The sequence below is a fragment of the Hyperoodon ampullatus genome, assembly GCF_949752795.1.
Source record: "Hyperoodon ampullatus genome assembly, chromosome: 2".
NCBI lineage: Eukaryota > Metazoa > Chordata > Mammalia > Artiodactyla > Ziphiidae > Hyperoodon > Hyperoodon ampullatus.
The window spans coordinates 26684736-26756824 of record NC_136915.1 but is presented as its reverse complement, the minus strand read 5'-3'; the positions used below and the strand labels follow the sequence as shown (position 1 = coordinate 26756824).

The 72089-nt window shown below is 42.7% G+C and overlaps 1 protein-coding gene across 1 annotated transcript; it reads right to left on the bottom strand.

Annotated features, from left to right (window-relative positions):
• Nucleotides 1–34384: 34384 nt before the first annotated feature.
• ZBTB8B (zinc finger and BTB domain containing 8B) lies at nt 34385–53546 on the bottom strand (the record flags this gene model as incomplete). The annotated part of the gene is made up of 4 exons (XM_079698455.1): nt 53485–53546; nt 47301–48318; nt 38218–38396; nt 34385–34702 (listed from the first exon to the last, which is right to left on the bottom strand). The coding sequence occupies exons 2-4, from the start codon at nt 48277–48279 to the stop codon at nt 34385–34387; spliced, it is 1476 nt and encodes a 491-aa protein (XP_079554581.1). The 5' UTR covers nt 48280–48318; nt 53485–53546.
• Between the last annotated feature and the right edge of the window lie 18543 nt (nt 53547–72089).

The window sequence follows — 72089 nt, the reverse complement described above, 5'->3', positions numbered from 1 at the left end:
AAAATCAGTTTGAATATAATTAATTAGAGTATAATGTTTATATATATATTTTTTGTTCCAGGTAAAATGTATATACAATGGGATGCACAAATCTTAAGGCTGCTTTTGCAGAGTTATAAAAAATTCATACACCTGTGTAATCAAAACCCATATAAATACATAGAACATTATCATCACCCCAGTAAATTCCCTTAGGTCAATTTCTGCCCGTAATCCCCCATTGTCAACAATTGTTTCAATTTTATTTCATCAAAGTTTAGTTTTACCTGTTCTAGAACTTCATATAAATGGAATTACAAAATACGTGCTCTTTTGTGTAAGAGTTATGTCACTCAGCATAATGTTTTTGAGATTCACTGTTGTTCATTACATATTTGAGTAGTACTCCACTGTATGAACTTATAAGTGTTTATGTATCTATTCCCCTACTTATGGACCCCAGTCTGTTTCCAGGTTTTTGGCCATTATGAATAGAGCTGCTATGCACATTCTTGTACAAGTCTTTTTATGCACAAAAGTTTTCATTTCTCTTGAGAAAAAACCGAGGAGTGGAATTGCTGATTTATAGGGTAGGTATTTGTTTAATTTTATAAAAAACTGCCATTTTTTTCCAAAGTGGCTATACCACTTTACACCTCCAAAAACAAAGTATGTGAGAACCAGTTACTGCACACCCATGCCAACATTTGGTGGTGTCAGTTTTATTCATGTTAGACATTCTGGTGGGTGTGTAGTGAAATAGCATTGTGGTGATATTCTCTTTAAGGGCTGCATAGTATTGCATGGTATATATATATCATAACTTTCTTGACTATTCCCTATCAATGGACATTAGAGTTATTTTCAACTTTTCCTATTACAGGCATACCTTGGAGATATTTTGGGTTAAGTTCTAGACCACCACAATAAAGCAAATATTGTGATAAAGTGAGTCACATGCATTTTTGGAGTTTCCCAGTGCTTATAAAATTTATATTTACGGGGCTTCCCTGGTGGCGCAGTGGTTGAGAGTCCGCCTGCCGATGCAGGGGACACGGGTTCGTGCCCCGGTCTGGGAAGATCCCACATGCCGTGGAGTAGCTGGGCCAGTGAGCCATGGCTGTTGAGCGTGCGCGTCCGGACCCTGTGCTCTGCAACGGGAGGAGCCACAACAGTGAGAGGTCTGTGTATAGCAAAAAAAAAAAAAAAAAAGTTATATTTACACTATACTATAGTTTACTAAGTGTGTGATAGCATTATGTCTAAAAAATGTACATACCTTAATTGAAATACTTTAATTTAAAAATACTTTATTGCTAAAAATTGCTAACCATCATCTGAGCCTTCAACAAGTCATAGTAGTAACATCGAAGATCACTGATCAAAGATCCCCCTAACAAATATAGTAATAATGAAAAGTTTGAAATATTGGGAGAATCGCCAAAATGTGACACAGAGACATGAAGTGAGCAAATGCTGTTAGAAAAATGATACCAATAGACTTGTTCGACGCAGGGTTGCCACGGACCTTCAATTTGTTAAAAAACTCAATATCTGTGAAGCACAATAAAGCCAAGTGCAATAAAATGAGATATGCCTTACAAACAATGATGCACAGACATGTATCCACTCATGTGTCTGATTTGTAATGTGTCAACTTGGTTGGGCTAAACTACATTTCCCAGAATTTCCTCTCTTGTATATTTCATTTAGTGTGGGCCACAAGGGAGATTTGGAAGACAGAAGGAAAGCAGCAGGCATTTTGTAGTTCATACACCTTGTTGGTGATCTGCTGACTAACCTCCCTAGAGGTAAAGCAACAGATGGACCTGCAACTTCTCTACCTTCCCCTGGATCCTCCTTCAGCTTCTCCAACTCCTGGGCCAGTTGCACATATTTTGCTCTGTGACAAAGGGCTCTGGCTTCTGCAGGATGCCCACATCAGCAAGAATGGAAGCAGTGAAAACCAACATGGGTTCCATTCCATCCCTGTGGTGTGCTAGCTCTTGCTTGTGGGTCCAGTCTGCTTCTGATCTCCCCACTTACCTCCATCTTCCCTTACACATTGCCTTCCTGAGTTTCTGCAAAAGAGTTTCCCTAGAATTAGAATCGCTAGGTCAAAGGGTATGCCTATTTAAAATTTTGACATACTGACAAATTACCCTTCAAAAGATGCTACCAATTTGCACTCTCACAAATGGTGTATCAGGGTGCTCATTCTCCTGCAACTTCATCAAACTGGATTATTATAAATCATTTTAATTGTTGACAATTTGATTGGTTAAAAATAATAACTATTGGAAATTCCCTAGTGGTCCAGTGGTTAGGACTACAGGTTTCACTGCCGAGGGCCCATGTTCAATCCCTGATTGGGGAACTAAGATCCCACAAGCTGCACAGTGCAGCCAATAAATAAATAAATAAATAAATAAATAAATTAAAGAATAACTACTGTTTTAATTTTCATCCCTGCTGATCAGTGAGACTGAACATCTTTTCATATGATATTGGGTATTATCTTTCTTCTTCTGTAAATTCCTGTCTTTTTTCCTATTGAGATATTTGGGCTTTTTCTTAAGGAGTTCTTTATGTATTATTGATATTAATCCTTTTTCTGTTACATGTTTGGCAAATATATGACTTCAATCTTTCTTATCTTTTAATCTTGCTTGTAGTATCTTTCACTCTACAAAATATTTTGATGTAGTAAAACCTGTTCATCCTTTTCTTTTTTTTTTTTCTTTTTTTGCGGTACACAGGCTTCTCACTGCTGTGGCCTCTCCCGTTGTGGAGCACAGGCTCCGGATGTGCAGGCTCAGCAGCCATGGCTCACGGGCCCAGCTGCTCCACGGCATGTGGGATCCTCCCAGACCGGGGCACAAACCCATGTCCCCTGCATCAACAGGTGGACTGTCAACCACTGTGCCACCAGGGAAGCCCCCATCCTTTTCTTTTATTGTTTTTTGGTTTTCTATTCTTACTTAGGAAAGATTTTCTCACATAAAGATTATAAAATATTATCCTTTACTTTCCTTAACTACTTTTATAACTTTGTCTTTTTATGTTTAGAACTCTGATCCATCTAAATTTTATTTTGATGTATAGGATCTAATTTTTTTCCCAGTATACCTCTTCAATTGTCGCAGTGGTATTTATATAATAAGTCATCCTTTCCTTATGGGTTTAAAAAGTCACTTTTATCAGATATTAAATTTACATATATTCAAGAGCCTTCTTCTGGATGTGTTATTCTGTTCCATTCATCTATTATCCATTGATGTACTAATACCATACTGGTTTGATTACTGTAGATTTGTATTATATTTTACAACACTAATTTTAAGTGGAATAACTTTTTTATTAAGGCTTAATAAAGTAAATTTCCTTTTCTGACCATTTCAGTATTCATTTTTACACTAAAAATAAAATTAACATCTACACACAACTATATATAATAGATAATCAATAAGGACCTACTGTATAGCACAGGGAACTCTACTCAGTACTCTGTAATAACCTACATGGGAAAAGAATCTGAAAAAGAATAGATATTTGTATATGTATAACTAAATCACTTTGCTGTACACCTAAAACTAATACATTGTAAATCAACTATACTCCAATATAAAATTAAAACATTTTTAAGTGTATAATTTCAGCAAGTAACCTTATTGTCATTACCTCCTATGCAGTCAATCAACTTTGGCTTATTGCCACAATTGTGTGGGCTTTTCATACTAGTCTAGAGTGAGTGGGTTTAAGACCAAAGTCCCTTGTCACAGGTTGGGTTTTCTGGGAAGTAAATGTTGAGTTAGAGTTGGGTGTATAAAAGGATTAATGGGGAGTAACACCTGTGAAGGAAAGGGAGCAGAAGCAGGATTGAGAAAAGACTTCAGTAGTGACAGTCTCTGCCAGCCCATTGGGAATCTCCAGAGCGAACTTTGCTGGATGGAAGACTCCCAAATTTTGGCTGGGCTTCTGGAAAGCTGAAACAGTCAAAGGCACTAACAGCTGGAGGGTTTCAGCAAGTTCTTTCATTAAGGGAGGTCTCAGAGGCACATCTCTCCAAGTCTGCCACATCACTCTTCTTAGCTCTGTGCTGGTGAGCACAGGGAGGTCTTTTAGTCATTCAACAAACATTTATTAAGCAGTTCTTATATATCAGTTATTGAGCTAGATACTAGTGCTATGAAGATGACTGGAATATTTTCAGCGAGCTCCTTTTCTCAAATAAGTCTCAGTCCCTGCAGAGGTAGGATAGGAACTCACCACCCAGGGGGAGAAAAGCCAGCACTATTTGGGGGGTATTTTTTAAATGCATGAACTTTTCCTTATCCATAATACAAGATGAAATATGCTAAATGCAAAAGATTCAAAAGCTCTAGAACCTAGCGCAGGATTTGGCAAATAGTAGGCATTGAATAAGCATTGTTGACCGAGAAGCTATGAGAATTGGAGGAGAGAAGAATTATTTTGTTCTGAGGAGAAGATTTGTTTGTCACCTACCAATCAGTCAACAGTAAAATTTTTTAAAAAATCAGTTACAATCTATTCAGCTGATACAGAATTCAAATAAAACTCACAAAGTAGACAAAGTTTGTCTTTATAGTTCTCCCATCCTCCTGCCTCCTTCGAGCCCTTCTCCCATCCATAATTTTCTTTTCTTCCTCCCAATCATAATTAAAACTTTCATCCCCTAACTCTGTTGTGTGTCAATTTGGTTATTTTACTATCATGCCTCACGACAATTTAAGAATGATGTTTAAATTTCACAAATATACTTGCATTTAGAAAGAGGACGTGTTTAAACACAATCATTCTGTGGCAGAGAAGTGGGATCAATACTCTTTCCAACCACCAGTGTTGTCACCAACACCACTTCCTCCCTTCTTTAGAACCATCCTTTCTTCCTTAGACGTTAGAAATAAAGTATGGGCAGTTAGCCTTGCAGCCTCACCTCTTTGCCCCTTCCCACTTTGAAAGCAAAATTCAGAAGATATTATAAGTGACAAATCTGGGACTCCCTGGGGTTTGTGACAGCTGACTTTGGTGTATGTCATTGTCGTTTGATGTCTCAGGCCTCAAGAGGAGGCTGTTCTCCCTTGGACCTGGCCCCAGGATTGCTACTGTGGGAGAATTGTTTCTTTAGATTGGTGCAGTCAGGGGTTTCCAGGGGAGGAGACTACTGGGGAGTTTTCCCTGCTGTGGAGGCACTCACATTATAATATTGGTATAGGGGAAAAGAGAGAAGGGTGTCTAACATCTGTGGTCACTCTCCCAGGGACCTCCACTTAAGTGTCCCCCCCAAATACAGCTCGGCCAATGGCTGGCTGAGGTTGAGTGGACACAGGGACTCCAGGCTTCCAATGCAGGGGATGGAGTTTCTGTCCCCAGTCAGGGAACTGAGATCCCACAAGCTGCGCAGTGCAGCCATAAAGAAAAAGTGCTTTTATTTTTTTCCTTGATGAGTTCTGGCTAAAGGTTTATCAATCTTGTTTATCTTCTCAAAGAACCAGCTTTTAGTTTTATTGATCTTTATTATTGTTCTCTTTGTTTCTATTTCATTTATTTCTGCTCTGATCTTTATGATTTCTTTCCTTCTACTAACTTTGGGTTTTGTTTGTTCTTCTTTCTCTAGTTCCTTTAGGTGTAAGGTTAGATTGTTTAAGACTTCTCTTGTTTCTTGAGGTAGGCTTATATTGCTATAAACTTCCCTCTTAGACCTGCTTCTGCTGCATCCCATAGGTTTTGGATCATTGTGTCTTCATTGTCATTTGTCTCTAGGTATTTTTTGATTTCCTCTTTGATTTCTTCAGTGATCTCTTGGTTATTTAGTAACATATTGTTAAGCCTTCATGTGTTTGTGTTTTTTATGTTTTTCTCCCTGTAATTTATTTCTGATTTCATAGCATTGTGGTTGGAAAAGATGCTTGATATGATTTCAGTTTTCTTAAATTTACTGAGGCTTGATTTGTGACCCAAGATGTGATCTATCCTGGAGAATGTTCTGTGTGCACTTGAGAAGAAAGTGTAATCTGCTGTTTTTGGATGGAATGTCCTATAAATGTCAATTAAATCTATCTGGTCTGTTGTGTCATTTAAAGCTTGTGTTTCCTTATTAATTTTCTGTTTGGATGACCTGTCCATTGGTGTAAGTGAGGTGTTAAAGTCCCCCACTATTATTGTGTTACTATTGATTTCCTCTTTTATAGCTGTTAGCAGTTGCCTTATGTTTTGAGGTGCTCCTGTGTTGGGTGCATATATATTTATAATTGTTATATCTTCTTCTTGGATTGATCCCTTGATCATTATGTAGTGTTCTTCTTTGTCTCTTGTAACATTCTTTCTTTCTTTATTTTATTATTATTGTTTTTTTTGCTGTACACGGGCCTCTCACTGCTGTGGCCTCTCCCGCTGCGGAGCACAGGCTCCGGACGTGCAGGCTCAGTGGCCATGGCCCACAGGCCCAGCCGCTCCACAGCATATGGGATCCTCCCGGACTGGGGCACAAACCCACATCCCCTGCATTGGCAGGCAGACCCTCAACCACTGCGCCACCAGGGAAGCCCACATTCTTTATTTTAAAGTCTATTTTATCTGATATGAGTATTGCTACTCCAGCTTTCTTTTGATTTCCATTTGCATGCAATTCTTTTTCCATCCCCGCACTTTCAGTCTGTATGTGTCCCTAGGTCTGAAATGGGTCTCTTGTAGACAGCATATATATGGGTCTTGTTTTTGTATCCATTCAGCAAGCCTGTGTCTTTTGGTTGGAGCATTTAATCCATTCACATTTAAGGTAATTTTTGACATGTATGTTCCTATTACCATTTTCTTAATTGTTATGGGTTTGTTTTTGTAGGTCCTTTTCTTCTCTTGTGTTTCCCACTTAGAGAAGTTCCTTTAGCATTTGTTGTAGAGCTGGTCTGGTGGTGCTGAATTCTCGTAGCTTTTGCTTGTCTGTAAAGCTTTTGATTTCTCCATCAAATCTGAATGAGATCCTTGCTGGGTAGAATAATCTTGGTTGTAGGTCCTTCCCTTTCATCACTTTAAATATATCATGCCACTCCCTTCTGGCTTGTAGAATTTCTGCTGAGAAATCAGCTGTTAACCTTATGGGAGTTCCCTTGTATGTCATTTGTCAATTTTCCCTTGCTGCTTTCAATAATTTTTCTTTGTCTTTAATCTTTGTCAATTTGATTACTATGTGTCTCGGCATGTTCCTCCTAGGGTTTATCCTGCCTGGGACTCTCTGTGCTTCCTGGACTTGGGTGGCTATTTCCTTTCCCATGTTAGGGAAGTTTTTGACTATAATCACTTCAAATATCTTCTTGGGTCCTTTCTCTCTCTCCTCCTTCTGGGGCGCCTATAATGTGAATGTTGCTGCATTTAATGTTGTCCCAGAGGTCTCTTAGGCTGTCTTCATTTCTTTTCATTCTTTTTTCTTTATTCTGTTCTGTGGCAGTGAATTCCACCATTCTGTCTTCCAGGTTGCTTATCCATTTCTCTGCCTCAGTTGTTCTGCTACTGATTCCTTCTAGTGCATTTTTCATTTCAGGTATTGTATTGTTCATCTCTGTTTATTTGTTCTTTAATTCTTCCAGGTGTTTCTTCTTTCTTTCTTCTAGGTCTTTCTTAAACATTTCTTGCATCTTCTCAGTCTTTGCCTCCATTCTTTTTCTGAGGTCCTGGTCCTGGATCATCTTCACTATCATTATTCTGAATTCTATTTCTGGAAGGTTGCTTATCTCCACTTCATTTAATTGTTTTTCTGGGGTTTTATCTTGTTCCTTCATCTGATACATAGTCCTCTGCCTTTTCATTTTGTCTGTCTTTCTGTGAATGTGGTTTTCGTTCCACAGGCTGCAGGATTACAGTTCTTCTTGCTTCTGCTGTCTGCCCTCTGGTGGATGAGGCTATCCAAAAGTGTTCCTTTAATTTGTTGGTCACCCCCACCAACCACAAGATATTTGGGGACAGGACTGTGTCTCATTCACCCAGGTATTGAAACCAAGCAGGACCCTGTGGGGCTCCAGGGCACAAAAGCCTTTTTGTGTCCCCTTCCCTGAGTTCCAAAGGGCAGATTACAACAGTTGCTAATTAGGGAAGGGAGGGGATGCAGAGACAAGGGAGGAGCAGTCAAGAAACAATAGTGCAGACTTGGGGGCAGGGTCTTGGTTCCCCCTCAAAGGATACACATAACAATATCTTTGAGCTCTTCTGCAGAACTAAAACCCCCACTAAATTGAAGATGTTAACTATTTGATGAAGCACTTTTCATTCCAGAGAAGGTCACAGTTCACCCATTATCACCTGCACCAGATGATCTCTGGATTGAAGGAATGTGGGCCCTGCACGCACCCTGATCCTTATCAGCAGCCCTTGACTATAAAACTCCTCATAACACCCTCCCACCCCCAACCTGGGGTTGGAACACACAGTTTTGAAGGCATTAGCTGGCTGTGCACCCCTTTGCCTGGCAAAGCAATAAAGCTATTCTTTTCTACTTCACCCAAAACTCTGTCTCTGAGATTTAATTCAGTTTCATGGTACAGAGGCCAGATTCAGCTTCAGTATCCCCAGCACCTAGAGGTACTCAATAAACATTAGAAGAAAGGACAATGGTGAGGGCCATTATATTGTGCATACTATATTGTGATTCTTTCTGGCACAGAGCCCCTAAAACCATTGGAATTTCCTAAGTGATAAGAGCTAAAAAGTGTCTTGATATTTATAACAAACCTTTTCAACTGCACATGAGTTTATCTTAATGAGGTGACTGTTGGAAAGCACCTAAAGGTGGGGGCTGGTTACCAGGGGAAATAACCATGTGATTAGAGGGTTGGAACTTTTAGTCCCACCCCACCCTGACCTCAGGGGAGGGAAGATAAGCTGGAGGTTGACTCATTTGACAAAGGCCAATGATCTAATCGATCATACCTCCATAATGAAGCCTCCATAAAAACCCAAAAGAACAGGGTTTGGAGACCTTCCAGGTGTGAAATAAAATTCAAATTTATGGCAAGACAAGAAAAATTTAAACATAAAAATCCTTGTTTGCCCTTTGGCCTTCCCTCTCCCCTCACTGTGCATTGTGTATCTGCATTATGCATTGACCAAACCTCCCCCAACAGCAGGAATACCTGCTCAACTATAAACAGCAATATTCTTCCAGGATCAACAAGACCGCTCCTTAAAAGATAACATTCCTTCTTGATCTTATAAAGGGTCACATGACCCACCATGACCCACATTATGTAAACTGTCAATAATACATCATTTAATATATAGCCCTCTGTCTCAAAAAACTTATATAAACTATGTCTTGACTTCTAATGGGTGGAACAGTTCTCAGAGCTTCCTGAGATGTTCTTCCTGTGTTATAATCCTCAAATTTGTCTTGAATAAAATTTCCCAATTCTTTCTTAGATCGACTGATTAATTTTTCATTGATATGTACTTGGCATAGTCAAGGCAGGAAATCAGAGACACCCACCAGAGGACACCTGGAGTCTACCCAGAACCGGTGCTTGGTACCGGCATGGGTGCATTGTGTCCCACTGGCTTCTCGGTACTCCTCAGGTGTGCCAGTGAGTTCTGATATTCAGATCTCATTGTTTGGGTGATGATCCTAAAAACTTTATTTGAGCTGGTTTTCACTTAAGATTTGGAGTCTTAAGGGGCACCAGTGCATTTCCTAGGCAGGGTCTAGGGGTTCTGGGCGAGAGGCTCAGGGAAACGTAGGTGGCTGGGTTTTTGTTAAATTTGACTTAAATTGAAAAAAAAAAGAGTTGATAGATGGTCTGAACAAAATTTTTGCTAGTGAAATGAGAGACTGAGTTATTCATGTCCGAAGAATAAAGGGACATTTTGCTCCTTCTGGCCACATGGCATCCTCAGGCGATTGAGGACCTTGCCAAAGTGTCTGAGGATCAATCCTCATGATGTGCAGTGGTCCAATAGGGGAACCCCACTATGACCATGAAGTAAGTACTGCTCATCCAGGGGGCACCACAGAGGCTGATCGCCTAGTGCTCTGAGCACCCATGATGGTTTTAGGCTGTCATTGGGAGAAACAAAGCCACAGAAAAGAAGTTGAACCAACCCAAGGGTAACTCCTTGGGAAGCTAGACTCAGAAGCAGCACACACGTGCGATCCACCACACTGTCCTCAGAAAGTTGTTCAGATCATGTCTCATATCTGAATTGGATTATGAAATTAATACTGGGAAATTGTGCCTCAAAGGTCAAACAACTCCCATGCAAAAAGCCACCTATGGGAATACCAGCTGGGTTTATGTATGTTTGCAAGTACTTAATTGGGAACTAAAGGAAATCAGGCCCTGAAATGGCCGAATTGGTGTTCTTTCGACACTCTGAAACAATTTTGAGCATGCAGTTAAAGCTGGCAGTCATCTGTGCCTGCAAGGTCTACTGGAAACAGTAGTGGTAAGTGTTTTTCTTTTCTAAAATTATATTAGCAGGAAAAATATTTGTATGGCTAGCTCCATGGATCCTTTGAATTGAGGAAACATCTAAATTGTTAAAATTTTAGAGAGCGCTCATCTTAAACTATTGCACCTATTTTAATTGGTATGGGGAAGCCCCCAAAGGCTTCAAAATTCCAAAATAGCTTCATTGAAAGATCTGTTGTAGAAAGCTAATGAAAGTAATGATATAAAGGCACCTAAAGTTTTAACTGCTGCTCTCTTCTATCCTTTATTTTAGTACTCATTCTAGAAATCTTCTGAATTGCCTTTCCACTCAGAAGGCACTATTAAATTGTTACCTTTAGAAACGGGACCACATGAGGCTGTATGCAAGCCTCTTCAGATCAAAAGCCAAACTGACAGCCATATTAGAGAATTTCTTAAACCCAGGGAGGATCCTCAAAAGTGTTTGTAAATAGATTACCAAAATGGGAGGCCTCCAGTCTGACTAAACTGACTGTAGTTGATATTCAGAACCTAATAGGAATTTTGGGGAGGCCTTCTCCCCTAAGCTAAATGAGGGAAAGTAAAACATACCAACTTAGGTAAATGGGTGTGCCAGTCATTTGATATCATTGAGGTGACCACCCAGTTCTTTGAGAAAAAAAAAGTGTCCATGTTTTACAAATCTAGTCTTTACAGGACCAGAGGTGTGGCACCAGAAATAATCCAAAGCCCACCAATCCCTGACATGTACGCTCTGCAATATTTAAAATAGATAACCAACAAGGACCTACTGTATAGCACAGGGAACTTTGCTCGATATTATGTAACAACCTAAATGGGAAAAGAATTTGAAAAAGAATAGGTACGTGTAAATGTTATAAGTGAATCACTACCACTCCCAAACCTCCCCTACTTATCTCTTTTTTTTTTTTTTTTTTCCTCCTGTACGCGGGCCTCTCACTGTTGTGGCCTCTCCCGTTGCAGAGCACAGGCTCCGGACACACAGGCCCAGCGGCCATGGCTCACGGACCCAGCCGCTCCACGGCATGTGGGATCTTCCTGGACCGGGGCACGAAGCCGTGTCCCCGGAATCTGCAGGCGGACTCAACCACTGCACCACCAGGGAAGCCCATCCCCTACTTATCTTAAGAGGCTTTGTAAGCATTGAGGAAAAATCAAAAAAAATTTTTTTCTGGCCTTAAGGGAACAAAGTCATCCTAGGAGGAATTTACTTTTCTCCTCAAGCCTTTGAGATGCAAATGTTATACTTGGTCTTCTCCTGGAACATTTATCTCTGAAATCTTTTTAAAATGCAAACTTTGGGAAAGGGGGTAGGTAATTTGGAACTTGACTTCTCAAAGACAAATAGAAATACAAGTGCCGGGACTTCCCTGGTGGCACAGTGGTTGGGAATCCGCCTGCCATTGCAGGGGACTGGTTTGAGCCCTGGTCCGGGAAGATCCCACATGCCGCGGAGCAACTAAGCCCCTGTGCCACAACTACTGAGCCTGCGCTCTAGAGCCCGGGAGCCACAACTACTGAGCCCATGTGCCACAAATACTGAAGCCCACGTACCTAGAGCCCATGCTCCTCAACAAGAGAAGCCACCGCAATAAGAAGCCCACGCACCGCAACGAAGAATAGCCTCTGCTCGCCTCAACTAGAGAAAGCCCGCGCGCAGCAACGAAGACCCAAGGCAGCCAAAAATAAATAAATAAAAAATAAAATTAAGGGGCTTCCCTGGTGGCGCAGTGGTTGAGAGTCCGCCTGCCGATGCAGGGGACACGGCTTCTTGCCCCGGTCCTGGAAGATCCCACATGCCGCAGAGCGGGTGGGCCCGTGAGCCATGGCTGCTGAGCCTGCACGTCCGGAGCCTGTGCTCCGCAACGGGAGAGGCCACAACAGTGAGAGGCCCGCGTACTGCAAATAAATAAATTAATAAATTAAATTAAATTAAATTAAAAAAAAAAAGAAATAGAAGTGTCTTCCACAAATATCAGTAAAAAGGGTTTAGCCATCCACACAGGGTACCTTGATTTGTCCCATCTGCCAGAAACCCAATTTGAATCCAACCTCTTTTGTAACTGATGGGTTTTGTATTGTTGGACCTGATTCATAGCTGAAATTTTGGAATGGGAACTATAAGGTCTCTGTGTTTGTACATATCTATATGCATGTTGTAGTTGTGTGGCATTGCCAAAATTACCTTGTAAAAGAGCTCTAATTGGCTTAAAGGAAGTTAAGCGCTTATATAAATACTCAGAAATATGAAAGAACCTGGCCAGAATGAATTTTGTGTTCACATGATCTGGGAAATATTCAGTACTGAATTAATATCTGCTACTGAAGCTAGCTTAAGCTTGTTGGTTTAATATAGACATGTCTTTAGAGTCATCAATGTTAAGTATAATACTTCTGCTGTACCTAGGTTTATTAGAGATCAAATAAGACATTATATCTGTTGCAAGTGTGTTGGCAAGGAAAAAACTTTATGATGAAACTTTAAGTAAATATGAATGAGATAAGAGCTTTTAGGTAAACTCTATAGGAATAATTTTGTTTTGGAAATGTCTACCTAAAATAGTCTCCAGATTTTTGTAACTTGCAACTAAATTAAGTTAAATGAAGAGAATTCATTGATTATCTGGGTCATTTCAAATAGGATACAATATTGGGACATTGATTGCTGGGAAAGTCTAAGTTTACCTACCTTTGCCGTCTTAGGAGAGGAAGACTAAAGCATAAGTTTGTCAATCAGGAAACGCTGGTATGATAGTTTACAATTACTTGCTTCTTGGTTTTCACTAGAGATTAAGATTTTAAGGTTAAGAATGATAAAAGAAACATTTCAGTATGCAAGGAAAGTAGGATATATGTTCAGCAAAAAAGGCATGAGGAATGAAAATGCATTTTGTTAAAAGAAAAAAAAAAGGTGGTTTTATCATAAAGCTGGTTGTTTCTGAATGGAAAAGAAAGTGAGGGAACGATTAATATGGATCCAGAAAGGTGTGGATGAAGAACACAGAGTTTGGTTCATGGTCAGGACTGGCTAAGATAAGATTGGGATATTTTATTATCACTGGTTGAGTGAATAGGTATTGTTTCAGAGTGACCTGTGATTCTATTTGGCCAAGTTTTTTTTTTTTTTTTTTTTTTTTTTTGTGGTACGCGGGCCTCTCACTGCTGTGGCCTCTCCCGTTGCGGAGCACAGGCTCCCTTCGCGCAGGCTCAGCAGCCATGACTCACGGGCCCAGCCACTCCGCGGCATGTGGGATCCTCCCGGACCGGGGCATGAGCCCGTGTCCCCTGCATCGGCAGGTGGACTCCCAACCACTGTGCCACCAGGGAAGCCCTGACCAAGTATTTTTAAACTCTTTGGGACTTCCCTGGCGGTCCAGTGATTAAGACTTCGCCTTCCAATGCAGGGAGTGTGGGTTGTATCCCTGGTCAGGGAGATAACATCCCACATGCCTGGTGGCCAAAAAACCAAAACATAAAACAGAAGCAGTACAGTAACAAATTCAATAAAGGCTTAAAAAAATGGTCCATATTAAAAAAAAATCTTAAAGAAAAAAACTCTTTGATAAATTTGACAAATTTCCCAAACATCAAATTTGAAATGAAGTTCATTTGACCTCTAGTTAACTTTGAAGTTTTCCAAAGGGTCCTTGGAACACCTCAAAATAATTGTTTTCTCTCCGTTTCAGAGAGAGGAATATTAAACTAATTAGGCTTATTCGGTTATGTTAAATTACATGGGAAGCATTGTCCAATGAATGATAAGCCATCTCAGGTTATACTGTATGGATAAATTTTTTAATTCATGTATTCTAAAAATTATATGGAATTCCTAAAAATCTGGTATGTCCTGATAAAATATTACCAGTCATAATTTTGGTTATTGTAGCCAAGTTTCTTTATTGGTTACACTGTAATCAAGTGTTTAACTATGACTTTTTAAGTCTTTTGTCATTTTTAGACAATTATTGTTGTACTCTGATGCTTTTCAAAATGCCTCATCTTCAAGAAGATTCAGGGCTTCCCTGGTGGTGCAGTGGTTAAGAATCTGCCTGCCAATGCAGGGGGCATGGGTTTAAGCCCTGGACTGGGAAGATCCCACAGGCCGTGGAGCGACTAAGCCCATGCACCACAACTACTGAGCCTGTGCTCTAGAACCCACATGCCACAACTACTGAAGCCCGTGCACCTAGAGCCTGTGCTCCACAACAAGAGAAGCCAATGCAATGAGAAGCCTGCGCACAGCAACAAAGAGTAGCCCCCACGCAGCAACAAAGACCAAATGCAGCCAAAAATAAAATAAATAAATTTATAAAAAAAAGAAAAGAAGATTCATAGGAAGGACTTTTGATAAGTATATATCACACTGGATAAGAAATTTCAAAAAATCGAATGGGAATGGCTGATGGTTTCATAAAAAGCTAACAAAAGGATTGGTTACTGAGTGAACTGGTGAATATGGTTACAATGTTTATGGTTTTCATCTGAAATGTCACTGGTTTTAATCTATGTTTTCTAGATATAAGGAAACCTTTAAATTACACCTGTAAGTAGAAGTGAAACATTTATATTTTCTCTCTACCTGATCCCTCTAGATTTTGGAAACTCAGGTTCCCAGCAGCTTTCTCAGGTATATAGGGAAGGCCACCTCCTAACAGGTGCAGGAATCTCAAGGTATTTTGGGGACCTCAAGAAGAGAGGAATTCTCCCAAATCCATCACCCAAATCTATAGATATCACAGCCAAAATCTATGACATTCCCTTGGTATGGCTTTCCTGGCCTTTTAAAGTTCAATCTGAGATTCTTTGTGAAAAATTTCAGCACAGCTTCAGAGAGTCTATATGGTCAATTAACCAGATATTTGGTAGAAATTAAGGTAATTTTAGAGACAAAAAGGATTATGTTTCAGTGAACATTAAATTCTAGTCTTATTAATTGAGGTCTATATTTACTGGCTAAGACACACTTCCCAGATAGCTCCTTGTAAAGTTTAGTAATTATAAAAGGACATTCTAAGTTTGTTTCTGAAGTTTATCACAGTAATCTAACTTTGGATGAAGATCAGATTCGCCATGACCTGCAACCAGGAGATCATTCATACTGGAAAAGACATCAGATAAAGGACTTAGCAGTCATGTTCAGGCCTCTCCTGAATGAACTGCATCTCCTGTTTTTGACACCCGACTTCGACTAAGACCAGCGCTACCAGACTAGGATGAGAAGAAGACAACATCTGAAGTAGACAGCTACCCCAAGATCCTGGACCAGGACTATGTATGACTACTTTGGCAATTGCTCATACTTTTGCTTGTGAGTCAAGTGTATTTCTTGGGCTTAATCATATGCAAGTTTCAAGTGAGCCAAATGTATTTCTTGGGCTTAATCATATGCAAGTTTCAAGTGAGCCAAATGTATTTCTTGGGCTTAATCATATGCAAACTTCAAAAATCAATCCAAGGGACTTCCTCAGTTGTCCAGTGGTAAAGAATCTGCCTTCCAATGCAGGGGACGAGGGTTTGATCCCTGGTTGGGGAACTAAGATCCCACATGCCACGGAGCAACTAAGCCCGTACACCACAACTACTGAGCTCCTGTGCCTCAACTAGAGAGACTGCATGCTGCAAACTACAGAGCCCACGCGCTCTGGAACCCACGTGCCACATCTACATAGCCCATGCGCCCTGGAGCCCGCGCGCCACAACTAGAGAGAAGCCTGCATGCTGCAAAGAAGAGCCCATGCACCACAATGAGAAAGATCCTGCACGCCTCAACGAAGATCCCGCGTGCCACAACTAAGACCTGATGCAGGCAAAATAACAATAATAATAAATTAAATAAAATAATAAAGTCTTAAAAAAATCAGTCCAATTGCTGGATTTATGGCCAATTACCTATGTCTAGTACACCCAGGTTGCCTTGGTGGATTTCACCTCTCCAAGACTCTAATTGAATGGTCTTGAGAAATTTTATTTTAAGGGAAAGAAAGTCTAGCACCCTGCAAGATAATGTTACCGCCAATATTACTAAGTGAGACCCCTTTACCCAGCCAGTTAATGATGTCGGTTCTGGCCATAAATAGTCCTTTTTATAAGATATTGAATGTTGGGTAGCTCCTAACAGGACCCAGTGGATTTATGGAACAAGTTTATGATCTCGGCTCTCCCTAGGTTGGTTAGGGAGAGGCACAGTTGGTTTCCCTTGTGCTCAAAGTCACTCTCTTACAAGAAGCTTTGGAAACAGCCCCTGCCAATCTGTCAATCTGTCTTTAGTGCAGGCATGCTGGTTTCTATCAGTTTTCCAATGGTATGCCCGTTTGGTCACAATATTTGTTAATTCATCTTATGACCCGTAAGGTGTCAAATTTCTGCTCTGAACAATCCTCTTCCCAGTTTAGGGGAAATCTAGGAAAATGATTTGATTCAGGAGGATTTTGGTTTAAATCCTTGCTAATGACATTGTTGCTCCTACTACCAATTTAAATTACAGTTTGTAGAACTTATAAGGTGATAGTATCTTGTTTTTCATGCTGCGTGTCATCAGCTGGTACTAGGATAATGATGTCTAAACTTGAAACTACAGATCACCTCTATAGTTCTCTGTAAAATAATGGGCATACACAATGCACATGCAAGGAAAATTGGCTTAATGGCTTAAGTTCCTTATCAGACAACCTAAAATTGGCTGTCAGCCCTTGCCAGACATTCTGCTAGTATAACCACCAAAAGAGAGAAACCGGGCTATTAGGACCCAGCATCGAGGGACATGATGGACACTGGGGCAGGCAAGCAGCCACCCTAGCTTCAAGTGACCTAATATTTGATCACCTAATGCTTTCTATCAAAATATTAATGATCAACAGGGGGAAATTGTGAAATAAAATTCATATTTTATGACAAGACAAGAAAAACTTAATCTCGGAGGACTGATCTGATTCTATCTCCAGGTAGTGTCAGAATTGAGTTGAATTGTAGGACACCCAGCTGGTGGTGGAGAATTGCTTGATGGGGCTGGAAACCCCACACATCTGAATTGGTATCAGAATTGCAAAGAACAAGGCATGGTTCCTGCCCTCCCGGAGCAGGAATCTGGGAGAAAAGGAAGTCCACTGGGACTAGGTCTAAAAGGAGAAGTAAATTTTCACCAGGATGAAGTGTATATGGGTGTGTGAAGTGGGGAAGAGATAAGAGAGCAGAAGAAAACAAGAGCAAAAGCAACATGAAAGGGAGTGATGTTTTCAGGGAGTACTGCAGATGATGCAAGTAGGAGAGTGATGTCATCTTTGAAGATGATGCCAGTTTGGCTGCATTAGCAAAATATGACTCCCTTGAGTTAATATTTTTATAATTTTTCACTATGATTGCTTTAAGTTTTTAAAAAAGTCTGATCAGTTTTTTAAAATACTTATTTATTTATTTATTTTTGGCTGCCTCGGGTCTTAGTTTCCGTAGGTGGGATCTTTGCTGCGGCATGCGGGCTGTGCTGCACTGGCTCCTCACTGGGGCCCGTGTGCTCAGTAGTTGTGGGCTTAGTTGCTCTGTGACCTGTGGGATCTTAATTCCCTGACCAGGGATTGAACCTGCATCCCCTGCCTTGGAAGGCAGATTCTTAACTGCTGTCCAGGGAAGTCCCTAAGCCTGATCATTTAAAGTATTGTATTCTACTCAGTGGAAATATCCTACTTTTTTATGCTTACTTTTTTTTCAGATCATGATCTAGGCCTGTACTGTCCGATATGGTAGTCTCTAGCCACAGGTGGCTGCTGAGCACTAGAACTGTGGCCCTTACAAATTAAGTTGTCCTGTAAGTGGAAGCTACAAATTCCTGAGACTGAGTATGAAGAATGTAAAATATCTCATTAATAATTTCTTACATTGATTACATGCTGAAATGATAATATTTTCAGTATGAGTTAAACAAAATATATTATTAAACAAATAATTTTAACATTATTGTTATTTAATCTTTTTTCTTTTTAAATGTGGCCACTAGAATTTTTAATTAATACAGTAAAATTCACCCTTTTTGGTGCACAATTCTGAGTTTTGAGAAGGGCATAGAGTCACATAACTAGTACCACAATCAAGATGCAGAACAATTCTCTCTCACCCCCCAAAAAACCTCCCTTATGCTGAACCTTAGTAGTTAACACTCCTCCATCCCCCCATCTCCTGGCAACGACTGATCTGTTCTCTGTCCCTATAGCTTTGCTTTTTCCAGAATGGCATATAAATGAAATCCTACAGCATATAGTCTTTTTGTAAATTGTGAGATAGATATATAGATATTTATCTATATATAGAGAGATATATATAGATAGATATCTATCCATATATAGAGATATATATGGTTAAAATTTGCCGTTTTAAACATTAAGTGGTAGTTTTTTGAGTCTGATTTCTCCCACTTTGCATAATTTATTTGAGATTCATCCGTGTTGTTGCATGTAACACTAGTTCCTCCCTTCTTTATTGCTAAGTAATATTCCATTGTACAGTTGTAACACCCATTTATCTATTCACTAGTTGAAGAACTTTTGGATTGTTTCCAGCTTGGGGCATTTATGAAAAACAAAAAAGCTGCTATAAACATTCACATTGGATTTTTTGTGTGAACCTAAGTTTTCATTTCTCTTGGGTAAATACGTAAAAGTGTTTACTTATTAGGAGTAAATACGTAAAAGTATTTACTTATTAGGAGTAAAAACGTAGAAGTATTTACTTATTAGGAGTAAATACTTAGGAGGATTTCCAGGGCATACACTAGGTGCATTTAACTTGATAAAAAACGGCCACACTGCTTTCCAAGGTAGCTGTATTCTGTTTTCATTCCCACCAGCAACATATGAGAGTTCCTGTGCTCTACATCCTTGCCAGTGCTTGGTATTGTCGGGTTTTGTTTTTGTTTTTAGCCTCTAATAGGTGTGTGGTGGTTTTGCTTCGCATTGTGGTTTTAATTTGGATTTCCCTAATGACTAACGCCATTGACCATCTTTCCACGTGCTTATTTGCCATCCATATATCTTCTTTGGTGAAGTTCAAATCTTTTGCTCATTTTTAAAAAATTGAGTTGTTTTGATGTGTTTCAAGATTATTTTTTAAAGAAAGCTTCAGCCCTGCCTCCAGTCTGTAGTCCTGCCTTCATGTTGAGGTGTTGTAGACCTTGCCACTTTGTCGTCTTGTGTTTTAAAGCGTGTAAGGGACCTTCAGTCAACATCACAGAATTCCTGCAATCCAGACATCCACCAGAAAAGTTGTCTTTTAATGATTGGCTGCTGACGAGCCCTTGCCAAAAGCCTGGTGTGTATGGTTGCTCAGAGAGTCAAAGGAATGTGCTTTTTGTTCCTCTAGATTTTATGAGCTCTGTCTTTGCATTAAGCTACACACTTAGACAATATGAGTTTATTATTTAGTGTTGTGTACTTGGGGTTTATTTATGGTCCATATTAGAAATAGCCCTTGTGAGTTCTATAAAACTGCTGATAAAGAATTTGCCCATAATATTTTTCAATATCCCTTTTATTTTTATTTTATTTTATTATTTATTTATTTCTGGCTGCATTGGGTCTTCATTGCTGCTCGCAGGGTTTTTCTAGTTGCGGTGAGCGGGGGCTACTCTTCGTTGCAGTGCGTGGGCTTTTCACTGCGGTGTCTTCTCTTGTTGCGGAGCACGGACTCTAGGTGCACGTGCTCAGTAGTTGTGGCGCACGGGCTTAGTTGCTCCGCGGCATGTGGGATCTTCCCAGACCAGGGCTCAAACCTGTGTCCTCTGCATTGGCAGGCGGGTTCTTAACCATTGTGTCACCAGGGAAGTCCCTCAATATCCCTTTTAGAGGGAACTGTTTAATAAATTCCTTTTAGAGTTTAGTGACAGAAAAACTTCCTTTCTGCTGACAAATAGCCGTTCTCCTATTATTATACAATGAGAACTATTACATTTAGCCATCTTTCTGCTTATATTTTTGGCTGCTAGAAAACTCAGAACTATATTTAATATTCAGTTATACTAACGACATTTAGCTTTAATTATCCTTTTGCTCTCCATGGCTTTTCACTGGTCTTGTATTGAGACAGTATTGTTCCAGTTATTTTTGCCGTACAGCATCCATCCCAAACTTGGTGGTATAAAACAACAACCACTTGGGACTTCCCTGGCGGTCCAGTGGTTAGGACTCAGCACTTTCACTGCCGTGGGCCAGGTTCAATCCCTGATCTGGGAACTAAGATCCCACAAGCCGCGCGGTACGGCTAATAATAATAATTATAATTACAAAAGAACCATTTTATTGGGCATATTGATTCTGTGGGTTATGAATTCTGAAAGGGTACAGTGGGGGCTGCTCTTCTCTGCTCCACCCCGTCCCGGGCCTCAACTGGTGGCTGACAGCTAGGAGTTAGAATGTTAGTTGCAGGAGTCACTCCAAAGAGGCTTCTTGACTCACATGGCTGAGCCTGGGCTGGAGAGGCTATGTACATGGCCTCTCCACGTGGCTTGGCTTTTCACTGCATGGTGGCTGGCTTCCATGGGGCAGCAAACCCAGAGGGAGTGTCCCAAGAGCCAGCATTCCAAGAGAGCTAGGTGGAAGGCACATGGCCTTTCCTAGCCTCCGAGCATCACTTCTGCCATACACGACATGGTAGAGCCATCATAAGCCCACCCAGATTCAAGAGGAGAGTATAAAAACCCCACCTCTCAATGATATAAGTATTGAAAAAATTAAATGTCACTTTCAAACTACAGACATAAATAATACAAATAATAAACTCATGGCTGATCTTCAGTTAAAGAGATCTAAATAGAAGGTGTCTCAGCATTTATCCCTGCTCAGACCACATGGCTAGAGGTGGGGGAAACACAAGGTAGGAGAGGCCTCTTCAGCTCCCTACCATCTTCCCACGTTTGTTATAGAGACATTTTCTTTTTTTGACTTAAAAAAAATTTTTATTGGAGTAGAGTTGATTTACAGTGTTGTGTTAGTTTCTGCTGTACAGCAAAGTGACTCAGTTATACATATACATATATCCACTCTTTTTTAGATTCTTTTTCCATATAAGTCATTACAGAGTATTGAGAAGAGTTTCCTGTGCTCTACAGTAGGTCCTTATTAGTTATCTATTTTATATATAGTAGTGTGTATATGTCAATCCCAATCTCCCAAATTAATTATTTTTTTTAATTGAATGAAAGATTCTTTAAATTCTACAGTGCTGGGCTTCCCTGGTGGCACAGTTGTTGAGAGTCTGCTTGCGCCTGCCGATGCAGGGGACACGGGTTCGTGCCCAGGTCCGGGAAGATCCCACATGCCGCAGAGCGGCTGGGCCCGTGAGCCATGGCGCTGAGCCTGCGCGTCCGGAGCCTGTGCTCCGCAAGGGGAGAGGCCACAACAGTGAGAGGCCCGCCTACCGCAAAAAAAAAAAAAAAAAAGAAGTACAAACTTCCAGTTGCAAAATAAATGAGTCACGGGTATGAAAGGTACAGTGTGGGGAATATAGTCAATAATTATGTAATGCCTTTGTGTGGTGAGAGATCATAACCAGACCTATCCTGGTGGTCATTTTTGAAATGTATGGAAATATCTAATCACTATGTTGCGTAAAAGGAACTAACATAGTGTTGTAGGTCAATTATACGTCAAAAACAAACAAACAAACTCACAGAAAAAGTGATCAGATTTGTGGTTACCGGAAGGGGAGGGGGAGTTTAAGGGGGGGTGGGGGGTGGGAATTGGATGAAGGCAGTCAAAACAGACAAACTTCCAGTTATAAGTACTAGGGATGTAATGTACAACATGATAAGTATAACTAACACTGCTGTATGTTATATATGAAAGTTGTTGAGAGTAAATCCTGAATTCTCATCACAAAGAAAAATATTTTTTCTATTTCTTTAATTTTATATCTATATGAGGTGATGGATGTTCATTAAACTTATTGTGATAACCATTTCATGATGTATATTACTCAAATCATTATGCTGTACACCTTAAACTTATGCAGTGCTGTATGTCAATTATATCTGAATAAAACTGGAAGGAAAAATTAATGAATACAATTTTAGCGGTTTGATGAGAAATGGTTGATGTATGTAGTTTCAAAGTATCTCGCTACAAATGGGAAAAGTGTACCTTTACAGTGGAGAAGCTCGGCAGACATCATTTTAATCAAGGATCAAAATGAACGTCATCAGTAATGAAACAAATTGACAAAGTGGGCCACTGATATGATGCTTTGAGAAGAACGCATTGAGAGTCCTGTGAGAGTCCTGCCTAAACGCATAGCCTGAATCTAGTCGAGACAAGACACACAAAACCAAGAGACGGAGATGCTACAGATTAGCTGGCCTGTCTTCCCACCCGCCACCACCTCCGCCGCTCCATCCGACGGGCCGCTCGTCACTCGCCACGCAGCCTGAGCCCGGCCAGCCGCCGACCCTCCGGGAGTCCTCGGCGCCCGACGGCTACAGTCCTCGGCACCAGCTCCGCGCCGCCTTCCCGCCGCAGCCGCCAGGAGGCTCTGCGCGCCTTCCCGCCTTTCCCCGGGCCGCGGCCGAGCTGGGCCGAGCGGCCAGGGGGGCGTGGCGCTCGGCGGGGGCGGCCGGGAGGGCGTGGCCATTGTCCCTCACACCCTCTCAAACGTGCAGGCGGGCCGGGCCGGGAGGGCGCGGCGGCCGCGCAGTCCAGGAACCGCTGTGCCCAGCCACCACCCGCCCTGACGCCGCCCCGAGGCCGGGTCCTCGGAGCTGGACGGCCTCGTCTCCTTTGTGACCGTCTCCAGCCCCTCCGAGCCGGCGCGCCGCCGCCCCTGCGCCCGAGGCTGCAAATGGTGCGCGCTCGCTTCTGCGCCTCCCGCCGCTCTCGGGGCCCGGGGACGTCTGGCGGGGGCCGTACCCGGGCCGCATCCCGCCGCCACTGCCGCCGCAGCCGCCCGGGGCCAGAGCCCGCGGCGCCTCCGCCCGCGCCTGGGCCAGCAGCGAGGCTCGCGGGCCAGTACCGGGGCTGCCCCGACGCCCTCCCAGGAATACCTAACGGGAGTCCCACTAAATAGACTTTTTTTTTTTTGTAAAATGCATATAAAATTTATCATTTAAAAGTACAATTCAGTGGCATCAAGTATATTCATAGTGTTGTACAATCATCACCACTATCTAGTTCCTGAACTTTTTCATCACCTCAAAGGGAAACCACCCATTACATCTGAGTGGTTATATCCCTCCCCAACCAGCTGCTGGCAACCACTACTCTGTTTTTTGTCTCTATGGATTTGCCTATTCTGAGTATTTTCTATAAATGGAATAATACAGTACGATCTCCTTTGTGACTGGCTTCTCTCACTTAGCATAATGTTTTCAAGGTTTGTCCATGTTGTAGCATGTATCAGAACTTCATTCCTTTTAATGGATGAATAATATTCTGCTGTATGCATACAACACATTTTGTTTTTATCCTTTCATCAGTTGATGGATATTTGGGTGTTCCCACCTTTTGGCTATTATGAATAGATCTGCTAAGAATGTTTGCGTTCAAGTTTTTGTTCGAACACCTGTTTTCAAATTCAATTCTTTTGGGTATATAACTAAATAGACTTTTGCTCCCCTTCTAATGGAAAACACCATAGCCACCTGCAGTTTTCCTCCCACTGATTCTCGGAATTCCTAGAGCTGTATGAGGCATGCTCCCAAAAAATTTCCTGTCTGCTTTGACTTTCTTGGTATAGGAGACATATGTGTCAACATAGCTGCCCTCTCTAGGGCCCCTTCTCAGGGGCTCTGCCTCTCATACTGTCATCACCCACCCAAGTAACATCCAAATAGTATCGCCTGACCCCTCGACCCCCAACCCTCATCTCCAGCCAGAGCCCTCCTCTGCCCAAGTTACCATGTGACGCAAGGGAACCCATCCTTTGCTGGGCAGAAACTGAGGTGTTTTCCTTTGGAGGATTTTAACTGAAGGACAGGTAGGGGCTGGAGCAGTCATTTAGAATTGATAAATGGGCAGAAAAATGCTAGTCTGAGAATGGCTGGGGAGCCTCACACAGGCACAGCGAGGAGGACAAGGACCATAACAGCCTCAGTCCTGACTTTCTAATTCTGGGTGATCTGCTGACTTCCTCTCCTAGAACACTCATAATGTCGCTCATTTTACTCTTGAAATAAATCCTCTTAAAACTGTTCTCAAACTTTAGTTTGAAGCAGAATGCTTCTAGGGATGATGCTGATGTTGCTGGTCCTAGAACCATACTTTGAGAACCATTGTCTTAAGCTTGCTTGAGTGCCTGTTCCTTGAAACCAAAAGTGCCCTGACAAAGAGGGGCACTTGGATGTCTGCTGCTGCTGAATTCAGGGGTGCCTGGGAAAGCTGACATCCCAGCTGCCTCCAGTGCTCACCATTAGAGGCTGTCCAGCTGGATTGATTGATTGATTGACTGATTGATTTGGCCACGCCACGCAGCTTGCAGGATCTTAGTGCCTGTGCCCCCTGCAGTGGAAGCGCGGAGTCCTGACCACTGGACTGCCAGGGAATTCCCTGTCCATCTGGATTTAACCTCTCTTGCTACTGCCTGTGAGCCACAGCTGTGCTAAGAATACATCGAGGAAGTGCAGAGTTACAGAAGTGCAGGGCAGTCAGTGCTCTTGCCCTCCCACTCCGTCTCAAGCTTTGGCATCAGATGTTCAAAGCAGTGAAGTTTGAGCTCCCAGCATCTCACCAAGATCTTGGATCATACTCACTGAGTTTCTGCCTGTAGCTCTCACACTGAAGGCTCAGGCGTACTTCGTTGGAGCTGAGACAAATGACTCTCTTTTCTCCTGGTCAGATCCTTCCAGTGACTTCCCCCCAAAACTTCATACACATCAGCTGTACCCTTTCACTGACTCTCATACATACAAGACATGTTTAAATCCTAGTGATGTTCACAGATTGGTTCATACATACCCAGATTGGTTTAAATGCTTGTGATGCTCACCAGATTGGTGGAACCTACCTCATCGCCATCATCTCCACATAAGGAATAACAGATCTCACGTCCCATCCAACATTCTAGGTCACAGGTGGGCAAACTATAAAGTTCTGATAGTAAATATTTTGAGCTTTGTAGATGAAAGGTGTCTGTTGCAACCACTCAACTTTGCCCCTGCAGCGCAAAAGCTGGCATATACAATATGGAAAGGAATGGGTGAGCTTGTGTTCTAAGAAAACTTTATTTGCCAAAAACAGGCAGCAAGCAGATCTGACCCAACCTCTGCTCTAGACAGTAATTTTTTTGCTTATTACTAAATGAAAATGGGTCTTCAAACAGATGGAAAGTGTATATAGTGTTAGCAGTTCTATATTGTTATGAGGGAATCTTTTTAAAATCTATAGGCTGTAAATGCTTTTCTCAAGAGCTGGCAGTGAGCCCAGCCAATCTTAAATAAACCTGCCTCAACATTTTTTAAAATGTAAAATTATATCAGTACATTGCTAAAACTGAACCAATTTCCTGTCTTCAGAAGATAAATATTTGAAACTGTTTAAGCAGAAATAATATTTAAAACACAACTTAAAGATTTATGTTAAAAATGGAATGCCAAAATAACAGAAATGAGAAGTCACATCTAAATTATATAGATTATATCCACCAATTTATTACTTCATTCTGTCTTATTTTTAGTTCTTTATATATAAAGAGTAAAAATGGCAAAACAACACACTTGGGGACAACATTGAATCATATAAACAGATCTGGTACATAACCACTATAACATCAAGACCAATTCAGTTCTAAAAAGCAGAAAATTTCCCACTCCTTAAAAAAGGTATCAGTTGCTATTGTTTTAATGGTCAGGATCACTTCCAACTTTGTCTCTTTTTTTTTTTTTTTCCTGATAGTTTTGACAAGTGCCTTTGTTAGAGGAACTAATCCACTTGGTAACTTGGCAGCCAAAGATAAAGTCAGTTTCTATTTTTCTTCTAAGAGTTGTTGGAAAGTGTATGCCTGTAGACCTGAGCACTTAGAAAGGCTGCACCTTTTCTGATTTTTGTGTTATCTGCCATTGCTTTTGCTTATATAGCATCCCGCATCACCCACTCATCAAGGGGTGGTCAGTCTGCTTTCACAGAATCTAAAATGTCCTGGCTTGGAATACTCTGCCCGGAAACTGTTTAATATAAGGAAGTAATTGGTCCTAATACCAGGGGACAGAGGTGGGAAAGGATGCTGATGGAAGCTTCTTCTGTTTAGAGCTCTATTTAATAGCTCTCATTGTTTTGTGGGAGGCTTTTCTTAACTAATATTATATTCATAAAATTTCATGTAAAATAATTGCCCTGAGAAAACCAGTTAACTAAGTTTAAATGATGAAGGATTATTAACTCATTCATGTGAGAGGCTCAACCCTCAATATATTTCATTCATTCTAAAGAAACTGTTTTGACCATTTTGACCTTAGCCGTTGTAAAACTTGCAGTTATCTAATTTGTGTCAATTTTAAATCTGGGAGGTACAGAAAATAGTTAAATTACATTTGTTTCTGAAGACAAAATGAGCAATAAAGGAACAAAAGACTTTCCCTTGAACCCAGAGGAGGCTGTTCCTATTCTAAATTTGTCACTAGGTGTCTTAATCTGACTTTTTATAAATCAAAACAAAAATTTAGTTTGAGATTATTCCCTGTTTACCCTCAGGTTTATTTAACCAAATTAAAGATGATTTACATTAATTTTAATCCCAATCTTGAGATCATTAACAACCAGGACCACTGCTTCTACATATTTTTAGATTGTCAAGTCACTAATCTTTTTACTTTTAACTTTTAGAACTTTAGGTAAAATTAGCTTTTGCAGTAGATTTGTAAAAATCCACTGAGTCAAGAAATACCTAAAATACATTTTCGCTCAATACCATAATACTATATGGGTTGCTGTTTGAAAAATATGTGGGTTTTTGTTTCAAATATGATTGTCCTTGTCACCTTCCCGGAATCATACCAAATTTATATTTCAAAAAATCAGCTAAAGAGGTTGGCAAAAGTAATTTCAAGATAATGCTGTAAATTTTTTAATTTGAAAGTTTTTACAAAGTGAATACATTAATATCAAATACCTGATACGTATTAGATAAGTGGACAATAAAATTTCGATTTGCCGTGTGTGTGTGTGTGTGTGTGTGTGTGTGTGTGTGTGTGTGTGTTGATGGTGGTTTATGCTGTTTTAGATATGTGTGTGGGGGCTTCCCTGGTGGCGCAGTGGTTGAGAATCCGCCTGCCAATGCAGGGGACACAGGTTCGAGCCCTAGTCTGGGAAGATCCCACATGCCGCGGAGCAACTAGGCCCGTGAGTCACAACTACTGAGCCTGCGCGTCTGAAGCCTGTGCTCCGCAACAAGAGAGGCCACAACAGTGAGAGGCCCGCGCACCGCGATGAAGAGTGGCCCCCGCTCGTCGCAACTAGAGAAAGACCTCGCACAGAAACGAAGACCCAACACAGCCAAAAATAAAAAAATTAATTAATTAATAAAAAAAATATATATATGTGTGGGTATTATAGGAAAAGGAATTAAATTAACTCCCTCATGTTCAACATGGGATTTCCCCCCTCCCTGTCTAAGCATTACAAGAATTCAGGCCAGGATCACACAAAGCCACGTGAGGCTAAAATAGCCATTTCCTCTTCTGTGGTTTTAGTGTGATGGGTACCCAAGGGAACAAATGCTGTCTACAGATGGTCTTTGCTGCCTGCCCAAACATGTTTGTTATCAGCGTTGGCCTGACAGGATCTGGTTTCTGATCCTAACTAGCTGTGTGGGAACTAAAAACGAGTCATTTAATCTCTCTGGAGGAGACTATCCTCAAAGTCCTTTCTATTTCTTAAATCCTTTGATTTAATGGTTCTGTTCCATATCTATCTGGTCTGGGAATTAACTAGTTTACATGGTCAACCAAGACCCGATCCATATGCAATAGGGCTCCTCCACATCTGTCACAGTAACAATACCTTTCTTCTAACTTATTACAGGGGGTGGAGAAGTTATTTGTTGGTAGGTTATTTGTTGCTTTTCTTTTAAGTTTTTTTTTTTTGATGTGGACCATTTTTAAAGTCTTTATTGAATTTGTTACAATATTGCTTCTGTTTTTGGGGGGTTTTATGGGTTTTTTTATGTTTTGGATTTTTTGGATGTGAGGCATGTGCGATCTTAGCTCCCTGATCAGATATCGAACCCGAACCCCCTGCATTGGAAGGCGAACTCTCAACCACTGGATCGCCAGGGAAGTCCCTGTTGTTGTTGTTTCTTGAATAAGAAAACCACAGCATCTGGGCTTCCCTGGTGGCACAGTGGTTGAGGGTCTGCCTGCCGATGCAGGGGACACGGGTTTGTGCCCCGGTCCTGGAGGATCCCACATGTCGCAGAGCGGCTGGGCCCGTGAGCCATGGCCGCAGGGCCTGCGCGTCCGGAGCCTGTGCTCCGCAACGGGAGAGGCCACAACAGTGAGAGGCCTGCGTACTGCAAAAAAAAAAAAAAAAACAAAAAAAAAACCCCACAGCATCTGATGCATATTTTCTAACGACTAGGATATTCTGAATTTTTGTAATTTTTTTTTTTTTTTTTTTTTTTTTTTTGCGGTACGCAAGCCTCTCACTGTTGTGGCCTCTCCCATTGCGGAGCACAGGCTCCAGACGCGCAAGCCCAGCGGCCATGGCTCACGGGCCCAGCCGGTCCACGGCATGCGGGATCCTCCCGGACCTGGGCACGAACCCGTGTCCCCTGCATCGGCAGGCGGACCCTCAACCACTGCGCCACCAGGGAAGCCCTGTAATATTTTTATATACCTGAATAAGTCATGTAATTTCAACACTGTTAATGTCCAAAGCCACCATGTTTGGAAAAGGCAGGAAATGTCAGAAACTATTTAAGTTGCTTATAAATTGTATCCCAAAGCAAGAAGTTTACTGGACGGGAAGGACCACAACAACAGTAGCTTAGACAAGAAAGGCTTCTCTGAGGCTCTAAGACTGGGCTGGTTGCTCTACCCAAGCACTTTCAGGGCACCCTGTCCTTGCCCCTATTGTCACACCCCAAACTGTGTTGTTTGTTGGCCCCCCTGATTACACAGTGCAAGTTCTGCAAGGACAGGAATTGTTCACTGATGTACCCTTGACAGTACATCAGGGGTACAGTGCCTGACACATAATAAGGACTCCATAAATAATTATTGTATAACTGTTGAATAAATAACTGGCTGCCTTCACTTATTGCTCTTCCAGGAGCAACAGAAGCAGGCAAGGGTAGCATCACATGACACAGTAATAAGAGGCACCATTATCAAGAGCCTAGTGTTTGGTGGTTGCCAGGTGGACATAGGTCCCTATCAAAGTGTGATTGATGGGATCCCCAGAAATTTCTATTCAGTGATGTCCCTATAGTATGTTATACTATACCTGCCTACTCTGAGTAGCACCAAAGAATACAAGACATTTTGATGGGATAATTTTGACGGGACCATTTATCCAACTCTAACACATACCTCAGCAAAATTTACAGTGTATTAATCATGAGTAGCTAAGCACAAAGAATGAATACTCTTCAAGGAAAAGTGAGTTGGTGTGAGCTACATTTTAACAGGAAATTCCTCTGGCTATGTTTCATAGGAACTAGGTGCAGTAACTGTTGTGTAATTGCTCAGCATACCGTTTGGTAAAGGATTAACAAAACCTTTTCCCCTTCTGTGTGAGAATTTAACCTTGGGTTACCGTCCCCTGGCAACCTAATAAAGAGTAGTATATCAACCATGTTGTTAGGCAACATTACATATGGTAGAAATGACCCTGAACTGGTGAACTGTATCCAGACTGGGAGAACTACAAATGCCTGATAGGAAGCCACACCTCTGGGCTTCCCGAACCACAGTGACTCTTGGCAGAGACATGTCTCTTGTGGGAACCCTGGAAGTTATTTCTATGGAGCTGTTATAAGAGATACTTGCCCCCATGGGACAAGAGGCTTTTAAGCCAGAATAGCTTCCATACTTGCCTGATGTGGGTCTGTCTCCTTGCACCTGATCCACAGGGACAGATGCAAGGACTCCGACAGAGGAGCAACATCTGGCTCTGCCCTGCTGGTGACCCGTGCTTCCCATCCTATGTCCTTCTAAGCGAATCTGCTGTGGTAGCTTATGAGTTTGAATGTTTCTAAACATTCCATTGTGCCTAAGTAGACCCCTGGAGGGCACTATATTACTATTTGCTTGCTTTTTCTGGTGGCAGGAGAAGCTCCTCAGAGACTATGGATAATAGAAAGAAGTGAAACTGTCTGGCATATTCTTCTGCTTCCAAAAAAATCCTAATCATACCCTTCACAGTCTGCATGACAGATAATCCATATCCATTACACATGATCAAGACATATATCTCAATTGATGCCTTCCCTTAAAATCCCCAAGCTTGTTACTGCTAAACCTTCTTCATCTGAACACATAATCCCAATCCTAACCCCCAATAATTTTTAATATGCTACTGACAGAGGGCCAAAAAAAAAAATCAAATGATGGATATAAAAATTGTTTCCCCAAACCACAGCTGTCAATGAAGCATTGGCAGTAGTAACATTATCCATCTGGAGGGTCAGAACAGATGCTAAATGTCCTCCTCAAGTTATGAAGCTTCCATATCATCTGATCACAATGGTGTGAGTTAGTGTCACCTTTGAAAACTAGGACGTATTAGAAACCAACCAAACTACCCTTGCCAAACAAACAACTTTTCATTTAACTCTACAGAAGTATTATTTGAAGAAAAGAATTCAAATTTTCAGAGCTTTAATGAAAGGTTTGAGGAACACAGCAATATTTGGTGGAAATATTGAGCAAAAATCAATGAAAACATTGCCTATCATAAGCAACTGAATAAAGCACCCCCCTTTTGGGGTTAAAACATAGCACGAACACATGAAAGCACAAAGCAAGTTACAAAGGACCAACAGTGACAGGAAGTACAGTGGTAATGCTCAGAACAGAGTGTAACAGGAACTTCTCACCCACCCCATTCCCTTGCCCCTCTCTACCCTATTACATTGCACTTCACAGAGTTAATTCTATTGTCAATGCACAAAGGACACACAAGAAAAACCTAAACGTCCAAATGAAACAGTAAGAATTCAAGTGACCAAAGGCCACTCCAGTCTCCCCAGCCCCCTCAGAATCAGTGCATGCAGCCCTGCCTGTTGCCTTTGTCTACGTGGGGTTTATTACAACATCAATTAACAACAACAACAAAATAAAAAACCCTTCGTTGTATTCTGAACCTCCAGAATACTCAATTTCACAACATTCTGCAGACCACTGGGTCAATAGCTTTCTTAAGGAATATTCAAAGTATAGTGACCACCAAAATATTTACATCAGACTGGCATCTTTCTGCCAAATGACCAGAAGCCATGATGCTCTATGTCATTTCTAAAGGTATTACAGATCCAGGCCTTATTTATATTCCTTTCCAACCCCTGTGAAAGCCTGTTCCCTTCTCCCAAAAGAAACAACTTCCCAAGGGTGCCACTTTTCAATCCCATTACAAGTAAAAATCCTGTTCCCATCCATGCAGTATATGTAATATTAGAAAAAAAAATCCCTTTGCAAACTTGGACTGAATATGCCAGAAAGATGTCAAGTATAAACGAAATCACTAATGGTCTGCGTTGGGCCCAACTGTGAATTTACTTATAAAAATATCACCGGGCTTCCCTGGTGGCGCAGTGATTGAGAGTCTGCCTGCCAATGCAGGGGACACAGGTTCGTGCCCCGGTCTGGGAAGATCCCACATGCCGCGGAGCGGCTGGGCCCGTGAGCCATGGCCGCTGAGCCTGCGCGTCCGGGGCCTGTGCTCCGCAACGGGAGAAGCCACAACAGTGAGAGGCCCGCGTACAGCAAAAAAAAAAAAAAAAATTTCACCAACTCCACAAATTAAACCTCAAAGACACCGTGCAGATTATAAGTACTGACCACCAAATGGGAACATAAATTTAAAACTGAGGACAGTTTATTATCTGATAGTCCACAACAGAGGAAGTATCTCCGTTAAAAGTGATAGAATTCAGTGACCGAATTCAGTTATTCCCAATGCCAACACGCAAACTCCAAACAGCCAATGTCTCCAGACATTGCCAGATATATGTACTCTGGGGGGCAAAATCACCCCCAGTTGAAAATCACTGTCTTAGAGTGTAATCTCTAATGTAAAATTTTTTATTTTGCACCCAGTGATGTGAATAGGTTATGGGGTCACCAGAGAGGATCACTGCTCTGCCAGAGAAAGCTGGCAGAGCGTTGAACTGTGAGGTAGAAAAGTCATATTAAAACATCAGAAATGCTTTGAACGGAGAGAGTGAAAATATCGAACATAACTCCCTGCAAAGTATATCTTCTACACCTCCTTTTAGGTTTCCTTTTTGCTAAGGTCCTGCTTTTAAAACAATGCTAATATTTTCATTTCTGGTAAGAAGTGTTTCTGGTCCTTGAAAATTTTCAATGTAGAACAATAATTTTCCAATTATCTCTGTTAATATACCGGTTTTTAAACTTCCAGTCTACTTCAGGCCAATGTGTGGTCCTACTGTGGGGACTGGGATCCAAGAATTCCGCTGCTGTCTGGGGCTAGCACCATCCTAGGGTTCTATCTTCTATTGAGAAGTACAGTTTAAACACCTTCTGAACCCTTCAATGCTAACATTTATTTACAAGCCAATTTACAATTTTTTGATTATCTCTTTTTGTTCAAGAGGCAGAAAGGAAAGTGGTTTGTTTGGTTCCTTTTACCATCTTTTGAAATACAAGTATGGTAAAATTAAAGGAAGAAAATTCATTTTGGATACTTTAACATAAGACAAAATTATGAAAGTGCCTTAAATATCTTTAATCCCTAATATTTCCTGCTCTTTAGACTTTTAAAGAAGTACAGTCTCTTTTGTTAGAATAATTGCATGGCTGCAAAGCGGGTGAAAAGCAGACTCATTTTAAAAACCTGTTCTTCTAGTAACCTTCCCTTTCCCTCCAAAGGATCTTTTAAAAGGTAAACAATTTAGACATATAACTTGCTTATATTGGCTTACCCTTTCCCTCCAATTAAAGTTCGATTCATAAAGTAAAGGAATGTCAGTGGTGGCTGCATTTCCAGGTTACACAGCAGTGGCTTCTTGGAAATGGCTGGAAAACGCATAGGAGCATTTTGAGTTTTGCCCAAATACCTTGTTTTATGATCATAAAACAGGTTATTTGATCATAAAACACAGAATTGTTAAATCCCAAGCCAGACAGGGAAACCACCCAGACCTGGGCTCTCAGGCTCCTTTCCCGGGGCTAACTTAAAGTTTAATTCAATGGGGCAAGTCACAGTGCCATAAGGAAACTTTCAGCTCATTTCCATGCTTGTCTGCACATAAATACCCCCAGCCTTTAAAACTGCAATCTTAGATTTAGAAAGTAATTTTTACAGTCATATAGCCAGGCGACCCTGTCTGCCTCATATCAAGGAAACTTTCTCCTTAATACTTCACCAGAAAGTTAAAGTACGGAATTCATTAGGAGAGGCTTGGCAGAAGTAAGATTGATCTCAAAACTTAGTATATTCTTGCCCACCTTTTCAGAGCAAGAGGATGACGACACAGGAATGCAGAAAGATTGAGACACTATGAAAAACGTATGGAGATTTTCTTATCTTCCTTCAAAGCAGAGTTTGGATGTACGGCAGGAAAAACTGGACGCCTCAGAGCCAACCTTGGTTCACTCAAAAAGCTTTCAGAAATCAAGGGCGGCACTAAAAAGTCCTTTGAGTCACAGAATCCAACCTCCACCATGTAGTCTAACAGAAATGCAAATAATTAACAGTGAAAAAATGTTCCTCTCAGGGTTCCACAAAATTGGACAAAGGGTGGCTTTCAACCACAGAACTGGCAAGAACAAATTCTAAACCCTCTTCTCCACTAATTTATTGCTACGTAAGCATCTCTCCGTCTGATAAGCTGGGCTGAATTTGGGGTCTATCATCCGAATCCTCTCCGCCGGGGTCGTTTTCCTCACCAGACTCCACGTAGATTGGCCAGTCATTGTCTGTGTCACTCTTTTCTTGGCTCTCAGACGAAGGCTCCACCAGGCTAAGGTTGATGGGCATCAATTCGTCATCATCATCATGTGTGTCTGTAATGCAGGTGCAGCTGTCACACAGCCCGAAGCGCCGCAGCCCCTGCGACAGGTGACTTGTGAAGGTTCTTCTGCAGCCCTTGCAGATAATTGGACGGTTGGACCTATGGACCTAAAATCACCAGCACAGTAAATGTCACAGAAAAGGGGTTGAGTCATGGCCTTCAGGGCCCCATGAGACATGGCCCCTGGCTGACCCTCCAGTCTCATTTCTCATCACTCTCCCTCTTGCTCTCTCTGCCACAGTCTCAGCCTCACCAAGGTCCTTTCCACCCCAGGGCCATCGGACATGCGTGGAGTGTGCCCTCCTCCCACTGTCACCCCTCCCTCCTTACTAATGCCTTTCTTTTCCCCCCCAGCTGTGCCGCACAGCTTACAGGGATCTTAATTCCCCAACCAGGGATGGAACCCGCGTCCTCGGCAGTGAAAGCTCAGAGTCCTAATCACTGGACCGCCAGGGAATTCCCACTAATGACTTTCAAGGAAGTCTTCTCTGATGCTCCAGGCCAGATTAGGTCCCCCAGCTATATAGTCTCACCTATACTTCTCCCTTTGTTTTATTTCTAACAAATCATTGGTAAAATTCAGTAGATTCTAAGCTCCAAGAGGTCACGGACTATCCTCATTCATGTTCTCTGTCCTCTGTCACATTTGTTACTATATCCCTAGTGCCTGGCACATAAAGGGCACTCAGTGAACCGATTAGGATTTTAGGCATGGCCTCTTACGTACCTTGGATTGTTTATCTATTAGGAAGGCAGATTTGCCAGACAGTGTATTCTCTAAAAGTGCCAGATGCTTCACCCTTGACTTTTTCATTGATAAATGCATTCCTTACTTATGAAAAGAGCTTTGCATACTAGAAAAGAGAACCTGATCTCCTACTCCGTGCAGCTCCTTGTGAGGGCAGCAGTCCCAGGGGTCCCCTCTATATAAGGAGTTATCTTTCTAATGCATGCACTTTTCAGGAATTCCAGCTAATAGGGGATCTGTGAATCAATCAGAGCCTCTCTTTTAGAGAGCTCTGGATGCAGGATACACACAAGAGGCAGTGACAGAGAGAGGCTGATGCAGGAGAAGGGTCAACAACGATACCCAGGTTGCTGGAGTTGCTGTTACATCCTGACCTATGTCCCTGCTACCCCTAAGGTTTCCTGGGCTTCCTATGCTAAACCCCCAATGCCTGAGCCAACCCGAGTGTGTATGTGACCCTTGCAACCTGATGGAGCCTTTGAAGACTACCTCTTTGGGCTGCAGTAGACTGGACCTTGTACAAAGTGAAAAAATAGAGGGAATGAGGATTCCAACCAATGAAACATCTTAAAGGTACCCAGGGACCTACTGTTGTCAAGATGGACTGGAGATATAATTTGAAGAAAAAAAAAAGACAAACAAAAACTTAAGGCCTTGGGGTAAGGCCACTCTCAGACAAGTATGCTAGGGCCAGCACTGAGAGCAGAGGCAGTCAGTAACCTTGTACTTATCTTAAATCTGGATTCTTTCAAAACCATAATTCATATACCATAAAATTCACCCTTTTAAAGTGTACAATTCAGTGGTTTTAAGTATACTCATAAGGTTGTACAACCATCACCACCATCTAATTCCAGAAATTTTCATCACTCCATAAAGAAAGCCTGTGCGCATTAACAGTCATGCCTCTTCCATCCCCCAACCACTAATCTACTCTCTATCTCCATAGGTCTGCCCACTTTTTATATTTCATATAAATGAGATCACATAATAGGAGGCCTTATTTTTTCTTTTAATTAATTAATTTTATTTATTTTTGTTGTGTTGGGTCTTTGTTTCTGTGTGAGGGCTTTCTCTAGTTGTGGCAAGCAGGGGCCACTCTTCATCGCGGTGCACGGGCCTCTCACTCTCACGGCCTCTCTTGTTGCGGAGCACAGGCTCCAGACGCGCAGGCTCAGTAGTTGTGGCTCACAGGCCTAGTTGCTCCGTGGCATATGGGATCCTCCCAGACTAGGGCTCGAACCCGTGTCCCCTGCATTAGCAGGCAGATTCTCAACCACTGCGCCACCAGGAAAGCCCTAATAGGAGGCCTTTTGTGACTGGCTTCTTTCACATAGCATAATGCTTTCAAGGTTGTTCCATGTTGTAGCAGGTATCAGGAACTCATTTCATTTTATGGCTGAATAAAATGTATCTATCGTATAGATATGCCACATTTTGTTTATTCATTCATCAGTTGATGGACATTTGGGTTGTTTCTACTTTTTGGCTATTATGAATAATGCTGCTACGAACATCTGTATGCAAGTTTTTGTGTGAATGTCTGTTTTAGTTCTCTTGTGTATATACCTAGATGTAGAATTGCTGGGTCCTAATGGTAACTTTATGCTTAACCTTTTGAGGAACCGCCAAACTCTCTTCCACAGTGGCTGCACCATTTTATGTGCCCACTAGCAGTATATGAGGGTTCTAGTGTCTCCACATCCTTGCCAACACTTTGCTATTATTTGTTTTGGGTTTTTTTATTATTATTATAGCAATCCTAGTTTGTGTGAAGTGGCATCTCATTGTGGCTGTGATTTATATTTTCCTAGTGACTAATCATGTTGAGCATCTTTTCATGTGCTTATTGGCCATTTGTTTATCTTCTTTGGAGAAACGTCTATTCACATCCATTGTTTAACTGGGTTGTCTTTTTATTGTTGAATTATAAGAATTTTTTTTTTTTTTTTTTTTTGCAGTACCGGGCCTCTCACTGCTGCGGCACCTCCCGTTGCGGAGCACAGGGTCCGGACGCGCAGGCTCAGCGGCCATGGCTCACAGGCCCAGCCGCTCCGTGGCATGTGGGATCTTCCCAGACCGGGGCACGAACCCGTGTCCCCTGCATCAGCAGGCAGACTCTCAACCACTGCGCCACCAGGGAAGCCCAAGAATTCTTTATATATTCTGGTTATTAGATCCTTAGCAGATAAATGATTCACAAAGATTCTTCTCCCATTCTGTGGATTGTCTTTTCACATTCTTGACAGTGTCTTTTGAAATCCAAACCATTTTTATGTTGGATTTTCCAAAGACTGATTGCCTTGCTCAAAGACGATCTTAAATGCAATGCCTTTCTAAATGGCCTGAATGCTTTTTAGCAGGTAGGAATCACCCACTCACATGGGAGACAGAATCCTAGGTGGCAGCCAGTGGGAGGGAAGGTCCACTTGGGCTAGGGTCCTCTTTGCTGCTCACAGGTAGCCCTATGAATGGCAGTATATCTCTTCCCCACCCCGGGGTGCTGAGGTTGGGTGGGAAACCGAGAATGCAGCTTACCTCTGGCATCACACCACAGGGAACAGACCCACAATCCCCTGTCTAAGCCTCAGTGTTCTCTACCTTTTGACAACCATCCCTGACTAGGGTCTAAACTTTCTTAACTTTCCTCCTAAGCAAACTAGTCTGTTACCGTATAAGTTTTAACTTTCTCTAAGTGCCACCAACCCAGGTGTAATTTAGTAGCAGAAATACATGTTTAAAATTCTCTGGAAATACCCCAGTGGACAGAGAAGAGAAAGACAGACTGGCCTTGCCCTCACATTAGATGAACGTCATGAACCACCGCCACTCCCACCCCACCGTCCCGAGAGAACCGCCAGCTCCTCCACTTACGCTGAGCGCGTGGCCCCGCAGATGCTCCTGGCGGGTGAACCTCTTGCCGCAGGTCTCACAGGGGTAGGGCCGCTCCCCCGTGTGTGAGCGGATGTGCCGCTTAAGGATGCCCTTCTGTTTGGCAGTGTAGGGGCAGAAAGGACACTTGTGCAGCTTGATGGGCACCACCAGCACACCACCTGGGGAACCAAATGGTACTGTAAGCAGCAACAACACTGGCCGCCCTCTGATGGATGGGATCCAGAGCAGGGGAGTTCGACCAGCCCAGGTTGAGAAGAAGGACCCCAACTCCACCAGCATCTAACAGCAAAACATTGTCTGCAAATTGCCACTCTGGCTCCCAGTCAGCCAGAGGAGAAGGTGGGCTTCTGATATAAGATTGCAAGGAATGCTGTAAGGCCTCAGCTTTGAAACTTCTCTGTGGCTCACAGTTAGAAAACACAGCTTATATTACAACCTTAGGACACATATACCTTCTTGTGGACAACTTGAAAAGCTTCCCAAAATAATACTCACTCTGATAATGTCTATTCTCTTTGATTTCATTTTAGGACAATAATGATTGAGACCCTGTTCTAGACTGAATTTCATCCCCCTCAAATTCATACATTGAAGCCATAACCTCCAATGTGACTATATGTGAAGACAGGGCCTTTAAGGAGGTAATTAAGGTTAAATGAGGTCGTAAGGGTAGAGCTCGAATCTGGCAGGACAGGTGTCCTTATAAGAAGAGGAAACTATGCCAGAGATGGCTTTCTCTCCCTACTCTTGCACAGAGGAAAGGTCATGTGAGGACCAGCAAGAAGGCAGTCGTCTGCAAGCCAGAAAGAGAGCTCTCACCAGACACCAACACTGCTGGCACCTTGATCTTGGACTCTGTACCTCCAAAACTGTGAGACAATAAATTTCTGTTGTTTAAACTGCTCGGTCTGTGGTATTCTGTTATGGTTGCCTGAGCTAGCTAATACAAACCTCCTGAGTTGATTTAATGACCCTCAAAAGTTTGAAAAAACTATTATGATGGAACAGACCACTGGGTCAGGATTCATGCTTTCTTTGACAGCAGCTCCTAATAATAGCTTCCGAGCATGTGTAGAAGTCGTTTGCTATGATGCAGACCCTACATTGTTTGGAGTTCATATTAACTCTATATATCTGAAATCATCAAATATCTTAAAAATTCACTTAAATTTTTTAGAACTCTTTTTTTTTTCCACCTTGCTCATACACCCGTTAAGGTGACAACATGATTATCACCCACATGTATAAAAACTGTTCCTTTCAAGTTTCCTGAGTTACCCTTATTGTAGTATTCCAAGATTTGTCTCCTCTATCCATGCCCTTCAGAATTTTACAGACTTTGATCACATCATATTACATGTGGAGGCACTAGTAACTCAAGCTTTCCAGGCACAGAAACCTGAGTTCAAGTCCTGGCTCTACCACTTACCAGCTGTGTGACCTTGCACATCTCACTTAACTTCTCTGTGCTTTACTCATCTGTAACATAGGGATGATAATAGTTCCCACCTCATAGGATTGTGGTAAGAATGAAATGAGGTAATGCCTAAAGCACAGCAGCTGGCATATAGTAAGCTCTCATAAATGTTAACCATTTTTGTCACATCATTGTCGCCTTGGTGTTTCTTTTCTGATTAAGCTGGCCAGGCTCCTGTGGTATCTCTCAACACGGGAGTAACTCCTTTTCTCTGGGACCTTCTCAGGACACCTAATAGGGCTTTACCTTTCCTGAGGTCCTGCCCAAAGTATGGCAAACTGAATGTCAGGTGAGAACCCAACATCATTCTACATACGGGTGAAGATTATTCTCTTTAGTTTCTAGTTCCCATCCTGATAATGCTTAACATTTTGCGTAATCTATAGTGACTCCAAAATCTGTTTCCCAGAATAAAAGCAGCAGCTCATGGCTCAACACTGCATATATATGTTGGATTATTTATTTCTCACTGATCACACTGGTGCTGAGATGCCAGTTTCCTGGTCACTCCTCTGGCACTGTGGACTCTTCCTGTCATTTATCCCCATCAGCCTGGCATTGTACTATCACCTTCTTCCCGACTATAAAAACATTCAGTAAAATGGGTCCAGTGTTAATCCTTGGAAAAAAACAACTGTTAACTATTTTTCCAGCAGAAAAGTATGAATTATCGCAACACTTTCCTTCCTCTCTTATGATCTGATTGCTCCAAAAAAAAAAAAAAACAGTTCACCTGAATGCCTAATACATGCGAGGCACTGTGTCAAGGTGCATCTTTACCAAGATACCTGTTTCTTCCCTCAAGAAGTTAAGTCTAGCAGGAGAGAAAGACATGGAAACAAATTCATACAATATAATATAACACATGTAAAATTCAAAGTGATGAAGAAATGTAGAAAAGAATGTAATGAATTCTCTCCTGGAGTTCAGAGAAGATTTCACAGGAGAGATGACCTTTGAGCAAGGTTTTAAAGGATGAATAGGAGTTCACTGGGAGTTTGAGAAATAGAAAGGTATCTCAGGCAAGGGAACAACACATGCTTAGGCACAGAGGTAAATGAGAATAGGAAATATTAAGTGGGGTGGAGAGGGATGAGGAATGAAGCCAAGGAAAGGGCAAGGAAAGGTCAAGAAGGTCATGTTCATGCATTTATTCAACAAATTTATACTGAGCACCTATGATGTGCCAGTCTGTGTTCTAAGCCCTGGGGATACAGCAGTGAACAGAAAAGACAAAAATCCCTGCCTCTGCAAAGCTGATATGTTAAGGAACTTGGACTTTATTCTCTAAGCAGGTGGGGTTTTAAGCTGGGAAGGTACAAGGTGAGACTTGACTTTTAAAGGATCCCTCTGGGGATAATGCAGGGGAAGGATTTAAGAGAGGCAAGATTAAAGGCAGGAAGTCCAGGTGGGAGGGGATGAGCGATGACATGAATTAAAGCCAGGGCTGTGGAGGTGGAGAGAAGGAGAAAGGTTTGAGAAGTAAAATTAATAGCACTCGATGACCACGTTGGGGAGGAGAGAGCAGGGAAAGAGAAGATTCTAAATGACACTGATTCTGGGTTAGCTGACTTGGTGGGTGACGGTGGAATAAACCGAGGCAGGGAACACAGGAGGAAAAGCAGGTGCAGGATGGATGAGGAGGTTTGTTTGGGTTTTACGATGTTTGAGGCAGGCTCAGAGCATCCATGGGGGAATATCTGGGTTAGACAGATAAATCTGGAGCTCAGGGAAAGAAGAGAAGCATACAGTTTTGAGAGTCCTCAGCAGATTGGAGTGGTTGCTTTAACTGAGGTCTGGTGCTCCCCTAAGCACCCTGCTTCCCTTAACCCACTGCCTTGACACCCTGGATCAGGGGAGGGTGGTCTTTCTTGTGCTTCACTGTCATCTCCAGACCACTGTCCCTCCCTCCTTCCTTAAAAAACCTAAGATCTTTTGGAGCTCATCCCATCAGATATACTGCTACTCATCCTTGTTACAGTCATCCAGGAGCCCCTAGATCATCCTCTCACTCCTTGGAGATTTGATCACATTGCCTTCAGACTCAACTCCTGGCATAATTCTTGGTGTGAATACCGAAAATGACCCTTGCAATACCCTGGTCTCTCTGTTCCCGGACCTCCTTTCTTCCAAAGACCTTATCCTCCACTCCACCTCAGCCACCCAATCCTAGACAAAGAGCTCCCAACTCTGCCTGCATATTAGAATCATCTGGGAAGCTTAAAATGAAAATAAATATTGATGTCCAATCCCCATCCCCAGCTAATGGGTGGGGTGGGACCCAAGCATCATATTTTTAAAGCATCCTTCCCAGTCTAATGTACGGACAGGGATGAGAATCATGGTCCCATACCTAGATATTGCCAGTAACTGTACTCACTGCATAACCCACATTTCAAGCGCTCCACTTTCCAATCACTGCTTTATATCTTTCCAGCTCACTCCATAGGTGTTCCTTCTCTACTGGGACGTCCAAGCCATGGACTATACTGTCATTTTACTGCCCTTCTCCTCCTCGAGTCCTCATTCCCCTCCTTCCCCAGCTGAGTGCCTAGAGCCCATCAATTAAATCACTCCTTTGCATATACCCTCAGCTGCCTTGGTCCACTGTCTCCCTCTATCTGCATTCATCTAATTCAATATAACTCTCTGCCTATTCTGTAGGTAAAACAAGGCAAGTTAACGTCACTGGAAAAAAATGCACAACTCTGTTCCGGTCTCACTTTAAATCAATCCAACCATCACCATCTGACTACTATAATATCAAAAGAGCCCTTGGGGGGCTTCCCTGGTGGCACAGTGGTTGAGAGTCTGCCTGCCGATGCAGGGGACACGGGTTCGTGCCCAGGTCCGGGAAGATCCCACATGCCACGGAGCAGCTGGGCCCGTGAGCCATGGCTGCTGAGCCTGCGCATCCGGAGCCTGTGCCCTACAACGGGAGACGCCACAACAGTGAGAAGCCCGCGTACCGCAAAAAAAAAAAAAAAAAAGAGCCCTTGGTTCTGCCCAGTAACCCTAATAACCCTAAGTATTTCCCTGGTTCATTCACTCCCACTCTTCTCAGTGACTACTTCATACCTTCCCTCTGCTCAAATCTCCCACCCCTCCTACCCCTTCCTCACTGTCAGCTGCTGTCCTTGCTTCTTATCTCATTGAGAAGGAGGAGTAAGCAGAAGAGAATGTCTACATGGTCCCAGCCACCCCCCAACCTCCATTATGAACCCATCTAATCCGCTTTCACTCCTGTTACTATGAATGAATTGTTCTCCCTCCCATCCAAGGCGAGACCATCCCTCCACTTATACATGGGACCCCCATCTCTCCTCGATCTATCCATTGTCCCTCACTCTTCCATTATCATTTATCTTCCTCTCTCTTGGATCACTCTCATCAGTAAAGAAATGCTTTTAGATCCTCCACCTTAATAAAAACCTTAACCTCATATGCCCTTTCAGCCAGAACTCAGAACCCCTGAGTTCTCTTTTAAGGCTACTCTCTTTGGTCTTCGTCCACCACTTCATTGATACTGCTCATCAATGACCTCTCCATTACTAAACCCAATGATCAGCTCTCAATCTGCCTATACACAGTACTGGACATAGCTGATTTCTCCTTTTTCTTGAAACATTTTCTCCTCTTGGCATCTATCAGTCTTTTTGATTCCCTCCTACCTCACTGGCTGCCCCTTCCCAGTTTCCTTCGCTGGTTCCCCTATTTTCCTGACCTCTAAATGTTGGGTCAGGGCTCAGTCCTTAGATCTCTTGTCTTCTCCTTCTAGATCTATAGGTCCATGGAACATACAGGTTTTAAATTCCATGGACCCATTAATGACTCCCAAATTTATATCTCAGCTCCAATTTCTCCCCAGAACTCCAAACATATAAATGTAATTACTTACTCCCCGTCTTCAACGGGATATCCAAAAGGCACCACAAACATAACATTTAAATCAATCACTCAAGCTAAAAACCTTAAGGTCACCTTTAATGCCCCTTTTTCTCATACCACTTATATAAGCCATTAGCAAATCTGGTCAGCTCTACCTTTCAGAGACAGTATAGTCCTAATCCAACCCCATCTCACCTCTCTACTGCTACCACACTGATTGAAGAAGCACAGCTCTCACCTGGGTTATTGCAGTCACCTCCTAAACGGTCCTGAGGCTCCCACCTATGCTCCCCTCTAGTCAACAGGAGAGCAAGAGTGGAAGCAAGAGGCCCACTTAGGAGATGACAGCACACAATACCCAGAGGGATCCTTTTTTTTTTTTTTTTTTTTTTTGCGGTACACGGGCCTCTCACTGTTGTGGCCTCTCCCGTTGTGGAGCACAGGCTCCAGACACGCAGGCTCAGCGGCCATGGCTCACTGGCCCAGCCGCTCTGCGGCATGTGGGATCTTCCCGGACCAGGGCACGAACCCGTGTCCCCTGCATCGGCAGGTGGACTCTCAACCACTGCGCCACCAGGGAAGCCCGGGATCCTTTTAATATATGTCATCTCAAGTCACTCTCTGCCAAGACCCTCTAGTGGATTTCCTTCTAAGAGCAATATTCAAAGGCCTTCTCATGGCCTTCAACACCCTACCCTGTCCGCCCTCACTCAACCTCTCTGACTTTATCCCCCACAACTCTCTGCCTTGCTCACTCCACTCCAGCCACACCAGCATCCTTGCTGTTCCTTTCATTCACTTGCCAAGTGTGATCCTACACCTGGGCCTTTGCACCTTTCTCTTCCCTCTGCCTGGAATGTTCTCCCTGATATCTCTACAGTTTGCTCGCTTAAAAGCAACCTGTTAGAAAGGCCTTCCTGGTCAACACTAAATAAAACAGCATCCCCTTCACTTTCTATCAACTTTGTCCCTGCTTTAGTTCTTCTTCATACTATATATGTACTTATTGGTTTGTTGTCCGGCTCCCTACGCTAGAATATCAGCTCCATGAGGACAAAGACTGTCTTCTGTTCACTGCGATGAATAGTGCCTGGCATATAGGAAGTGCTCAGTACATATCTGTTAGATGAATGAATGAACAGGAATAAGATGTTGAAGAAGCAAGGCAATGGTGGAATGCTGACACACTGACATGAAATGACCCCATGATGAGGCTGAAAAGGAATGGGCAGAGGTGAGAGCAATGGGTACCTGTAGTGTCAGAAGTCAGGGGAGGAAAGAATTTCAAGAAGGAAAGATCAGAGTTAACTACCAAGAGTAGTCAAGAAAGATAACACCTGAAAACCACTCCCTGGATCGGCCCTGGAAATGTATAGCTGACCTCAGGACAGTGGTTTCAGGGAAGGGGGAGCTGGTGGTAGTGTCAGAGCACAGTGGGCTGAGAAAAGATTGGGAAGTAAAACAGTGGAGGTGGCCGATATAGATGAACTTTTCAAGAAGCAATGGCAGGTGCTGGAGCTGGGGATGGGAGGTCCAGGGGAGAAGATTATAGGAGGACCATGTGCTTTGACAGTGTCTGCTAGTGTCAGAGATGAGCAATGTGAACACAGAACTACTGTAACAGCCTCCTGACCGTCTCCCTGCCCTCATCTCCCATCTCTGCACCATCTTGTGCTGAGGCCAAATTAATCTCCCCTGTCCACTCCCAAGCTCAGAAACTACTAAAAATTCTCCTGTGCCTACAGATAGAAACCCACATTTTAGCATTGAAGCTTTTCCATGATCTGACTACAATTTCTCCCCATGTCTTCTCTTCTTACCTTCAGATGCCACTTTTTTTTAATTGAAATATAGTTTGATTTGCCATATTATGTTAGTTTCAGGTGTAAAGCAAAGTGATTGTTATACGTATACATGTATTTTTTTCAGATTCTTTTCCATTATACGTTATAACAAGATACTGAATATAGTTCCCTGTGCTATACGGTAAGTCCTTGTTGTTTATCTCTTTTATATATACTAGTGAGTACTCAGATGCCACCCTCATAAAGCCTCTCTGACCTACCAGTAGGAAGCCAGTTCTGCTTCTGGACTACTGTGAAACTCACACCTCCATCTGTCTTCCAGCCCTAGTACCTTTCTACCACACGGTGCCATTTACACACCTCTTAACTCCTCTAAGACACCATCAGTTCTTTGAGAGCTGGAGCCACATCTGACTTATCTTTGTATCTTCACAAGGAAGGTGCTCAAATATTTGAGCAAATAAAGGAGTAACCAAACAAATCAGTCCTACTCTGTGCCTTGGCACTTGGAATAAATGTAGCCCAGAGCCAGGTGAACCAAATCGACACCTGGCGGACAACAGGCATGGCAAGCGGCTGGGATGGCTGCCTTGCCACAGACCCCTGTAGCTGGAAAGCTGCCTCTACAGATGGACAGATGGACTTGAATAAGGGTGACGTACAGCTGAATTACTATTTCTTGATACTTGTGCTTACAGGCAGAAGGGTTGACAGACAAAACCAGTGCACTGAAATCCTCTATCCACTTGTACTGCCTTCACAGTTTGTTTTATGAGTGAAACGAAGCCAGCCAGGGTTGCTAGTATTAGCTGTGACATTTACCAGCTCTGCATTCTTAAGAAACTCACTAAACCCTCTTGGGTCTCAGTTTCTCCACACTTCTTCTACCTAACTCATGTGGCATCATGAGGGGCTGATGGATGGGAAAGGGGAACACAGTCTGTGAAGTGCTACTATATACACGGAAATTAGATTTCAACAAGTTCCCGCAGTGTAGCCACTGAAAACAACCGCTACCTTTTACATGCTGGTTAAGCCACTGTCTCTGAGGACCAGAAACCGTACTTTCAAGTTTTTCAAGTCAAGTTTTAATCAGACATACAGAGCATTCTTGATTTTTAAAAAAATGAAATTTAGATGCAGGAATGAAGTAATCTTTCATTAAAAACTGTAAAAATGAAAAACAAGAAAGAAGTTAAAAGTCTCCAGACAGACTCAGTTTTCCTGGGTCTCTCCTGTGTGTTCATGTTATTAAATTTTTGTTTGATTTTCTCCTGTTTAAAAAGTCTCCCAAAGGATACAAGAAATTTACTCACATGAAACCAAATTCAACTCTAAAATATTCTACAGTAAATCACACCATCAACCATAACATGTTAACTGAGTGTCTACGTGGGCCAGGCACCATGATTGACACAAAGAAGGATAAATTTCCTACCTGTATAGAACATGTTCTCGTATGTGAGAAAAAATTCTGAAAACCTTTTCATTTGGTCCTCAACCCTGTGAGAAAGGCAAGGGGGGGTGATTATCTCCTGAACAAGAAGGGTTCAAAGAAATTTCATGATTTAACCAAAGTCTCTCTGCTGGTTAGTGGAAGAGAATGGGTTCTTTCCATGTCTCCATACTGCACTCAACATGCTTATACTCTAGTTGCAGAGGTAAAAGACAAACATACGTGAAGAGGCAATGCCCTGCCCACAGCAGGTGCTCAATTAATACCTACTGGTGGTGGTGGCAGTGATAACATGGTGATAACAGTGGCAGTGGTGATGGTGGTGATGATGATGACAATAGTGACAATGCCAGTGATGAGGATGACAGTGGGAGACCAGAAGGCACACAAGTGTGTGCTAAATGAGTGGCAGACGACGGAGGCTCATGGAGCTCACCTGAGTCCTCTCCATACCAGTCAGTCTGCACATCCATCATGGAACTCATGGCTGCTACTTCTGCACCACCTGGTCTTCCCTCCAAACTCCGAGAAAAGTGCTGGTCCGCGTCCTCTTTGCTCTGGACAGCACTGTGGCGCAGGAGCGCCTCCAGGAATTGCTTCACATGGTAGTTACTGTAAGCCAAGTCGACCGCCTGGCCTCTGGGCAAACCCTCCTCCCCGTGGGCCAGGCTCAGCGGGGCCATACGCTGCTGCAGCTGTCCACCCACCTCCACCTCCACTTCCTCGGCATCGAACTCCACCTTGGGCTCCTTCTGTTTGGGTCGAATGGAGCAGTCACTGTCTACTGAGCCACTGCCCTGGCTGTCTTTCCCCACGAGTGCCAGAGGGTGGCAGCCTCTGCAGTCACCACGGGGGGACTCTCTGGGCCGATCCACACTCTCTTCCCCCTCGGCTGGAGAAACCAAGCGCTTGGTCTCACAGGAGGTCCCTTCCCTGGCTGAACTGGGGCTTCCACTGTCCACCCGATGAGGCGCTGCTGCCGCTGCCGCTGCCGCTGCTGCTACCGCTGCAGCCACAGCGGCCTCCTTCTCCATCTTTCCGCAGATGTCTAGGGATGATCTGATGTATGTCTTGCAGAAGTTCACCACGTCGTTCATCTGCAGGTAGCTGGCAGCCGACATAACTTCAATCACGTTCTCTCCACACAAATCCAACTTCCCAGAATAGAGGAAGTCTAAGATGGTGGAGAAGGCGTCGGAGGTGACGATGTCCAAGGAGGCGGTGCTGTGCCGCCCGCTGTCCTGTATGTAGTGAATGAGCAGGGCTCGGAAATAGCCGCTGTTGGCAAACAAGATGTTCCTGTGGGCCTTGAAGATCCGCCCTTCCACAACGATGCTGCAGTCACAGAAAAAGTCCCTCTGCCGCTGTTCATTCAACTCCCTCAAGAGCTTGGCGTAATAGGATTGCAGCTCCATTTCTCCACCAGCTCCTGCCGCTTGGAGTAACCTGGATCTCTGCCAAGATTTTTTTTTCAGTTAATTCACAAATCCCAACCTTACAAATAAGATGTTCGTTTTTTGTTTGTTTTGTTTTGTTTTTCTTTTAATTCTTCCATAAACCTTGGTTGAGTAATGTCTTTATAATATGGGCTGTTTGGGATCTAACAAAAATCAAAGGTGGTCTAACTGGGTTAACTGATAAAAACAAGAAAAGTAACTATTCCTAACTGTATATGTGGGTGCAGTACTTAGTATTTTACATGGATTCTTTCAATGAATTTTTATAAAAACCCTACGAGTAAGTACTAATATTATACGTTACAATATTGTACTTATTAATACTGTACTTTTGAGACTCAGAGAGGATAGGAGATGATCCAGCTGCAACAGAGCCAGGACTCAAAACCTCCAGAGTTCATGCTCTTATAAATTACATTCTACTTTCTTCAAGGCTCAAAATATAGATAATACCTGAATCTAACAATTACAGTCTCCAGGTAAGTCTCCAGTGTCTCAGTACAGAACTTAGAGACTGACAAGTACAGTCTCAGCTCACACCCATCACCATAAGTTTGTGGAAACATTTAGTGGATGATTGGGCTACCCAGCATGCATTCTCCATTCTTATGGTTTTAGTGCCCTTTTTGGCTTTGGTGGAATCATCCTTGGCCCCAACCACAGCCAACGTGCTTTGCATAACGCTGGCACCATCCCCAGGCTCCAGACGTTTAAGAGGTAACATAGGCTAAAACCATCAACACATCTTACCCTCTGACCACAGTGACTGGCTCAGAGATGGCCATGTGACTTGGTCAGAGCCAATGAAAAGCAATGAAATGTTTGCTGGGGTCTCCAAAAAAGAGCGCTCTCTACTCTGTGGGCATGTGGGATGTGAGGGGTGCTGCTGCCACACCACAAGGGGAACCAGCCTAACACAGATGACAGCCCAGCTCAAGCCCAGGGACACCATCTGAGCCCCAGCTCATGCTGTGCCAGAAGCCAACTGAGTCCCTTTTTGCTTTAGCTGGTCTGAGTTGGATTTTCTATCTCTTACAACGGAGACACTCCTAATTGATTGACTCCACAACCCTTGGTTCTCTCCTCTGTATTTTTATGTCCTGGACCTTCTCTGTCAGTGGACTATAAGCCCTTTGAAGGCATGAGCCCTGTCTTACTTCATAGATTTCCCCCACAGCCCCTGGCAGAGTGCTTTGGACAAAGTAGGTTTGCTAAATACAAAGGAATACTCCTTTCTTACCTGCTAAGTAGAACAAGTATAAATCAAGTTTAAAATCCGTCTGCTAATGAGGAAGACAGAAGCTGACCTTCCCCGAGCTCTCCTCTCCACCTTTTCCCATCACACAAAGCACGCAGCCATCCATCAACTTACCCCTTTTAGTTACTGACCCACTGAGCTCTGAGAAGTTCCTACATCTTCTCCCTCTATCGGAATCCCAAAAGGCCTAGTTAGAGCTGCCAACCACAACTAACAACTCTTCAGCACTCTTTCTTTCAACAAATGGAACACAACAATTACCTCACCCAACAGAAATGAGGCACCTCCACCCCCCAGAAAGACTCTTTCCACTGGCCAAATAGATCCCTCAAGGCGTATGTGCTAACCGAACAGACTTTACTCATAAAAGACCAACAACAACCTCATTAAATGGCAACGTACACCTACTTTACACATATTTATAATAAGTGATGCATTAAGTTTAGAAGCTAGAGAACCAGTTAGGGAAAGAAGTAGAGGAGCCTCTCTAAGCAAGTAAACTGACAAACTTAAAAGTGAGAACTGACAGCTAGGAAAAGGTAAAAAAAGTTATAAAAAACAGACCTAGAAATTTTTTTCAAAATATCAGCCTGAGGCCACTTGGCTAAGGGTATTAAATGCTCCTACATATTCAAAATGGCCTAAGGAGGGCTTCCCTGGTGGCGCAGTGGTTGAGAGTCCGCCTGCCGACGCAGGGGACGCGGGTTCATGCCCCGGTCCGGGAAGATCCCACATGCCGCGGAGCGGCTAGGCCCGTGAGCCATGGCCGCTGAGCCTGCGCTTCCGGAGCCTGTGCTCCGCAACAGGAGAGGCCACAACAGTGAGAGGCCCGCGTACCGCAAAAAAAACAAAAACAAAAACAAAAATGGCCTAAGGACATCACTAAATTATAGCCCAGGGCTATAATAGATGAGACTAAGTCATCAAGATGATTCTTTTTATATTCATTTTAGACTCAAGGAAGTTATAATTTTGGGAATTTGTTTTTCATCCAAAGTAGTTATAATTAACATTTTCATTCAGAAAGGAAGAGAACTGTCAGATATCTGAAAATTTCTACTCTTCCCAAATAAATCAGGTCTGAAAGTTTTCACAGGACTAAGATTTCACTGTCATTCTCGCCTCTTCCAGCCACTCCAAACCTTCCTGGTTTTGGCAATCAAAATATTAAGGGGAAAACAAGACACAAGAGAATGCTACCTTTAAATACCACATTCTGTTCTTCCTCAGAACTGAAAGAAAACCTATCAGACTGGTAAAATCACATTTTTCAATGTAATAATATCCACTGTTGATGGAACTGTCATTTGGAACACCATTTTAGAGGGGAATTTGGCAATATTTATCAAAACTTAAAATGTACACATCTTTTGTCCCCAGAATTTCATGGCTAAAAACTTACCCTTTTGGGCCTCCCTGGTGGCGCAGTGGTTGAGGGTCCGCCTGCCGATGCAGGGGATACGGGTTCGTGCCCCGGTCTGGGAGGATCCCATATGCCGCGGAGCGGCTGGGCCCGTGAGCCATGGCTGCTGAGCCTGCGCGTCCGGAGCCTGTGCTCCGCAACGGGAGAGGCCACAACAGTGAGAGGCCCGCATACCACAAAAAAAAAAAACAAAACAAAAAAAAAAAAAACTTACCCTTTTGAATGTATTCCCAAAAATACATCAAGTCAAAAGAACAGAGATGTCCATTGCACAAGGTTTTTGTTCAAGTGCAAAAGTAGAAACAATCTGAATGTCCACCAATAGGAGACAAGTTAAATCAACGATGTACATTCACACAGTGGAATACTATGCAACCATGCATTTAATGAGCTAGAGCTGTCTGTGTTCATATTTAAAAAGTCACCAAGGGCTTCCCTGGTGGTGCGGTGGTTGGGGGTCCGCCTGCCGATGCAGGGGGCGCAGGTTCGTGCCCCGGTCCGGAAAGATCCCACGTGCCGCGGAGCGGCTGGGCCCGTGAGCCATGGCTGCTGAGCCTGCGCATCCAGAGCCTGTGCTCCGCAACGGGAGAGGCCACAACAGTGAGAGGCCCTCGTACAGCAAAAAAAAAAAAAAAAAAAAGTCACCAAGATATATTAAGGACAAAGGCAAGATGCAAAACAAAATGTACAGTATGATCTGATCTATGTACATGTTTTTGCTGGTATATGTAAGAATTTTTTTCTGGAAGGTTTTATGAGCAAGAGTTAACAGCATATATCCTTGAGGAGAGGGACTAGGGGTAAGAGGTGTGTGGAAGGACCTTCATTTTTCATTTATAAACTTTCTGTACTGTTAGGATCTTTCACTGTGTGCTGCTTTTTTTTTTCTTTCCTTTTTAGCAAAGAAGAAAAAGGAGGAGGCGTAGAGGGATAAGGAGTTGGTAAATCAGGGAGATAAATACCTAAGTAGGCCCAATACATCTTAACTTGTAGAATGGTCTTATCTACAGGGCCTCCTTCCAGGCACTTGCATTTTTTCACTGGAAGACGCTCCTTTCTAGCAATAGTACCCAAAACCCATTTCCTCTGGCTTCCTCTCTGCAAACATTCTAGATTCTACCTGGTCGTATAAATACCCCCTGACTTTGCAAACGTCTATCCACATACTTTCTTCAAACCTTTCTCCAATCCTGCACTTGGCATACAATGTGGAAGTGTTTATTCACATCAGTCCCACTTGCCTTCAGTGCTCGGCATCCCTGGCACATGCCGAGGATCACCACTTCCCCTGGAAAGGAAGCTCTTAGGGTACACGGCTCCCAGAAGCACATTTATCCACATTCTGGCAGTGACACTCCCAACCTTCCCACGGTTCCAATTTAACAGTTACTGGCTGCAAGCAATGCCTGACACAAGGAAGATGCTAGGAATAGAAAAATGAACCAAGTACAGCTCACGTCCTCCAGGAGAGGGCAGATGCCAACACTAGTACCTGCAACCAACTCCGACATTCCCTTGAGGGGATCGCAAGACTGTCTTCACTCCAGTGCCAAAAGCAGCTTTGAATTCCACCCGCTCTTTCTGACAACACTCCTCCAGTATCACCAACAGGAGAATCATGGAAACCTGCTCATCAATTGTTAGCATGTACTGAGTGCTACTCCTCATGAAGCACTGTAAGAAATACTTTACAAGCATTAATTAATTTTAATCTCACAATAACTCAGTGCAGTAGATAAAATCATTATATCCTCTTTTTCAGAGAAAGAAATTGAGGTTCAGATTTACAGATAACATGCTGAAGCTAGGATTGGGACAGAGATTCGTTTGAATCCCAGAGTTGACATCCTTAACCACTATGCCAAATTGATTTCCCAAACCCTCCAGGAAACCGCGAGAAGGGCTGGGGAACTCACTCACTCCTTTCCCCAACGCACGGAGTGCTGGGGAACTACTCGAAAGAAGAGTTTCCACTTTCACAGAAAGTATTTCTGGGTCAACTGTATCTTTGATTCACCAGCTAAACTGATCGCAAGACAAGGGGATCCTTCCCCATCCGGAGCCAGACGACCCTGCAGAAATCACCAGAACCCGTTACTGTACATGGTCTTTGGCCCCCGAGGGTGAGAACCGAGGCCTTGCCCCTCCCATGGCCTCTCCCGGACAAAGTGACCATCGCTGCGACGGTCACTGCCCCAGCGCCCTGGCGCCATCAGAATGAGCGTGTGCCCATACCACCCGCTGGACGACGCCCGGGGTAGGGGGCAACCCAATGTCAGGGAAGGAGGGGAGGGAGGGGGTCGGTCATCGAGAGAGGGTTCGCCCGGCTGGGTCCGGGGATTCGCCAGGGCAGGACAGTCCGAGAGTGGCCGACCAAGGCGGAACATCCCTGCCCGCTGCCCACCCCGGGCCCCTCCCCGGCGCCCCGAATCCTCCCCAAGCCAATGAAAGCGGCAGCGTAAACCCGCTTCTCAGCTCTCACCTTCCAGCGGGTTGCAGCCCCGCCGCCGCCGAGCTACGCGCACCGGCACGCCCCCCTTTCATTCACCTGTCGCCCCCTCCGGTGAGAGGCTGGGCAGCCGACTAATCATGGGTGCTCCTGGACTGAGGAAGGCGGGCCCTTGGGCCAGAAGGTTGGTCAATGGCTCTGGTGCCCCCTCCAGAGGATGCGCTCTGAAGGCTCCAGTTCTCGCGGGGTGATGGGAGTTGTGGTCTCAGCGTTCATTTTTCGGGCAAAGATAGAGTGGACAAAACTACAAGTACCAAGATGCCAAAAGGGGCAAGGACCAGCGCTTGTAAAAGGCTGGAGCTCGGTTCGGTCTTCTGAGTCCCACTTGAGGGACCTGCGAAGTAACGGTCTCTTTGTCCGAAGAGCTAAAAGCACGTCGTGCATATTAATACAGCCTGGAGAGTAAGAGCTATGACCTGTCAGTCCGCACGCATTTTACAACTGCCAGCGCTCTCCGCAAAAATTCTGGAAATGGTTTAATGTACTCAACAGGTTTTTCTTGAACACCCGCAATAGTGTCTTCCCTTGAAAGAATTTCAGGTTTATATACACAAGTGAAACTGTTAAACAGCAGTACTGACATGTTCCAAGTAACAGTACAGGCATGTTCTGGGACGGTTGTGAAATAGACAAACCAGGTTACCGCTCTCAGAGAGTTTAGTTCTAATGAAGGGTGTATTCGTTTGCTAGGGCTGCTGTAACAGAGTACCACAAACTGGCTTAAACAACAGAAATGTATTGTCTCACTAATCTGGAGGCTAGAAATCCAAAATCCAGATGTAGGCAGGGTTGGTTCCTTTTGAAGGAAGAATCTGTTTCAGGCCTCTTTCCTTGGCTTGTAGATGCCCATCTTCATGTTCATACACTTCTGTGTTCAGACTTTCCCTTTTTATAAGGACACCAGCCACATTGGATTAGGAGTTCACTGTACCCCAGAACCGCCTCATCTTAACTAATGACATCTGTAAGAGCCGTATTTCCAAATAAGGTCACATGCTGCAGTACTGGGTCGTTAGGATTTCAACATAGGAATTAGGGCAGTGAAAGGGGACACAATTCAACCCATATCAGGGACAGATGGCCAATAAATAAGTAGACAACTTAAAAAAGGAAATAGGTAAAGTACATGCCAAAGAGTTAAAATAGGTGGTAAAGCAACAAAGAATGATTCGGTGGCTAGGTTAGGTTGAAGGTCATGGATGGCCTCTCTCGGTTGGTAACATTCCAGCTGAGACCCTAACTAGAAGAAGTGAGCCAAGCTAAGGTGAAACAGAAGTGCATTCCAGGCAGAGGAAGAGTTAGTACAAAGGCTCTAAAACAGAAACAAGAGGATGACCCCTGGAGTGAGGGGGTGAATGAAAGGCGGACCAGCTTAATGGGCATGCAACCTGTGCGATCCTACGGAGCCCCACTCTCAGAAAGGCCCCATGCTTGGTTTAACGTTCTGCTGCCTTAATTGCCCTTTTGCAATTCTTAATAATTTTTGAACAAGGACCACTATATTTTCACTTTGTACTGGGCCCCACAAATTATGTAGCCAGTACAGGTGACAGGAAATGTGAATGGATAGAGAAGCAGAGGCCAGATAACCTAGGGATTTGTAGGCCAAGTTAAGGGGTTTGGATTTTTTTGTCTGTTTTACGTGGGATGAGATACCTTTGAAGGAACTTAAGCAAGGGAGAGATATGATCTGATAGTAGTGGTCACGGTAAAAGATGCTAATTGGTGGGGTTAGGGTAGAGGTGGTAGAGATGGAGAGGGCCGGTTTAGAATATATTTTAGAGCTTGTCAACGACTAAACTGCAGCTCACTCTAAAAATAACTTAGATAATTTAGATAAAGATAATTTAGGAGGTAAAATGTCAGCCAAACATCATTGTACAATCCATCAGAGAAAAGCAGTTTATTTATCCCTTGCAAAAGCAGACACCCAGAGAAGGACAGCAGCAGTTACATCTTTACTCTCAGCGTGCCTCTCCTTGTCACCCAGTTCCCAATGACCAGCTCAGGACCCAAGGATGCTTGATCCTCATGGCAGTGGAGAAGTCATCAGAAGGGAGGCATCTCCAAGCTCAGCCTCTCATATCTTCTAACCTGGGAAGTCATGTAATTGGTGCCTTAACCTTAATTACAACCATATATGAAACTCACCCTGTGTTAGTAATTCTACATTTCCTGCATCCAGTATCCAAATTTAAGGTATCAAATTTTATGGCTGTGACACATATGCCCTGTGCTAGATAACTTAATAATAGTCCAGGCTACTAAAATAAAGGGGCTTTTAAGACATGGAAGCAACCTAAATGTTCATTGACAGTTGAATGTATAAAGAAGATGTGGTATATATACAATGAAATATTACTCGGCCATAATAAAGAACGAAACAACGACATTTGCAGCAACATGGATGGACCTAGAGATTAACATAGTAAGTGAAGTAAGTCAGACAGAGAAAGACAAATATCATATGACATCACATATGTGGAATCTAAAAAAATGACACAAATGAACTTATTTACAAAACAGGAAGAGACTTACAGACATAGAAAACAAACTTACAGTTACCAAAGGGGGGGGGGAGGGATAAATTAGGAATTTGGAATTAACAGATACATACTACTAACAGAAATAAAAGCAAAAATGTTTAAATGGGACCTAATCAAAGTTACAAGCTTTTGTACAGCAAAGGAAACAATAAACAAAATGAAAAGACAACCTACGAACTAGGAGAAAATATTTGAAAATTATGTGACCGACAAGGGCTTAATCCAAAATATACAAACAGCTCATACAACTCAACAACAAAAAAACAAACAACCCAATCAAAAAATGGGCAGATGATCTAAATAGATACTTCTCCAAAGAAGACATACAGATGGCCAACAGGCACATGAAAAGATACTCAACACCTCTAATTATTAGAGAAATGCAAATCAGAACTGCAATGAGGTATCACCTCACACCAGTCAGAATGGCCATCATTAAAAAATCTACAAATAACAAATGCTGGAGAGGGTGTGGAGAAAAGGGAACCCTCCTACATTCTTGGTGGGAATGTAAATTGGTGCAGCCACTATGGAAAACCATATGGAGCTTCCTCATAAAAACTAAAAATAGAATTGCCATATGATCCAGTGATCCCACTCCTGGGCATATATCCAGACAAAACTATAATTCAAAAAGATACATGCACCCTTATGTTCACAGCAGCACTATTCACAGTAGCCAAGACATGGAAACAAACTAAATGTCCATCGACAGATGAATGGATAAAGAAGTTGTGGTACATATATAAAAAAGAATGAAGTAATGCCATTTGCAGCAACATGGATGATCCTAGAGATTATCATACTAAATGAAGTAAGTCAGAAGGAAGAAGACAAATACCATATGATATCACTTATATGTGAAATCTAAAATATGACACAAATGAACTTATCTATGGGAAAAAACCAGACTCACAGACATAAAGAACAGACTTCTGGTTGCCAAGAAGAGGGGAGGTGGGGGAGGGTAGGGGTGGGAGTTTGGGATTAGCAGATGCAAACTATTATATATACAATGGATAAACAACAAGGACCTACTGTATAGCACAGGGAACTATATTCAATATCTTGTAATAGCCTATAAAAGAAAAGAATCTGAAAAGGAATATGTATATATATATATATATATATATATATATATATATATATATATATATATATGAATCACTTTGCTGTATACCTGAAACATTGTAAATCAACTATGCTTCAGAAAAAGCTTTTTTTAAAGGGGCTTTTTAGGGTGGCCTGAAAAGGGGATATTACTGGCAATGAGGTATAGGAGATATTCTTATGATCCCTGGATTTGACATAGTCTGTTGTGGAGCTCATTATCTCCAGACCAATAAAACCTTCAGAATTAAATACACTGAACCTCAGTATATCATTCAGGGTTTAGTTGTAGGAAGCAGAAACCACCCTGGCTAGTTTAAACACAAAAGGGTTCATATAAGAAATTAGGTGACACCAATTCTTGAGAAGGCTAGAAAAGTGGACTCTGCAGGAATGACTCCAAACTATCCCACTAGGGTAGCTGCTACCTTTGCTGAAATCAGGAATGAGAGAAGTCAGGAGGCCACCACTGTACCTGTTGAGTTTAACAACACACCTCTGTGACTGCAATCCAGGGATCACTGGATTCAGGGATCACTGATATCCAGGTACCACCACTGCCTCTAAAACAGCCTCTCAACCCACAAGGCTAGTGACTGGTACCCTGGAACCCAGTTGCAGAAACTCCTCACACTTCCACTGCCATGTTTGCCATCAGCAACAAGCAGCAGGAAGATGGCCCCCACCTCACTTCTGCCTTCCAAATCTTGGCATGGCATTTTAGCTTTCCAGTGTCTGCAGCACAGGGACACTGGAGGGAGGTAAGAAAGGATGTTGAGTGCCAATTAACAATATCCAGCACACCAAACACCATGAGTGGCACAGCACTGTGACACTGATTATAAAACCTGGGAGCTACAAAGCAAAATAGAGAAAAACTCCCAAGAAACTATTTCCTACAGAAAATCAACTCTATCTTCCCAAAGAAACATGAAAACCCGATGCCACGGGCACCATTTGTTTCCCTTGCCATTTTAATCACTTTGATTAAAAATATAATAGGATACTTTGAGCTGCTGATTATTAGCTTCTGCCACACCAGAGCAATTGATTTAAGTATCAGGGTATACCCCCCACTTTCTGGTAGCTAACAAGTTACTGAGTACTGTCTGATGTTACAAGTCTGCTTCTGTCAAGAAGCACTCTTTCTGGAGTGCTGCAAAGGATACCTTCATGAAAACCTCTAGTGGTTATGGACAAACTGTGAAGACCCACAAGGTAACTTTTGCTCTGTAAAAAAGGAAAAAAACAAGTCCCCTACCCCTGACATCAGGACATATTCTGGCCTGATGGTGCCCTGTGGAAGCACTTGCTCCATCTGGATGGAGGGCCAGTGTCACAATGCAAGCCAGTTGCAAGTACCCAGTGGGGCAGGTACTTGACCCAATGTCCCAAGATCAGACATTGTAGACATTGACCCAGGTTCGGTCTTCACCGAACCACAACAGTCCTCCCACTAATACATGCACAGCGCCAGGGACCTTGTGCTTTACCCAGATGGGTGCCAAGTAGAGTGAGGAGCAGATTCCCTTTTAACGTATGTCAATGCTTTGCATAAAAACAGAGTAGGATAGAAATGTGTGATGCCTCCTCTTCTGACCTGTGAGTATTCCTCAGGTGATGCCTGGTTAGGAATTATCAGCTGGCTAAAAACAACACTTTTCCTACCCTAGGTGGCCCAATCCATAGGCTGTGAAAAAGAGGTTTCTAAAAAGGTGGCATTCTTTGATGATACCCAGCAGGCTTCTTCCCCAGGTCCCTTTCAGTTGCTTTCCTTCTCTATGGATGTTCAATTTCAAGGAGTTCAGTTTCCCAACTTGGTGCCATATGCATTGTGGATAGAGATGTACAGGGACCAATAGACTGATGCCCAGAGCTTGGGTACAATGAAATCATTGAACAGAGTCATAATAGGACAATATATATTCTCCACAGACTGAATAAAGAATGACAATCATGGCTGAATGTTTAAGACCATGGAGTCCATATGGACATACCCAACTAGCACATTGTATACATTAACTGTATTTGATTTCTGTTTTGGGAAGATGGAAAAAGGCTATTTACTTTTTATTACAGAGATTTTTTGTTTTGGGGGGTTTTTTGGCCACACCGTGGGCTTGTGGGATCTTAGTTCTCTGACCAGAGATTGAACCTGGGCCCTGAGCAGTTAAAGCATGGAATCCTAACCACTGGACCACCAGGGAATTTCCTGGAGAATTTTAATATACAAAGTACATTTATTGTAAATATCCTGTATGGGATTAAGGAAGTTCCCTAATGGGAAGGAAATAGGGCCTGCAACCCATTCCCTCTTTCTCCTGGGATCTAGGGGGAAAGAAATGTCTCTGGTCAAATCTTGTAAACATGCTAATAACTCATGCTCTTGGTAAACACATTAATAGTACTTACTAGCAGAAAAATAACAGAGAATCCTTATCTATGAAATGTTTTTAATAGGGTATATCTGCCCTGTCTAAACTGCTTACCGTATATAACCCTGGAATTTATGAATTTATGGGGAGCATGGAGAATGGGGAATATAAGCAGTGTAATTAATCAGGTGTAAGATAGAGATGTTCCAGAACCAAAATACTCCCCTCTGTGTAAGCAATGGCTTCCTACACATTGTTCAGAACAAACCTCACCTGTTAAATCTGAAACTAGGACACATCTTATTGTTAGAGAGGAAGGACACTCTCTCTAAATGGGGAGCTGCATCTGACAGTATTGGACTTCTCCAAGGGAAGAATAATTTGCCTATGCTTTGTAATTGCTTTTATCCTTTAGATCATTAGTCTAGCATAGGGTAAGAGCTATGACTTAGGTGAGTCTGATTCAACAATTCAATTCCTCTTATTACCACTCTTCAGTTTGTTTTTTAAATCATGAATAGATGTTGAACTTTACACTTCTTCTACCTTTATTGAGGTGAATGTATGATTTTTCTCGTTTAATTTGCAAATTAAATGAATTATATTAATTGATTTTTTAAATTGTCAAATACATCTTGCACTCCTGGGATAAAATTAACTTGGTCGTGATTTATTTCCTTTTTCATAATTTGCTGGACTTGACTTGCTAGTATCTTTTTTTTTTAATCTTTTCTTTAAAAATATTTATTTATGGGCTTCCCTGGTGGCGCAGTGGTTGAGAGTCTGCCTGCCGATGCAGGGGACACGGGTTCGTGCCCCGGTCCGGGAAGATCCCACATGCCGCGGAGTGGCTGGGCCCGTGAGCCATGGCCGCTGAGCCTGCGCGTCCGGAGCCTGTGCTCCGCAACTGGAGAGGCCACAACAGTGAGAGGCCCGCGTACCGAAAAAAAAAAATTTTTATTTATTTACTTATTTACTTACTTACTTACTTACTTGTCTGCGCCGGGTCTTAGTTGCGGCATGCAGAATCTTCGTTGCCACGTGTGGAATCTTCATTGCGGCATGTGGAATCTTTAGTTGTGGCATGCAAACTCTTAGTTGTGGCATGTGGGACCTAGTTCCCTGACCAGGGATGAAACCTGGGACCCCTGCATTGGGAGCGTGGAATCTTAGCCACTGGACCACCAGGGAAGTCCCTTGACTTGCTAATATCTTGTTTAGGATTTTTGCATTCATATTTATGATTGAGATGGATCTTTAATTTTTATTCTTGTCCTATCCTCAGTTTTGGTTTCATGGTAATGTCAACTTCATAAGATGCCTTGGAGAATGTTCCCACTTTTTCTCTTCTCTGGAAGAACTTATGTAGGATGGTAATTACTCCGTCTCTGCACAGTTCACCTCTTTAGATACCAACATCTACACTCATTCTTCTTCCCAAACATCAAATACGCTCATCTCCTCCCTGACAGGCCACCTAAAGTCCCATCCAGTTACTGCATCTCACTGAAAGTCTCTGTGTGATGTGCAGTCTTCTCTATCAAGTCCAGATGCAGAAAACATGATCTGCCTGTCATTCAACACTCCCAATATACAATGATAGAGAAGAAACAGGAAACCTGCAATTAAAAAAAAAAACAACTATCATTCAAAAAGAAGAGATTGTGAACCCCCAGAAGTCATGGCAATTGTCCAAGGCATTTATTGAAAGCTCTGGGGCAGGAATAGTGAGGATTCCCCTGCACAGTCAATATTGTAAAATTTCTTGATGAGCTCATCAGCCAGCCAGCACCTGGATCTCTTATCTGGAAGGATCTTCTTAGTCCATTGTTTTCTGTGTCCACATCTGAGGTGGGCATTGGAGAAAATGTCCTTCTTGGCAGCTGCCCAGCTTTTATTTTTGAAGTCTCTTGGCTTCAAACCCACCCTCAAAGCTCTGCTTCATGATGCCAGAGCTGAGACTCCTGGAAAACACAGTTCTTTTTTGCCAGCTGCCAATAGTGGATCCCAGAGGGAGACTGCAGTTCTGCAACAGGGTGAAGGTGTATCCTTCTTCCTGTCTACTTCTTATTCCCTCCAGCATCACCTCAGCAATGATTTTTCACTCTGGCAGCTGCAGTTTGTTCCAGTAGTGGCGGTTGATTTGGGTTTGTACTTTTCTAACATTCAAGAATCTATTTCATTGTGCCCCTCTCAGAGATACCAGTGATTGCAAGCAGCTCCTCTTCTCAGAGGTCTGGGTTCCAGCCAGGGTTGCCAGACTTCACAAAGAAAAACACCGAACACCAGAGAAATTTGAATTTCTGATAAACTACGAATAATTTTTAGTATATGTATGTCCCCTGTGATATTTGGGACATATTTACATATAAAATAATTCATTGTTTATTTGAAATTCAGATTTAACCGGTGTTCGGTGTTTTTTTTGCAAAATCTGGCCACCCTAGTTACAGCTTCTAAATTGAAATGATTCCACACTCTTCCCTGTGATGCCACAGCGGTATGGGTGGTAACTGCTTCTTTTTTTTTTTAATTTATTTATCTATTTTATTTCTTTTTGGTTACGTTGGGTCTTCGTTGCTGCACGCGGGCTGGGCTCTCTCTAGTTGCGGCGAGTGGGGGCTACTCTTCGTTGTGGTGCGCAGGTTTCTCATTGTGGTGGCTTCTCTTGTTGCGGAGCACAGGCTCTAGGTGGGCGGGCTTCAGTAGTTGTGGTGCACAGGCTCAGTAGTTGTGGCTCGCAGCCTCTAGAACTCACGCTCAGTAGTTGTGGCACACGGATTTAGTTGCTCCACTGCATGTGGGATCTTCCTGGACCAGGGCTCCAACCCTTGTCCCCTGCATTGGCAGGCTGATTCTTAACCACTGCAACAGCAGGGAAGTCCTGGTAACTGCTTCTTGAAGTTACTCTTTTTATGATACTTTAGTTTCTTTTTGCCTTTTTGGTTCTCTAACATCTGCTTAACATTATTTATATTAAATGCTCTCTTTTAAAATAACTGATATGTTTTCTGTCTCCAGATTGGATCCTAACTGATAGACCAGCACAGCCCACTTCCTGGTGATGTAGATTCCAGGACCCAGGAATGGCCTCAAATACAATCCCTCAAAAACTTGGTAGCTTCTAGTCTCTTTGCTTCCGGTAAATTTGCTTCCATATGTAAACAAACAACTACAGCCAAAACTCTCCTCTGACTCTGCCCATCAACCCCTCTCTTAACTTAATGGCCACTGTCATAGAAACAATAGATGAGCTCATTCGTGAGGGCTGGCAGGTGAAAGATGCTTTAAAAAGTCCTTAAAGCCACAGTCTTATCTTCTTCCAAGGTAACCACTTTGCTGGCACCACCAATGGCCTGTCCAATTTGGGATACAGAAGCAGGTGGCTTTTTCAGCTGTGCAAGGGACCAAATTATGGGGCTCTAGCCAATTTAGATTTCAGGCTTTAGGCAGAGTTCCTTCCTTAGTAAAGCTATGCTCCAATCATCTCTTCTTGCAAACTGGCTGGCTCTACTGTGAGCTCCTCTTTCCATCAAAGAAACACACCAACAATCTGAATTTTCCTATCACTGCCCCTAAAGCTACTGCCTCAGTTGGTTTATGATCTGCTTTGCAAGATAAGACAGGCAACATTGGGAATAAATATTTCACTTCTGTCACTTTATTATTTTTTAAATTTTATTGAAGTATAGTTGATTTACAATGTTGTGTTAATTTCTTCTGTACAGCAAAATGACTCAGTTATACATATATATATTTCACTTCTGTATTAAAAAGTTCACTTTGGGAATTCCCTGATGGTCCAGTGGTTAGGACTCCACCCTTTCACTGCTGACGGCCCGGGGTTCAATTCCTGATGGGGAAACTAAGATCCCACAAGTGCACGACGCGGCCAAAAAAAAAAAAAAAATCACCATTTCCAGCCTGCAAAAATCTGTTTCTTTACTGCTCCAGGCCCTACCTCCTCCCTGATTCCACCTTCTCTAGGTTCTGTTTCCTGCAACAACAGATATGAAATTCTGATTAAAGTAGGAATTGTTATATAATAGAGATCTGAAAAATCTATAACTTAAATTCTGGATTTAATTTTTCTAATGAAAAGAGAAGTCCAGAGATAGGCAGCCAGGGCTGTGTAGTTCCATAAAATCACCAGGGACTCAGGTTCCTTCTGTTCTTCTGTCATCTAGCACACAGCTTTCATATTTAAGATTCCCTCAGAGGCCATAGGATAACTGCTGGAGCTCCAGTCATTAAAGCCAACCTCCAGGAAGGAAGAAGGGGAATGTAAAAGGGCAAAAGATATATACTAACTGAGCTAGCCCATCTTGTAAAGGAGTTTTCCTGGAAGCCTTACCCAATAATTCCTACTTAGATTTTGTTAGCCAGAATGTAGTCACATGCCCACTCCTGTCTCCAGGAGAGGCTGGAGAATATAATTTCTTAGCTGGGAATATTGCTATCTCAGGATGGTGTTAGTAAGAAAGAAAGTGGGAAATGAATATTGGTAAGTACATCTCAGCTGGTGGGATCAGCATTGACAGGGAATACTAGAGCGTAGCCCACAAGCTACAAGCATCCCACATGCTGTGGGCATCAGTAAGTATGTTTAAAGAAAGCATGGACAACCCACAAAGATCAGTTTTTATTCTATATACCAGCAATGAACAATCTGAAAGGAAATCAAGAAAACAATTCCATTTACAATATCGTCCAAAAGAATAAAATACCTAGGAATAAATATAATCAAGAAGATGAAAAACTTGTACCCTGAAAACTAAAAATACTGCTGAAATTAAAGAAGACCTAGTATAGCAGAAAGTAACACAACATTGTAAATCAACTCTACTCCAATAAAAAATTTTTAAAAATCATATTGTGGCTGTATGTTTTAAAAAAAGAAGACCTAAATAAATCAAAAGACATTCCATGTTTACAGATTAGAAGATTTAATATTATTATGATAACAATACTCCCCACAGCAGTCTACAGTTTCAATACAATCCCTACTAAAATTCCAATGGCCTTTTTTTACAGAAATAGAAAAGCTGATTCTCAAATTCATGCAGAACTGCAAGGAGCTCTGAATAGTCAAAACAATATCGACAAAGAAAAACAAAGTTGGAGAACACAGACTTTGTGATTTCAAAACTTACTACAAAGCTACAATAATCAAAACAGTGTGGTACTGGCATAAGGATAGACATATAGACCAATGGAAAAGAATTGAGAGTCCAGAGATAAACCCAAACATCTATGACCAACTGACTTTCAGCAAGGGGGCCAAGACCAATAGGAAAAGAATAGTCTTTTCAACAAATAGTTGGTAATTGGAACAACTGGACAACCATGTGCAGAAGAATGATGTTGGATCCCTACCTCACTCTGTATACAAACATTAACTAAAGTGGATCAATGACCTAAATATAAGATCTAAAACTATAAAACCCTTAGAAAAAAACATAGGGGAAAATCTTCGTGATCTCAGATTTGGCAATGGATTCTTAGACTTGACACCAAATGCTCAAACAACAAAAGAAAAAATAGTTTGCACTTCAAAAAATTAAAAAATTTTGTTTTATTAAGAATGTGAAAGCGGGGAGTTCCCTGGTGGTCCAATGGTTAGGACTCGGCGATTCACTGTCTTGGCCCGGGTTCAATCCCTGGTCAGGGAACTAAGATCCTGCAAGCCGCATGGCATGGCCAAAAAAAAAAAAGAATGTGAAAGCAACCTACAGAATGGGGGAAAATATTTTCAAATCATATATCTGATAAGCTTTCAGAATATATAAAGAACTCTTAACAACTCAACAATGAAAAGACAAACAACCCAATTTTGAAATGGGCAAAGGACTTAAATACATATTTCTTCAAAGAAGGTATACATGTATGCCCAGCACACACATGAAAAGATGCTCAACATCACTGGTCATTAAGGAAATCAAAATCAAAACCACAATGAGATGGGAAGCAGCAGCATAGCACAGGGAGATCAGCTTGGTGCTTTGAGGTGACCTATGACCTAGAGACGTGGGATAGGGAGGGCGGGAGGCAGGCTCAAGAGGGAGGGGATATGGGGATATATGTATGCATATGGCTGATTCACTTTGTTGTACAACAGAAACTAACACAGTATTGTGAAGCAATTATACTCCAATAAAGATCTCTTTTTAAAAAAAAACCACAATGAGATACCACTTCGCATCCACTAATATGTCTTTAATGAAAAAGACAGATAATGTAATAACAAGGATAACAAGTATATGGAGAAATAGAACACTTGTACATTGCTGGTGGGAATGGTATAGCTACTGTACCATTTGAAAAGAGTTTGATGAGTTCCTCAAAAAGTTATAGATAGGATTACTATATGACCCAGAAATTCCACTCTTAGGAATATACCCAGAGAAATGAAAACATATGTCTACAGAGAAACTTGTACACAAATATTTTTAGCAGCATTATTCATAATAGCTGAAAGGTAAAAACAACACAAACGTCCATCAGCAGATACATGGATAAGCAAAATGTGGTATATACACACAATGGAATATTATTCAGGCAGAAGAAGGAACAAAGTACTAATATATGTTACAAGTTGCATGAACCTCAGAAACATGCCAAGTGAAAGAAGCCAGACACAAAAGGTCATATTTTGTTTGATTCCCTTTTATATGATATATCCAAAATAGGCAAACACATAGAGACAGAAAGCAGATTAGTAATTACCAGATAATGGGGGGAGGGGAAAATAAGGATATGAGGTGTTTTTCTGGGGGGATGAAAAAGTTGAAACTAGAGAGAGGTGGTAGTTGTACAACATTGTGAAAACAATAAATGCCGCTGAATTTTTTATTTTTTATTTTTGCCTGTGCCACAGGACTTGCAGGATCTTAGCTCCCCAACCAGGGATTGAACCCAGGTCACGGCAATGAAAGCGCCGAGTCCCATCCACTGGACCTCCAGGGAACTCCCTGAATAGTATATTTTTAAACGGTGAATTGTACGTTATGTGAATTTTACTTCAATTTTGTTTAAAAGCATGGAGAAAACAACTGGTCACAGAGAGTATAAGTTAAGCAAGCAAGTCAGTTAAGTGTAGGTCAGATAAGAGCGGCTTCAGCCTTCCCTGGTGGCACAGTGGTTAAGAATCCACCTGATAATGCAGGGGACACGGGTTCGAGCCCTGGTCTGGGAAGATCCCACATGCCGCGGAGCAACTAAGCCCGTGAGCCACAACTACTGAGCCTGCACTCTAGAGCCCGTGAGCCACAACTACTGAGCCCACGAGCCGCAACTATTGAAGCTCGCACGCCTAGAGCCTGTGCTCCGCAACGAGAAGCCACCGCAATGAGGAGCCCGCGCACCGCAACGAAGACCCAGCGCAGCCAAAAATAAATAAATTAAATAAATTATAAAAACAAAAAAAATTGTTTAAAAAAAAGAGAGAGGTTCTTCTAGGGACTTCCCAGGCAGTCCAGCAGTTAAGACTTCGCCTTCCAATGCAGGGGGCGTGTGTTCCATCCCTGGTAGAGGAGCTAGGATCCCATGTGCCTCGGGTCCAAAAACCAAAACATAAAACAGAAGAAATATTGTAACAAATTCAACAGAAACTTGAAAAATGGTCCGCATCAAAAAATCTTAAAAAAAAAAAAAGAGAGGTTCTTCTAATACATTTAACCCAAGTTGTGAGACTGGAATAAATTTCTTAGCAGGAGTGTAGAGGGTTATCTACTGAGCCACAAGGAAGCGTTCTCTCTTACCTTGCCTGAAGGTTTTTATCCTCCCTTAATTGACAAGACTGAACCCTCATTGCTGGAAAAAACTTAAGTCCCTTCTTGCCCTCTGGCCAGAACCAAAGTCCAAACCTAACACGTCTTATAGGATGAAAAACAGACAAAAAAATAGGGAAGAGGAGGTCCACCAAAAGAAAAAATTGCAGCAATTTGCTATTTTATATAATGAAAAAGCAGGAGACTATTTATGGAGGTGGATTTGGAGGGCACTTAAGGAAAGCCTGAATATAATCTCAGATCAAAATGAGTGTATTGATCTGAGTGTACTTACTGGAGAGTCTGCATTCAATGTGCTCCCTCTGACAGCTTGCAGCTGTTATTCTAGCAGTTTGAAGTGTTGGTTTATGCAAATGTGGATACAATACTGACCCATCATTAATTTGTATGACAGTAGAAAACTCCTGGCATAAACCAGAGGAAGAAATTCAAAGATCTCAAGAGGCAGGGTGATTGATTGAATTTATATATGCATCTTGCTGACCAAACCAATATTATATTCCTTGAAAAGGCCCAAAATTCACTTCCTTTACCAAAGCTAAAGGACAACTGATGAGGGATATGCCAAAATCATTAAAAAGCACTCTCCTGACCATCCTCTGTAAGCCAGGAATGGTGGTAGATGGGTCTACAATTGAAATAGACTCTCATCTCAAGGACGATAGGAGGATTCTAGGGTGGTAGAGCCCAGGTGGTAGCAGTTACCCACCAAATACAATGTGGGAAGGGTTACCAATAAGGAGCAGAGTGGGCATGAAATCAGAGTGGTTTGATCCACAGAAGTTTTTGGCAACAACTAATCATAAACAGCCTACTAAGTTCCCATTTAGTTTTTATAACACTAACAAAAAAAAAAAACTTCTGTGTCTAGTGAACAAAGGCCTCTATTGACATAATAGACAAATTTGATCTTTCATCCAATCCCCATACCCAAATTAATTTACAAGTGCACTGACCACTGAGAAAAAAGAAAGTTAAGGATCCTTAAGGAAAGATACAACAAAAATACCATAAGTTCTTGTCCAAAGAACTTATGCGCAGACACTGGCCACACTTATTCCTAGGCATCCACAATGTCTCTGTGCTGCAAAAGAGTGTGGGCTTATGGAAATGTGTGAATCAGTACCCAGTTAGGAAAACAGAGACCACCCTACGTATTTCAAGAAGAGAGGAATTTAATTCAGGGATTGGTCACAAAGATAGTGGAAATGCTTGGAGCTAGGGGTAAAGGGTGGCATTCCCCAGAGCCCAGGAAGCTGCTGCCACCCTTGGGCTGATGCCTGCAACCTCACACTCACTACTGACAATGCCAGAGGACCCACTGCTGCCAAAGACAAGGCACCTCCTGAAACAGAAAGAGTTTCTCCCTTCCTCCCACCTTCAAACATAACCAAGGGCCTCCCATTGGCAGAACCTAACTGGGACCCAGCTAGCAATGGAGTCTGGAAAATGGATTTGCAGGCTTCTAGCCCTGGCTGCACAGAGGAGATGACAAAGGTACGGATGAGAGACTAAGTACCAAGAGACAATATGAAGTATAGGGAGTCAGGCCGTAAATGGAGTTTTGACCAAAGTCCCCTTAAGGATAGATCTAGGTCCCAAATCCATGTACTAGTTTTTGTGCTCATTTGTATAATTGGAATAGATATCTTAAACCACTGACAGAATGCTACATTGGCTCCCAGACCACAGGTTAAAAGCTTTTACTGCAAGAAAAATGAAGTAGATGTTATTGAAGTTCCTCATTCCCACCAATATGTAAATTAAAATTAAAAATCCTGAGAGCATTGCAAAGATTAATGCCACCATTAACAACTGTAAATATGCAGACATGGTGAAATTTGTAACATCATTATCCATTCTTCAGACAGTGGAAAAGACAGATGGTCATGAAGAACACAGAATAATATGTACACTTAATCAAACGGTGGCTCTAATTGCAAATGCTGTTCCAGATGTGGCTTTTGGGGGGGAGTGTATCAGCACAACCCCCAAAACTCGATCAGAAAAAAAATGTATTTTTCCCATTGTGACAGAGAATATAAGAAGCAATTAGCTTTATAATCTTGCTCCAGAGAAAAGCCAACCCGTCTGCTCCATGCCCTAATTTAGCCTGCAGGAATCTTGATTCTGCCACCATCTAGATCAGACAGTTCAATGTAGGAAACAGAAACCACTCCAGGTATTTCAAGCAGATCTTGCTTGCCAGTAGCCACTCCTGCAGAAAGATGTCTTCTGCCTCACTTCTGTTTTCCTAAATCTCATCTAGAACGTTAGCTGCAAGGGAGTCTGGGAAATGTTTTTAGCTTTACAACGCCTCAAATAGAAGGATGGTGGAATAGAGGTCAAGAGCCAATCCAAGTATCTGTCACTTCATCCCACAGGCAGTCACACTGGAGGCACCATATGGACAGAACACAAAAAGTAGAAAATAGCAGATACCAAAGGGTACAAGATGAATTCAGTGAAAATATAGCATCATGACACTTCATTAAAATTCTAGAGTCATATGGCCTGAAATACGTCAGGACATTAGCTCCAAAGCAAAGGACAGGGCTGCTGCACTTTAGACTTCCTTCCTCATAGAAGGAGTCCCAATGCTTGGTGGATCTCTTTGGATTTGGGGGGAAACAATACAGCATGATTGGTCCACTAGTCCTACCCGTCTGCCAGTTACCCACTTTGAGTAAGGCACAGACAAAGAGAGGCAAGAGAGGCTTCTTCAGCTGTCCAGGCCGCAGTGCAAGTAGCTCAGCCTTTTGGCCCTGATGACCGAACAGATCCACAGCTCAGAGTGCCAGGTAAATTAGAATGCTCTATGGAGCCTATTGCAAACACTGATAGAGGGATCTCTGTAGACAGGCCCTTAACGTTTAGGGGTAAAGCCATGCTTCATTCATAAGAGAGTATTTTTCTTTTGTGAACTAGCTCCTGGAGTTTTAATGGGCTCTGATAGATTGTACACCTGACCAAAGGGCTCCAGATGACCTTGTAATCTGAGCTTCCCATCATGGACTGGATGTTTTCTGACCCCTATGCCCACAGTTCTCAAGGGGAAATGGTCCATGTAAAACCTGGCCCAAAAACAGCCCTGAAGAGGCAATAAGCAGGTCGTCCTCACTCCCAGTGTGTCCATTCCTGCAACACTGTTATGACTAGTTCGACCCAGGTGATTGGGAAGGAAAAAATGTAGAACTGCTTTACGCATGGCTCTGTACAATGTGCAGGTACCAGCCAGAAATGGAGACTGCTGTGGCTTGAGCACCCCGCTCAAGATGACCCTGAAGGAGAGCAGAAGAAGGAAATCGTCCTGGTGGCAGAACGCGGAGCGGGGCATATGGTTTTCTACTTTGTCTCGAAGGAGAGATGGCCTGAAATCAGGATCGACACTGAATCCCAGGAAGTGGCTACTGAAGGAAACAAGATGAGAGGCTTGGGAACAAAAGTTGGGGACAGAGGCACAAGGACAGACCTGCTGGAATAGGCCCAGACCATTATGTTCACAGCTATGGGAGGATTGCACCAAGGCTCCCTGTAAAGGAAAAACTCTTAGAGCTTGGTTTTCAGATGGCAGGCTCTGAAAGAGCAAGAAATGGTTTTACAGAAATGGTTATGTGGCCCCAAAGACTAGTGAAGAAGGAAATCCCTCAGCAGGTAAAACTGTAAGCAGTATATCTCATTGTCCACTTTGCCTAGAAGGAGAGAAGGCCTGAGGTCAGGGTCTGTACCAGGTCATGGACAGTGACTAATGATGTGAGCAGCTCAGTCATAAAGATTGGAAGTTCATAAGAATGAGGTTTGCAAAAGATGGATTTCTAGAATGATCCTAGATCATAAGACAGCAGATATGCCATATGAATGCTCACCTTGGGCCTCCACTGGGGGGAAGCTTTTAATAACCAGCAAATAACATGCTCTGTGGATGTTAACTTGATGGCCTTTTCCCCCAGCTAGTCCAGCTCTTGTTCAATGGGTTCATGAACAAAGGACCATGATGACAGGGGTGAAGATAAGGCATGGGCTCAAGAACAGGGATATCCCCTTACCAAGGCCAATAGGGCAACCACCAGGACTGATACCCAGTTTGTCCAAAGCAGCTAACAGCCCTGGACTCTTGATTTGGTGTCACACGTTAAGGGAACCAGCCAACTACTTGGGCAGATTGATTATATAGGACCCCCATGATGGAGGCAGGAATTTGTCTCACTAGAAGAGGCACTTATTCTGGATTTGGATTTGCTTTCCTTGCCTCATATGTCTCTGCCAGAACCTCCACCTGTGGACTAAGTACACAGTCTTGGTATCCCACACAATATTGTTTCTGACCATGGAACTCACTTCACAAGAAAAGAAATGAGACAACGAGCTGACATCCATAGGAATCACTGGTCTTACCATGTGCTCCATTAGTCAGCCTTCTAGAATGGCAGAAAGGCATATTGAAGGTCTGTATAAAGTACCAGCTGTTAGATAACATTTTGGGAGATAGAGAGTCATCTGCAAGATGCAGTAATGCTCTGAACTGTTTCTCCTTTAGCCAGACACAGAGTTCAAGAACAAAGGGGCTGAATGTAGGGGTGGCTTCCTCTAACAATGCAATTTTTTTTACTCACTCAAAAATTATCTGCTTCTTGGGGACTTCCCTGGTGGCGCAGTGGTTAAGACTCCATACTCCCAATGCGGGGGGGGCCCGGGTTTGATCCCTGGTCAGGGAACTAGATCCCACATGCATGCCACAGCTAAGAGTTCGCATGCCA